Source organism: Equus asinus, chromosome X (assembly GCF_041296235.1).
Source record: "Equus asinus isolate D_3611 breed Donkey chromosome X, EquAss-T2T_v2, whole genome shotgun sequence".
NCBI lineage: Eukaryota > Metazoa > Chordata > Mammalia > Perissodactyla > Equidae > Equus > Equus asinus.
The window spans coordinates 71,444,797-71,516,885 of record NC_091820.1 but is presented as its reverse complement, the minus strand read 5'-3'; the positions used below and the strand labels follow the sequence as shown (position 1 = coordinate 71,516,885).

Here is a 72,089-nt window from a genome sequence, read left to right as displayed (position 1 = left end):
AAATTAATTAATTAAAGACTTAAATGTAAGACCTAAAACCATGAAACACCTAGAAGAAAACATAAGGTAAAAGCTACTTGACATGGATCTTTGCAATGATTTTTGGGATATGGCACCCAAAGCACAAGCAACAAAATAAAAAACAAGTGGGCCTATGTGAAACTATAAAGCTTCTGCACAACAAAAGAAACCATTGATGAAGTGAAAAAACAGCCTACAGAATGAAAAAAAATACTTGCAAACCATATATCTGGTAAGAGGCTAATATCCAAAACATATAGAGAACTCGTACAATTCAATAGCAAAAAAACCAAATAATCCAATTAAAAAATAGGCAAAAGACCTGAATAGATGTTTTCCCAAGGAAGATATGTGAATGGCCCACAAGCACACGGAAAGATGCTCAACATCACTAGTCATTAGGGAATTGCAAATCAAAACCACAATGAGATATCACCTCCTGCCTATTAGAATGGCCATGACCAGAAAGACAAGAGATAACAAATGCTGGCCTGGATGGGAAGAAGAGGTTTCCCTTGTGCACTGTCGTTGGGAGTGTAAACTGGTACATCCACTATGGAAACAGTATGGAGGAGTCTCAAAAACTGAAAAATAGAACTACCATGTGATGCAACAATTCCATTTCTGGGAATATATATAAGGGAAATGAAAACACTAACTCAAAAAGCTATGTGCATGCCCTGTTCATAGCAGCACTATTTAAAATTACCAGCTAATGAAATAAACCTGAGTGTCCATCGATAGATGAATGGATAAAGACGTTGGGATATATGTATATAATGGAATACTATTCAGCCATAAAAAACAAGGAAATTCTGCCATTTGTGACAACATAGATGGGACTTGAGGGCATTATGCTAAGTGAAATAAGTCAGACAGAGAAAGACAAATACTGTATAATCTCACTTATGTGTGGAATCTAAAAAGCAAACAAACTCATAGAAAAGATGATCAGATTTGTGGTTGCCAGAGGCAAGGTAGAGGAGGAGGGGGAATTGGAGGAAGGTGGTCACAAGGTACAAGCTAATAAGATAAATAAGTACTAAGGGTGTAATGTAGAACATGATGACTATAGTTAACACTGCTGCATGATATATATGAAGAGTTATTAAGAGTAAATCTTAAGAGCTCTCATCAAAGGAAAAAAAAATTTATGTTTTTTTTTTTTGTATCTATGAGATGATGGGTGTTAACTAAACTTACCACAGCAATCATTTCACAACCTATGTAAATCAAACCATTATGCTGTACACTTAAATGGTGATGTGTCAATTATATCTCAATAAAACTGGGAGAATATTGTAAAAAAAAGTAATAAAAACAAAAGAAAGACAGTGTTGCTGGAGAACTGAGGAAGAGTGTTTCAAAACAAGATTAGAGACACAGATTGAGGCCAGGTCACATGGGGCCAAAACTTATAGAGTTTGTATTTTATGCTAAGCAGAATGAAAGCTATCTGAAAGTTTTAACTGTGGTAGCGACATTATCTTATTCATACATTTGAGAGCTCTCTCTGGCTACTATATAGAGTATTGATTACAGAAGGCAAAAGTGAATGCAGGACAATCAGTTAGGAGGCAATTTCAGTAGTTGAGAAAGAGAATGAGGACATAGACTATGGTGTTAGCTGTGGATTAGTGGTAACTTTGGAGGGAGAAACAGAGTGTGAATTCTTTTAATTCCATACAAGGATATACTTTCAGTGACTGAGAAACTAAAAAGCTTTCTTTTTTTGTTGTTTCCCATATATGTTTAACTTGTTTTGGAATCATGAGTACTTAATAAAAGATACAGACCCTTTTTCCCCAAAAATGCCTATCTACAAACACATGCTCATGCATACACACACACACACATACACAATTTGCAGACAATTGAAGGGGCTTAATTTGTTCCAAGTTGAGAACCCTTGACTTACAGTTAATTGACCTACTATTGCATCAAGGGGACAAGACCTCCGCAAAATTGTCCAAACAAAACCCAAAATGGCCACTCAGTTGACCATCTCCAGTGCTTCAGGCCATTTTCTTTTGCTTCTTGCTTCTAGGGAAAAGTTATTACCACAGATGGGCATATAAATCAACTGACAAATGCCTGTATCATCTTGAGAATATTTCAAACCAAGGCAAGATATGTAACAGATACTCAATAAAGTCCTGCATGTTAATTGCCTACTTATACCAATAGCACATAACATGCCTTTTTCCCTAAATTTTCAAAATTGAGAAATAAGCAACTTTCTTCTTAAATTTCTCCTTCTTTATATATTCCAGTTCTTATTAGGTGTTGATAACTGAGAGAATATTCTTCATAATGATCACAGATAAAGCTAAATAAATCAAGTAGCTTACTCCAAATAATATAAAATAGCCAACACAACCATGGATAATAACAGTTGACTGTGTAAGTATCTAGATGATCAATGTGAAATACATACCATATATGTAATATTTACATTACACTTCATGGTGGAATTTATTACATATTCTGTGACAATTAGTGCAACCCTGATATGCTCACATTTTCTAGGCTTTGGCGAAACTCCTTTTACACAAAAAGGACATATTTTATTTCTGAAAGGAAGTCCCATATTTTACCTTTTCCCTGGAAAAAAAGTATTGCTGAAAATACCTGGGAAGTTCTTATGAATTCCAAACATTCACTCTTTAAAGATTTTATTTTTTTCCTTTTTCTCCCCAAAGCCCCCCGGTACATAGTTGTATATTCTTCGTTGTGGGTCCTTCTAGTTGTGGCATGTGGGACGCTGCCACAGCGTGGCCCGATGAGCAGTGCCATGTCTGCGCCCAGGACCCGAACCAACGAAACACTGGGCCACCTGCAGCGGAGCGCGCGAACTCAACCACCCGGCCACGGGGCCAGCCCCAAACATTCACTCTTTAGATCAGCCAACCATCCTGCTCTAAGCTACTGTTCCCTTCTCTATATATCCAAGTAACTGGCATTTACTGTTTTTGCTCAGCAGACATCCTTTCCCCCTCCTTCTTAGTAATAGTGTCTTGGGTTTTGGTTGGTATACACCCCTATCCCACACACCCAATGGACTTGAAGGCAAGTACACTCATCTGAGCTTCAAGGGAAGGCTCAAACCAATCAGCACATTCCATGCCCTCACCCTAGTGACTGGTTTAGGAACATGTAAGTTGAAATTTCAAGTGTGGTGGGTAGGGAAGGCCTTGATAACAGTTTGACATTTGAGCAAAGATTTGAAGAAGGTGAGGCAACAAACCATGTTGATATCTGGGAGAAGAGTCTTTCCCTTTGGTACTCCCAAATGTCTTTACTCTTCATTTATTTTCGGTACCATTTATCACCTTCTATCTTCATTGCAGATGTAGCATAACGAAAGCATAGATCTTTGTTTATTTGCTTACGTACTTCTAGCACATAGAAGAGTTTCTAGGACATAATAGTGTTAAAAAATATAAGTTAAGTTAAGCCAGTGAGCAATTGAAAAGTAAATACTAGCTATCACAGCCCCGACAGTCCATTGGCCCTCAGCACTTTGTGGATAGGCACTTTAACAGATATTCTTTTTTGAGTAGCTGCTTGCTTAGTTCCCTAGGCAGATTACACGATTCAGAGGCCAGTGGAATGCATTCTATCATTTCTCATGGATCGGAAATAAAGGTTCCAATTCTTTTGGAGGCCTTGAGAGGAGAAACTAGTTTTCTCCCACACTCCCTTTCACAAAATTTTCATATTTGACTCAGGTAGAGGCAAAAAAATTGACAGTAAATCATTAGGTATTAGCTATTAGGCAGAATAGCTCAATCTCTGGAAATTCCTATTTTAGAGTAGGATTTTCAATTTCATTTGCATAATAAAAAGCTTATTAAAGCATCATGTGTGTTTGTGCGTCTGTTTATACATGTGTTTTCCCAAAGCAAAAAGCAGTCTTTCCCAAAGAAGGATCAGAAAATTAGTGGTAGTTTTAAAAGAACAGATTGTCTTCACATCCACACTTCCAAGTTTGCACATCTTATTATATTATGTTCTAAAATATTTTGTCCAGAATAAATCACATGGAAAATATTTTTTTGAAATGCGTGATTTGCCAGAGTGTGATCCACAACTATGAATGTATGCACACATGTACACACAGATCAACACACACAAACACACATGCTTATGTCTAACTTCTATTACAAAAGCTCTTCTGTATTAGTTTTACACTGCTCTCATATCAAATTATCACAAATTTAGCAGTTTAAAGTATCACAAATTTATTGTCTCACAGTTCCATAGATCAGAACTCCTGATACAGTGTAGCTTAGTTGGGTTTTCTGCTTAGAGTCTCACAGGCCACAATCAAGGTGTCAGTTAGACTGTGCTCTTTTCTGGATGCTCTGAGGAAGAATTCACTTCCAAGCTCATTCATATTGCTCATGGAATTTAGTTTCTTGTGGCTATGGGGCTGAGGTCCCTGTTTCCTTTCAGATTATCTTCTGCCAGCCTGTCTCAGCTTCTTAAGGCTCATCATTTTGCCCCTCTTTCTTCAAACCAGAAACAATGCATTGAGTCTTGCTCACCCTTCAAAACTCTCTGGCTTTTCCTTTGGCCAAAACCTGTCTGACTCCAACCAGAGAATGTTATCAGCTTTTAAGCGTTCATATATGTTCACCCACAGAATCCAGGATAATATCCTTATTTTAAGATCACTACATAGTAGCCTTAATTATATCTGCAAAGTCCTTTCAGTCACATAACATATTCACGGGTTCCAGGGAATGGGGCATAGACATCTTTGGGGGAGACATTCTGCCTAACACACTTCCCTACCCCAATTTCAGAGTCCCTGTCCTAAATTTTCACCTCTTACCAATTGACTTCCAGAAACTATATAATTGTTTTTTTGCTGTAGAATTATTATAGCAAGTTCATCAAAAGCAACTATACTTTGACCCTCTTAATAGCCACTCTCTAGCATTAGTTATTGAGGTAAAAGTAAACCAAATTTAACATACATAATCTGTTGTACTCAAACAAAGAAAATTGAAATTCCACAAATCTGAATTTTTTTTTCTACTAGAATGGCATACAGTTAATTTTGTATTTTATTAGTAGGAAGAACAACTTAAGACTTTTAAATGAAATCTGTTTAATTTTCCCAATTATTTTTAGTTCTGTCATCTTTCCTGACTACTTTCTGCTTCTTTTTAATGTTTTCAACTTTAACCTTCCTATCTTTTTAGAGCATATGGTGACAATTTATTTGGGATTGCTTTAAACGCTATGCTCTGATACAACAGAGAGAATTTAAAGAAAACTAATTCTGAATGCTGTGACTAGCTTGATTAATGAATTATGCACAAGCAGCTGATGTTTGAGGGAGAGATACTTAAGTAGCAATTAGAAAAGTTAGTGTTGACTGTTTCAGATGTTTATTTGCTCAGAAATAATCTCTCCTTGAATAAATAAATATAAGAAATCAGTTATTTGGGGAAAGGCAATGACACACATTTCATCTTCCTTCAGTTTGAAATTTTTTTCCATTTTATTGAGAAATAATTGATACACATCACTGTATAAATGTAAAGTGCACAGCATGATGATTTGATTTATATATATTATGAAATGATTAGCACAATAAATTTAGTTAACATCTATCATCTTACATAGATACAGTGAAAAGAAAAGAAAAATAAATTCTTCCTTGTGTTGAGAACTCTCAAGATCTACTCTCTTTACTTTCCTGTATATCATACAACAATGTTAACTATAGTCATCATGCTGTACATTACATCTCCCATACTTTTAACTTATACCTGGAAGTCTGTCTCTTTGGCCACCTACCTCCTCTGAACCCCCACCTATGGAAACGACAAATCTGATCTTTGTGTCTATGAGTTTTGTGGGGTTTCACATACAAGTGAGGTCAGACATTATTTGTCTATCTCTGTCTGCCTTATTTCACTTAGCATAATGCCTTCCAGGTCCATCCATGTTGTTGCAAATGGTAGGATTTTAAAATCCTGGAGCTGGTTTATATAAACTGCAAAGGTAAAGACAAAGTAACTCCCAGATGTCCTGTCTCATAATCACCTGAGACATTTAATAAGAATGCAGATTTGAGGCTCAATTCATAACATGAAACAAATGCTGTCAGTGGATAGGGACTGCAAATATGCTCTACATGCATGCTGATTCATAAGACTCATAGTAATATTTTTTTAAAAAACTGGCTTAAAATCATTATATTTATCAGTTTGTGGTGTGAAAATTTTGGGAGATTTTTCCTGGTCACACTACATAATAGTTAATTTTCATCTGTAATTTTTAGACTTTTGTTTCTTAATTTCATTTTGTTCCCTGTACATTTCCTAATGAATTCAACTTCCTGAATCCCCTGCAAGATAACATTTGGTAATTTAGAAGTTCTATGAACACATTAAATGCTCTTTAAAGATATTAAACTATTGGTGAATAATGAGCTACCTATTCAACTTTATTTTTGTTATACTTCCAAATCTTTTAACATTCCTCATCAAGATATGATAATTATTGTATTTGAAAATTTTCCTTCCAGCAAAGATGAAGTAATATGAATCGGATTTTATCTCCCGACTAAAATAACTTAAACATTCCACAAAATATATGAAATAACAGTTTTCAGCCATTGAACATCAGGAAAAGAACAGTGATCCTTAAGAATGGGACAAAAATGAGGTATGCCCTATCGTTGCTTTGTTTACTACCTGAACAGAGATTTCAGATCATGGAGCAGAGAGGTAGAAGCCAGACAGACACTGGTAGTCTCCATAAGTGTGGAGACAGGGATAGTATTTGAGGGAGTCAATAAACCAGAGTTTACAGGTCTGAGTATCAGAAATTAGATAGCTACAGTGAAAGAAAGCACTGGAGACCTGCAGAAGGTCTCCCTGAGTATTCAGCTTAGTACTGATTGGTGCATACATATGAGAAAACTTCCTTAGTCTAGGTAAAGACCCACTCAGAGTTATTAGAGGGAACAATATTGAGAGCTCTCACAAGGCCAAAGATATTTTCTGTTCTTAACAACCAGTCTGGAAAAACCACAAGTCTCACATGACAAGGGATAGAGTGTTCATAAGAGTTTTGCCTCTGTGGTAAGGCAAATGTACAGCTAGACTAAATCTTACTCCCATTCCACAAAAACAAGCTTAAAAGCAAGTCCTCAATGTCTTAAACTATTTAAAGGTAACATCTTTGTCTCAGAACAAAGCTTGAAAATGTATAGATAGAATTGAAAAGATATGCAATACCTAACAAGGTAAAAGTCACAATGTCTGACATTCAATCAAATATTACCCAGCATGCAAAGAATCAGGCAAATATGATCCATAATGAAGAGAATTATTAATCATAAAAGTTGACCTAAAATTGATACAGTGATAGAATTAGTAGACAGGAACACTAAATTGGTTACTTCAACTGAATTTCAAGCTTTTGAGAAGCTGTAAGAAAGATTGGGTATGTTAAGTAGAAACATGGAATATATTTTTTAAAAAGTCTCAAATCAAATTCTAGAGAGGAAAACTACACTGTCTAAGATTAAAAATACATGGAATGGAATCAATACCAGATTAGACATTTTGAAAAAAATGAATAAATAGTAACAATAGGAACTACTTCCACCAAAAAGCACACAGAGAAAAAAAATTTTAATTAACAGAGCATCAGTGAATAGTAAGACAATGTCAAGCAGGACAATATATATGTAATTGGAGTTCCTGAAGGATGAAGGCAGAAAAATACTTGAATCAATAATGGCCAAAGTTTTTCTAAACTTGATGAAAACTATAGTTCTACAGATTCAAGATGCTCAACAAACCCCATGTAAAATAAACAAAGAAAATTGTACCAAAGTATATCCTAATTAAATTTATGAAAACCAGTGTTAAAGAGAAAATTTTAAAAAGTCATAAAAAAAAAGACATGTTATGTAGAGAGAAAGAAAGATAAAAATAGCAGCATCTCATTGTAAACAATGCAAGTTAGAAAAAAGTAGACCAATATCTTCAAAACACTGAAAGAAAAAAAAAGCTGTTAACCTAAAATGTTGTACCGAGCTAAAATATCTTTCAAAAACTAAGGTGATATAGAAAATTTTTCAGACATAACAAAAGCTGAAATAATTCCTTGCCAGCAAAGCTGTACTACGCAAACTATTAAAGCAAGTCCTTTAGGGAGAAGGAAACTGATATCAACCAGAAATCTGGGACTACACAAAGGAATGAGGAACACCAGGAATGGTTAAATTGATAAATATAAACTACTTTTTCTTATTATTTAAATACTTTTAAAAGATTTCTGACTGTTTAAAACAAAATAATGAGGAAAGTGACATCAGCAGCATGGTGGCATAAGACATTACTCCTTTTTATCCCCCTTTTTAATCAACAAAGTAGACATGCATACACAAACAACAACACCCTGGTGGATGTTTTGGGACCTAGCCTCTTACTCCAGGGAACCTAGGAGAAGTTTCAGACACCAGTGAAGCCAGTAAGAATCAGACAAACCTCCATATGGGCTGAAGAACCAGCAGGACCAGTGAAGCAGCCTAGACCACTCTCAGAGTTCTAGGGCAAAAATCAAGTGAGTGCTTACCTAGACAGGCACTCAGGCATGAAAGAAAACTTGTAGAAGTTCAGCTTCCCCAAGGGGAGACTCCAACACACAATTAGAAAGAAAAAAATAATACAAATTTAATCACAGGAGAGTAGTTAAGACAAAATTCCACAGTGCTGCTCCTCCCCAAGGAAACACAGCAGAGGGCTGATTTATCCATTGTAGGGGGAAAGGAAAATGGTGAGTGAGTGCCTAGCTACCACAACTGGGTGTGATGTGACAGGAGAAACCATTTCTCTCCACCAGAACTCAAACAACTAAGATGGGGAGCTCTATGACTGAGAGAGGGAGGATATTGGGAAAGAGACAGATAAAAATTTCAAACAGCATTAAAGAGATTGTTCTCAGTAGAAAAAAGCATTTGACAAAATGCAACACTATTTCATGATAAAAATACAACAAATTGAGTGTAGAAGGAACATACCTCAACATAATAAGGGCCATGTACAATTGTCTCTGTTTGCAGATGATATGATTTTGTATATAGAAAATACTAAAGACTTCAATAAAAAAACTAATCAATGAATTCAGTAAAGTTGCGGGATACAAAATCAAGATGCAGAAAATAGTTGCAATTCTATACACTAACAGCAAAACTTCTGAAAAGAAAATAAAGGAAGCAATCCCATTCACAATAGCATCAAATACAATGACATACTTCGGAATAAGAGTAACCAAGGAGGTGAAAGATCCATACAATAAAAGCTACAAGACTGAGCTAAAAGATATCAAAGACACAAACAATTGAAGGACATCCCATGGCCATGCTACCCAAAGTTACCTAAAAATTCAACTCAATCTCTATAAAAATCCCAATGTTATTTTTCACAGAAATAAAAAAAACCCTAAAATTTGTATGAAACCATAAAAGACCCTGAATAGCCATAGAAATCATGAGAAAGAAAAACAAAACCACATGCATCAGACTTCCTGATTTCAAATTGTACTATGAAGCTATACTAATCAAAACAGTATGGTGCTGGCATAAAAAAATGGACACAGACCAATGGAAGAGAAAAGAGAGCCTAGAATTAACCCCTCACATATACAGTCAACTAATATTTGACAAGGGAGCCTAGATCATCCAATGGGGAAAGGACAATCTCTTCAACAAATGATGTTGGGATAACTGGATAACTACAGCAAAATGAAATTGGATATCTATCTTAAACCACTCAGAAAAATTAACTCAAAATATGTCAAAGATTTAAACATAAGACTTGACACCATTAAACTCCTGGAATAAAACATAGGGAAGAAGCTTCTCAACATAGGTCTTGGCAATGATTTTTTGGATATGATGCCAAAAGCAAAAACAACAGAAGAAAAAATCAACAGGTAGAGCTATATCAAACCTAAAAGCTTTTGCACTGTGAAAGAAACCATCAACAAACTGAACAGGCAACCTACATAATGGGAGAAAATATTTGCAAATCATGTGTCAGATAAGAGGTTAATATCTAAAATTTCTAAAGAACTTAAACAACTCAATAGCAAAAGAACTACCCACCCAATTAAAAACTGGGTAAGAAACTAAACAGAATTTTCCAAAGAAGACATCCAAATGTCCAACAGATACATGAAAAGGTGCTCAACATCACTACTCATCAGAGAAATGCAAATCAAAGATTACAATGAGATATCCCCTAATACTTGTAAGAATGGCAATCATCAAAAGGACAAGCGATAACAACTGTTGGTGAGGGTATGGAGAAAAGAGAACTCATGCACTGTTGGTTGGATTGTAAAATGGTTCAGCCACTACAGAGAATAGAACTGAAGTTCCTTCCCCCCAAAACTAAAAATAGAACGACCATATTATGCAGCAATCCCACTTCTGGGTATATACCCAAAGGAAATGGAAAACAGACTATCAAAGAGACATATGCACTCCCATGTTTATTGTGACATTATTCACAATAGCCAAGATAACATGGAAACAAACTAAGTGTCCATCAATGGATAAATGGATAAAGAAGATGTGATTATATTACATATAAATGAAATGGGACACTATTCAGTCATGAGAAGAAAGGAAATCCTGCCATTTGGGACAACATGGATGGGCCCTGTGGGCATTATGCTAAGTGAGATAAGTCAGCCAGATAAAGACAAATACAGTATGCTATCCCTTATGTGTGGGTGGAAAAAACAAATGAATAAACTTGAGAAAACAAAGAGTGGAATGGTGGTTACCAGGGGTTGGTGGACGGGGAAATGAGAAAGGTGTTGTTTAAGGGTACATACTTGCAACTAGCAGATAAGTCTAGAGATCTAATACACAGTATAGCAACAATAGACAACAAAAGTGTATTATAAACCATAAACTTGCTAAGAAATTAATGGTTCCCACCACTAGAAAAGGTGATAATTATGCAACATGATAGAGGTGTTAGCTAACCCTACAATGGCAATTGTATTGTAATATAAATGTATCAAATCAACATGTTGTACACCTTAGACTTATAAAATGTTATATGTCAATTATATCTCAATAAAAAATTAAAAAATATAAACAAACTAATGACAATGTATTTTAAGGTTTATAATGTATGTAGAAATGAAATGTATAGTGACAATAGTCAGCAGAGAAGAAATGGTTGTATACTATTTTAAGATTCTTTATAATTGAAGAGGTATCGTATGGCTGGAAGATTAACTCTGACTAGTTTAAATCGTACATTATGAACTCAAGAGCAATTCCTTAAATAAAACAAAGTCTTATAGCTAATAAGTGATAAAAAATAAAATAGAATCACAAAATATTAATCTCAAAGACTGCATTTATAAAATAGTGTTTGTAAGGGAAAAATATTTCACAAGCTAGAAATAGCAGAGTCCACACAATTCTCCCAAATTCTCAGTATCCCACAGCTTAGGAAACAGATGATCTACGTGTACTGTGGCCAATATTCCAGTAGAAAGGAAACTTATCCTAGTTAATGTTCTATATGCTTATAGGGTCAGGTAGATAGGATAGGTCTATGTGACTATATAACAATGGAAGCTCTCTGGTTGAGGAAAAGATCTTGTTAGAAATAAGAAACCTCCAGAGCCCAGTGATAGCCTGTTCTTCTTTGAATTAACTCAGGCCTGCTAAATCGCTTTCTGACATACTACATATAGGGGGAAGAAAATGAGGCTTCAGGGACATTTGAATGTTTCTATTGTTGAGGATCTGAAATATGTATTTCACAAATTATGTGTTGAGTAAGGAATCAAGAAAGTTACTGAGGTCTGAAAGCTTGACAGAGGTAAGTTCTTTATTTGTATCATGCATTAGACACTTCGTACATGTTGCAGTTGTATATATGGACTCCCTAGGACTAAGGTTGAACCTGTATATGTGAAAATCTATGTAAAAATGTATTATTGTCCCATCTCACAAGATATGAGGCCTGAATATGTCCTTGCACCCATTATTTGGTGCCATAAAATAATCTTGAGTTACCTGGGTCATGGTTCAGAAATAACTATAGCTAAAACCAATGCATTCATTTTAAGTTTGAGAAATTACAGAAATGTCAATGTGTCTAACTCTAACAAATGTTCAGAGTTTTATAATTCTTTGGTGTAAGTCCAATAAAAATGAAAAAAATAATCAATAATCAAATTTAGTATACATCTTACTGAAATTAAATGCCACAATAAAGAGAGGGTAAAAAGAAGAAAAACAATTTTTTTTTTTAGGTACTACAGAATGTCAGTATTTTCAGTATTTCTGATTTAAAAACAAGTCAGTCAGGTGAGATGTTTTACACCTTGATGGACGACGCTTTGTGAGAGAAGTGAAATCAATAGACCATCATTCATATGTTATTGTTTGAGGAAATATTGAACTTAGATTTGCGGATGGTTTGTGAAGTCGAACTTTTTAATGAGATTTCCTGGGTCCGTATCCAAACCTATCAGGTTCTTATTATGGAGTAGAATTTCTGTGAAAACTTAAGTATTAATAATTTCTCTAAATAACCTGAATTACTCTTCTAAAAGGAACCTACTGTGAAATAGCATTGATTATCCATGTAGAGATATCAAGCACTCCTCTTCCTACCAGGTTTCCACTCCAGGTAACTCAAAACTGCTTTTATCTCTTATTTTCTTTTTAACTGCTGTGTTTCCTGGCCTGCAAATTCACAGATAGCAGATGCATGAGAAAAAGCCGTGAAAGATAATTACTTAATGATGTATTAGTCTCTGGAAATATGTATTCCTGGATTGATACTTGACAGGGGATGGAGATGCTCAAAATAACATGACTTAGTCTTCTCACACTTCAAATTGGCCATGATAAATGCCACAAAATTTCATCATATATTTATCTTAATAACATGTTTCATTTCAGACAGTATTTTATTTATTTAATTCTTAGATTTTGTATTGTGCTTTCTTTGTGAACGAATGACAGGATACAAAGAATCTTATGATACAACTTGTAATAAGTAGGCAAGAACTATATGTATAGATAATTTAAGAAACAGAAAATAGGAGAAAGAACGCTTTTAGTAATATGTCATCTGTTTGTCTTTAATAGGTTGAAACATAAGAGATAATAGGGTAAATGATGAGTTTTATTCTGAAAACCATATATCACAACTTTTTTTAATTTTCAAAAATTTTGAGGCTTCTGGGTGGATGGGGATGAAATGGAACATCTCATAGAATCATTTTTTCCACTTGATAGCTATTTGTTTATAAAATGGAATACTACTCACAAATAAAAATTAATTAACTACTGATACACTCTACATATAGGTGAATGAAAAAGTCCTTGTGCTGAATGAAAAAAGTCAGACACCATTTTGGTGTTCCTTTTCTATCTGTTCTGTCTGATCTTCTGATCTTTATTTCTCTGTTCTTGTTTATCTCTTTTCCTTTTGAGTAAGTTTTTTTTAAGTATTCCATTTTATCACTTCTTTTAAATGTTTAGTTATACCTTTTTGAATTATTTTTTAACCGTCTTCTCAGAATGAAATATGAACATTAGCATACCACAGTCTACTTTTCAAAATCATTCTACCCTACACTAAAGGTCTGGAAGAGAGGGTATAGGCCTACTTCTTTCTGTAACTCCCTGCTAAGCATAACTATAAACCGTGGAAATAAAGCAACTGAAAGATGGTAAGAAGATGGAAAACTGTTTTGGGACCCCAAGACTAGAGGAACCACACACTGTTAGGAGGTTTTATGACTTTCCATACCAAAAGTTGACCATAGTCAGTGTTTTTGTGACCCCAAACCTAGCAACAGAACACAGCCCAAGTAGGCCAATTTCTCTTCTGGATCAAACGGGAGTCCCTGGAACAACACTAGAGAAACTGACAGAACTGGCAAGGGAGATATCAAGATCCCTGCCAAAATTACCAGCCCGCAAAAGTGCTCTTTTTTCCTGCATAGCCTGAAACTGCCTTTTTCTGCTTATGATATCAAAGGAAAACTGCACTGGGAGAGGATGGGGAAGGAGAAGGGAAGGCCACTGTTTGGAGAAATACAGTCAGAGAAAGAAGCTTATTTCAAGAAACATTCAAAGTGATACACTCAAAACTACTATAAATAAGTCAAGTTGGAGTCCCAAATACTTTCAAGTACTACTGAACAAGGGAGGAAAAGAGAAACAGTAAAATGAGAACCAGAGGAAGCAAAAAGAAAAGAAAAAGAAAAAGAAAATGACAGACTTAAGTTTAACATATCAATGATTACTTTAAATGTTAATTATTTAAATACACCAATCAGCAGACAGACACTGATTCAGTGGAGAAAAAAAGCAATACGATCTAAAAATATGAGACTCCAAATTCAATGACATTGGTAATCTGAAAGTAAAATAATGGGAAAAATTCATTAGAAAATCAGCAATCAGGGAAATGCAAATCAAAACCACAATGATATATCACCTTGCCCCTGTTAGGAAGGCTATTATCAAAAAAACACAAAAGATAACAAGTGTTGGTGAGAATGTGGAGAAAATGGAACTCTTGTAAAGTATTGGTAGGAATGTAACTTGGTATAGCCACTATGGAAAACTGTGAAGATTTCTCAAAAAATTAAAAATAGAATCACCATATCTTTCAGCAACCCCATTTCTGGGTATATATCCAAAGGAACACAATTTTGCATAGTCTTTTGAGCAATCATATCCACTCCTATTTCTTTAATTATCATTTATTTTTTATGACATCCACATTGACATTTATAGCACCAGACTCCCTTGAATTTCAAATGAGCATTTCCTATTATATATCTCCATTAAAATGAATGTGAGGTACTCAGATTCGACTTGGTCACAAAATAACTTTATCATAATCCACACTGAAGCAACACTGTCTTATTTCCTACAATTACTATTACACATTGACATCTTCCAGATGACCAAAGAAAGAAACTTTAGAGTCTTATTGTTCATTTAAACTCCCCTCCCTCCTCCTAAACTCAAGATTGCACTACAGTAGATCTTTTGTGAGGTCTAGGAATAAGCATTTTTATCAGACTCCCCAAGGTTATTCTGATGCTGATGCCTGTTGGACCACACTTTGAGAAATGATAACAGAGTTCCATCTTTGACATCCTCTTCCTCATTTGCTATCTAAAGAATGAAACTTTTTTATTTATCCTATCAAAACTTGGATTTTGTTCTTTTCCACTGCCTCTACAAAGAATTAGTTCAGACTATTCTCTTTCCTCAATGGTACCATTGCTGTAGCTTTCTAATCAGTTGCAACACCCTCATCTTTTTTCACACTTTGTACAGATCTGATACAGTCATTTCCCTGCTTAAAACTCTTTACTATATTCCTAATGCCTATAGTACAAAGTCTAAATTCCTTAACATGGCTTGCAATTTATTCTACTTTCTGAATTTAGCACACATTTTTAGACTCATCATTCTCACCTCACATTGCTTTCTGCCAAACACGTGCATTTTTGGCAGAGAGGTTTCATTATGACAACGTGTCTTGTCTTGGTAATTTCTTTTTCTTCCTAGTGATTCTCCTTGTCATGTTCTTCCCCAATAACTGTCTAGAAGCCTTTTAGGATTTAGCTCAAATAACACCTCCTTTGTCAAGCCTCCTTAAACTCTCTCAAGATAAACTGTAGCTCCTTCATCTATGTAATCATAGAACTTCTAAACATTTTTCAATTATCATTTTTGTCAGAACATATTATCGTGGTCCATTAATGAATCTATTTCCCCTATAGAATGTGACTTCCAGAGGCATTCTTTGTATTTCTAGCACTAGGTTCTTAATGCATGGTTTTCTTTCATTTAGTGAGGGAAAGAATGAATACTGAATCATCAGAAGTTTACTGATTTCAAACTAAGGATGTTATCTTATGTCCTTTGTTCATGGAAGTGAAGCAATTTATGTTACTTACTGATACACTTTCTTACAGCCAGAGATAGTAGACATGTGATTTTCTATTCATTGGAAAGTGTAGTATCCTTTTATTTGGTCTGGAATAATCTTGCATTCCAGACTATTGAAAGCTCCCATTTCCACTTTTTTGTGTGTGTAGGTATGCCTTTAGTCCTCTTTCCCTCCGCAGTATTAGAACAATGGTTGGAAATGAAACTCCACATTTTATTATGACAACTCACCTTCAAAGTTTCTCAAGGGCCTAATAAAATAGATGGGAAATACTTTTCAACAGCCTTCAAATCTAAAGGTCAGTTTCAGTAAGTTGAATAACATAGAATATATTGGCTAAGTAAATTTTCAGTACAAACATGAAACAGGAAAGAGTAAAAATTAATGCAATGAAATGTATTAAAGACTTTTCTCAGAGTTCTCTGTTTTGAATAGGTGATATAGTTTTGAAGTTCTCTGTGATGCTCTTCAAAGGAGATCTAATGAGTTCATTTACTCAAGAAACATTTACTGAACAAGTATTAATACAAGACACTATGTTAAGGGCAATGGAAGAATATAATTATTAATCAAAAATAGATCTTGTCTCATTATGTTTATGATCTTATGAAAAGAACAAAACTATAGACAACAAACGATAGAAGACAAAATGAAACAAATGCTACTACAGTGTCTCAAAATGTATCATGGAGACACAGAGGAAGCAAATATTAATTTTTCTTAGAAAGTAACCAGGAAAGTGTATGATGAGGAATGAAAAATGGACTGAATTTGAGGAATGAGAAAAAAGAGAGAAAGTCTGCGCAGGTAGATTTAATGGTTATTCTAAAAATGGAAAGTAGTTATGGGAAGCAGTAAAGCATAATATTTAAGACCAAATGTCTGGTCCTAGACTTTCTGAATTTAAATCCCAGTCTCACACTTTTACTTTTCACAGGTGAAATAATTTTTATTTCATAGTTATATTTAAAAACACAAAGACACTATGTTCTTCATATAAAAACATTAGTACTAATACCTCTAATTTATAGAAAATGATCATATACATCCTTTCAAAGAAAAATGCACCCCATTATATGGCTTCAATGAGATTGCATGAAAAAAAATTGCATCAGGGCTACTTCCTAAAAATACCATTTGAGCACTTTGCATCTTTTGTTTCAAAGTATAGATTATGGTCATCAGTACATGGACCTGCATTCTTACTTATTTGATAATACGCATATAGATGGCCTTATCATTTAATGTCCTATTGATTAATTAGCCTTTTCTTCAGGTTCATCAGCAAGTTGAACAGGCTGTGCCATTCTCTGTGGTCTTTAAGACTGTCCATGAATGATGGACACATTATCATCATCATAGGTCATAAACTAGAAGTCTTTACCAAAAATACCAATGGAAACATTCTTTGTAGTTAGGGCCTGCTCTGCACGAAGTGTCTCTCTTAAGGCACATAGGCTATGTTTGACCAGTTCATTTAAATTTCAGTCCATAAACTCAGACATATATCTCTTTAAGTGAGTATAGGCTGATTAAGAATGGGCTCCAATGGACATAGGTCTGCAATCAAATTAGTTAGCAGATGGGCAGGTTTGGAAAATGTGAGGGCCCATAACATCATAACCAGCAATAAGTAGGCCAACACCATATGGACTCTGGCCATATTGTTGTCTGAGTATCTGAGTCTTGCTTCTAATTAGAGATATAAGATGTGACACAAGAAGTAGCCTGTCAGTTGCTAATCTGGAATCAAAGTAGTCCTGGTGCATAAAATTATATAACAGTCTAGCATCAGCAGTGAGCCCCACAACTGAGACACCAAGATGTTAGTCAATGTGGAGAACTTTTTTCTGATGAGCTGCAAGTGTTTACTGTGTTCTCTTCAATGCAATTGTGGGGACCTGAAATTGGCCACCCCAAGATATGTCTCTTTGGCATCAGGATTATTTAAGGCTGATTGCTTTTGATAAACTGGGACAGGAAAGGAGGTTCTGAGGAATGGAACTTGCCCTTTGTTAGGACACATTTACGTTTGTAAGGTAAATCTCTATCTGTAAAGGTGCCTCCCTCTCTGTACCAGGAAGAAGAAAGGAGATGACCTTCTTTCTAAAAACTCTTAATCAATACCAAAGGCAAGGGCTTAAATCTGCATTTTATTGTGCTTCTCTGGTAACCTCCTGTAACTGACTACCCCCCCCCCCCCATGTTGGCATTTCTTTAAGGATTAAGCATCTTTCTTTAGGCTAGGAACTGATTGCTGAGCTCACCTGTGACCACACAGCTCAAGACAATAGACTTGCCTCTGGCTACGCCCTCTGAGACAGCAGACCACTACCTGCTGTGTCCATCAAGCACTGTGCTGACAGGGCAATCTTGTGACTATTGTGGGAGGGACATTTCAATCACATGTGAAACACCCTGTTTGGGGGTATATAACCACTCTGTGCACCCCACTTCTTTGGTGCCTTTTCTTCCTTCGGGAAGAAAGGCCCCAGGCCATGGTTCCTCATAAAGCTTTGTTTAATTTTCTCTTGCTATTCTGTCTCATGTGAATTTAATTCGTTCTCCAGCCAGACGAACCCCCATTTGGGAAGAGGAAATGTCTTCCTCCCCTACACAATCAACTCTGCATGAGTTTTCTACTTCAAACCAACTGGTTGAACCTTGTTAAACAGATTCCATTGCATATTCAGTTTGATGAATCCTTCCCTGAGGGCTCCAAACAGTGACATCATTGTCATACTGGTAGTGAAATATGGTTCTGGTTGTGGGCCTGGCTGTAACTTCCTACAAAGCTGTGGATACAGGTATCCCAGCCTCACATTTCATTTGCCACGTGCCTTTGAGAAACTCTCTTAATCTTTTTATGTTTTGAGCTTCTCACCTGTAAAATAGTGATAATAATAACACTAACTTCATAAGTGTGCTACAAGGATCAATTAAGTTTAGGAATGTGACACATTGGAAATAGTGCTTGATATGTACTAGTCCCATATAAAGGTTTGAAATCATTGGGTCACGATCACCATCATCATCATGGAATATAGGCACTTAAATATTTGTTGAATGAATCAATAAATGAGTTGATAAAGTGGGAAGCAAAAAAGAAAATGGGGTTAATCAAATGAGGGAAGAGCCTGAATGCCAATTTGTGTCATTTGACCTTTATCCTGTAAACAAAGAAAAATGTACAAAAATATTTTTTTGTTGGTGCTGAAAAGAAAAATATTAAATAAATACATGCCAATTTAGTTATTAAATTTATTTGTAAATTAATTGAATTTATCTGTAATTTATAACATTTTGGTTCAGTATCATTGTTAGATTTTATATAAATATTCAGGATTCTGACAGGCCATTATTTGAGTTTAAAACTGTAAGCGAAAGAAGAAATTGTACACTTTTGCTCATTTCTAGATTATTATTTTCTGTGTGATGAAAGTCAGCTAATTTGGGAATTTCAAGAGTGATAGCTTTGTTAGAATGTTTCTGAAACTCACTCCACAAATTTCAGTTTATGAATGATTTTTTTCTATTTTTTCAGGCATAATATTCTAGGGATAGGTAATTTTTGCTTCCCCCAAAAGTTCCATGTAATAAAACTCAAATAATTCATATTGTCAAATCTCAATATAATATCCATTTTAAGTGTGGTATCCTTTTCCTGGAATAGCTGCTATAAGAACTCATTCTGAAAAACACTCCATTCACTTATTTAATTTTTCTTATTTTGGCTTTGCTAATGTTGATTCAACAGTAATGGAACCAAAAATCAACCCCCAAATGCTTTATTGGAATATTACTGTCTCATTAGGAAAGGAACATAATATAAACTTTAATGATTTTTTAACAAATGCTATAATGCTTATTCAGATACAAAGCAGTCTATCACATTGGGAAAAGAGTGGATAATAGAAAATAAAATAAATTCTCTGTGGAATTTTCATGGCACAGTATTATTACAGAACGCACAATTTCTAGCTGATCTAATTCAGTTTCCATTTCTAGCAGATGGCAAATTTTAGTCCTTAGAATTTCATTATACAAGCAGCTAATTAGAACTTTATGACATTAAGAAAGTTCAAATAATTTTTGGAGAAAATATGATATTGTAAAGTTTATTTTTTATAATATTCTACTTGCTTTTGCTAGAGAAGGGCCAAAAGCATTTGAAAATATTAAAAGTGCCCCCTATAATTGTTGTACTGAAAATTGTTCAATTAAGTATATTATAGTAAAATTTTATGGAGCATATATAACGGATATATTAGAAGACTACAGATTGGATTTTTTTCCAAGATAAATTAAGACATATATAGCAACTAAAAACTGCTTGAACATTTTATGCACAAAATGAAGGAGTTAAAAAATATTAAAAGAGTAACTAGTAATGCATACAATCCTCACAATGAGGTTAAATATTCTTGAACTAAGACGATTGTATTAGTAAGAGTAAGTTAGGCTATGCTGTGCTAACAACAACAAAAATAACCCAAAACCTCAAAATCCAAAGTAAATGTATAAAGGTTTATTTTTCACTTTGATTAGAGCTCAATGCCAATCTGGCGACTTTGCCAGGAAGATGACCTCCATGCACTGAGTTAGCTTTTTTCTACTTTCATTTTGTGGCTCTATCACATAAACATGTGGCCTCCATAATCATTAGAGAAAGGGAATAGAGATCAGGAGATTCACGCACCAGCTCTTCAATGCTCCATCCCAGAGATATCCCATGCCACTTCTGCTCATCTTTCATTGAACAGAATTAGTCACATGTGCTCTCTGAATTGATAGGGGTCTTGGTAATGTGGAGAGCGCATGGATATTCAGGGAGAAATAAAAAGATCTGCAATAAATAAATTGAACACATATACTCTTTTTCTTACTTTTCCAGGTAAGGCAACGTCAATATTTCTCACATTACAAAGAGAATGGCAACTGTGGAAATAAAAGCATCAACACACCCTTATAATATTCTTCTTCTTTAATGAAAAAACTTGATATGATTTAAAAACAACTCACCAGGAAAGCATGTGTTTCACAAAGCAAAGGATGCTCATCTCCTTTCCTTATACTCATCCATCTCAACCAACATTTATCCAGTAGATAAATCCTTTGGGCACTCTAACATAGCAATTTACATACAAGTTTTCAGTAAATCAGTATTCTCCTATTATGATGTACCATTCATCATTATGTATTAAAACTCTGGCAGTTTTCTTGCTATAATTCAATATTTTATTTCAATATTTTAGTAGAAGATTCTGTATGTTTTGAAAATCAGTGAGAGTTGTATGTCTATAAAAATTTATTTTTAGCAAAGTTTCACTCATGTAGAAAGCATTTTGAACACATTTCCCTTTTGAACCCTTCCAAAATATCTTTTTATTGTTTTGTTTCTAATAATCGTTTTAATTTCCATTTTCAGTGTTAAAAATTTGTCTGATCACATTTTCTTAAGTGTATTTTTGATATATTTCCACCATGTCAATGATTTTTGCCTCAGAGTTCCCCTATGTAGTTCTCAGAGTGGTTGTAGTGGACAGATATAATAAGGAAAATAACAGAGGGGTAGAAATAGAGGAGAGGGGATAAAAGAAATGAAGATTGCTAGGTCGATTTCATACAGCCTGTGCACATCCTTCATCTCAGCTAAATTCATTCTGCTCATCTCTCTTTTCTTTCACAGTTAGGTTTATTCTTGTAACCTAATTTCAATTCCCAAGAATAATTTATTTCCACTCAGACATTCTTCCTCAATCATACTCCCAGGAGATACTCAAAGGCATAAAGACAAAGATCTCAACCCTGGATCTTGACCTTTTATCAAGTGGAATAATATCTGGGAACAAAGTTTTAAAAAACTTGATTATCAAGTTTAATTTTTAAAGCAAAATACTTAACTGAATTTCTATGTATTAGCAATGAAGAAATTAACATTAAAGTTTTATCAGTACCATTTACAAGAGTAAAGACAAAAATATTGTAGTAGGTAAAAATCTACAAAAGAAGTGCAGAATCTGTATGCTGAAAGCAACTAAAATCTGATGAAAGATATTAAAGATGATCTAAATAAATGGAGAGCTATTCTATGTTCATGAATTAGAAGTTTCCATATTGTTAAGATATTAATTCTCTCCAATTTGATCTACAGAGTCAACGTGTTTGCAATCAAAATCCCAGCAGGAGTTTGTATAAACATCACCAACCTGATTCTAAAACATGTGCAAAAAGACAAAGACAATAGAAGAGCCAGAAAAATTCTGGAAATGAATAATAATGTGGAATTATTCTGCACAAGTTTAATACAAATATATAATCAAGAAAATATGATACTGGTAAAAAGAGAGACACATAGATTAATGAAGTAAAATATAGCTTCCAGATAGAGATCCAATGAAATATGGTCAATTGATTTTTGACAAAGGTGGGAAAGAGAAGGAAAAAGATATTCCATGCAAATGGAAACCAAAATAAAGCTGGAGTAGCTATACTTACATCAGACAAAATAGACTTTATAACAAAGACTATAATCAGAGACAAAGAAAGGCATTACATAATGATAAAGAAGTCAATCCAAGAAAAAGATATAACATTTGTAAATAATTACCCAACACAAGAGAACCTAAATATATGAGGAAAGCATTAACAGAACTAAAGGGAGAACTGACAGCAATATAATAATAGTAGGGAACTTTAATACCCCATTTATATTAATGGATAGGTCATGCAGGCAAAAAATCAATAGGGAAACATTTGCCTTACATGACACATTGGACCAGATGGAGTTAGCAGACATATACAACAATCCATCCAAAAGCAACAGAATATACATGTTCTTTTCAAATGCCCATGGAAATTCTCTGTGATAAATCATATGTTAGGCCACAAAACAAGTCTTAATAAATTTAATACAATTGAAATCACATCAGGCATCTTTTGTGACCAAGATGGTATGAAACTAGAAACAATTATAGGAAGAAAACTGGAAAATTCACAAATATGTGGAGACTACACAACATGCTACTGAACAACCAATGGGCCTCAGAAAAATTAAAAGAGAAATCAAAAAATACTTGAGCCAAATGAAAATGGAAATACAACACTCCAAAACTTGAGGGATGCAGCAAAAGCAGTTCTAAGAAGGACATCCATAGCAATAAATTCCTATATCAAGACACAAGAAAAATCTCAAACAACCTCACATTACACTTCAAAGAACTATAAAAAGAAGAAAAAATGAGGCACAAAGTTGGTAAAATGAAGGAAATAACAAATGTCAGAGCAGAAATAAATGAAATAGAGACTAAAAAGACAATAGAGGGGCTGGCCCTGTGGCCTAGTGGTTAAGTTTGGTGTGATCTGCTTCGGTGGCCCAGGTTCAGTTCCTGGTCATCGGCCTACACCACTCATCAGTGACCATGTTGTGGTGATGACTCACACACAAAATAAAGGAAGATTGGCATGGATGTTATCTCAGGGTGAATCTGTCCAAGCAAGCAAGAGAAGAATTGGCAACAGATGTTAGCTCATGCCAAATCTTCCTCAGCAAAAAAAAAAAAAAAAAGACAGTAGAAAATATCAATGAAACCAAGAGCTTGTTCTCTGAAAAGATAAACAACATTGGCAAACCTTTAGTTGGAGTCACCAAGAAAAAAAGAGAGAACTCAAATAAATAAAATAAAAAATGAGAGGGGAGATGTTACAACTGATATCACAGAAATACAAAGGATCATAACAGACTACTATGAGCAATTAAATTTGACAGCCTAGAAAAAAATGGATGAATTCCTGGAAACATACAACCTACCAAGACTGAATCATGCAGAAATAGAAAAATGTGAAGAGACTTATTATTAGTAAGAATATTGAAACCGTAATTAAAACACAAAGTCCAGGACCAGATGGCTTCACTGGTGAATTCTACCAACATTCAAAGAAGAATTAATACCAATCCCTCTCAAAATCTTCCAAAAAATAGAAACTGAGGAAAGACATCCAAACTTATTTTATGAGGCCAGCATTACTTTGATGCCTAAACCAGACAAAGGTGCCACAAGAAAATAAAATTATAGCCCAATATCCCTGATGAACATGGACACAAAAATGTTCAACAAAATATTAGCAAACCAAATTCAACTGTACACTAAAAGGATAATACACCATGATGAAGTGGGATTTATTCCAGAGATGCAAGAATGTTTCAGTATCTGCAAATCAATTAGTAAAATACACCACATTAACAAAATGAAGGATAAATATCATATGATCATCTGGTTAGATGCTGAAAAGAAGCATTTGACAAAATTAAGCATGCATTTATGATAAAAGCTCTCAATAAAGTAAATATAGATGGAACACACCTCAACATAAACATATATATGATCATAAACAAGATCATATATAGCAAGCTCACAGCTAGCATCATATTCAACAGTCACTAACTGAAAGATTTTTCTCAAAGATCAGGAACAAGACAAGGATGTCCAATCTCCCCACTTTTATTCAACATAGTATTGAGAGGACTAACCACAGAAATTAAGCAAGAAAAATAAATAAAAAGCATCCAAATTGGAAAGGAAAATGTAAAACTGTCACTATTTGCAGATGGCATGATATTATATATAGAAAACCCTAAACATTCCATCAAAAAACTGTTAGAACTAATAAATGAATTCAGTAAAGTTGCAGGATACAAAATCAATATACAAAAATATGTTGCATTTCTATAAACTAATAACAAACTATAAGAAAGAGAATTTAAGAATACATTCTCATGTAAAATTGCATCAAAAACAATAAAATATCTAGGAATAAATTTAACCAAGATAATGATAGACCTCTACACTGAGAACTATCAAACATAATTAAAGATACTGAAGAAGACACAAATAAAGAGAAATATATGCTGTGCTTATGGATTGGAAGAATTAATACTGTTATTATTATAATTTATTACATAATTTATTATAATATATTATTATAATATTAACAATAATACTGTATTGTTAATATTGTTAATAAGAATTAATACTACCCAAAGCAATATACAGATTCAATGCAATCGCTATCAAAATTTCTATCTCATTTTTTCACAGAAACAGAATAAACAATCCCAAAATTTGTATAGAACCACATAAGACTCCAAATAGCCAAAGCAATATTAAGAAAGAAGAACAAAGATGGAGGTTTCATGCTCTGATTTTTCAAACTATACTTCAAATCAATGTAGTCAAACAGTAAGGTGTTGGCATAAAAACAGACACATATATCAATGAAATAGAATAGAAAGCACAGAAATAAACCCACATATGTATGGTCAATTAATTTATGACAAAGGAGACAAGAATACGCAATGAGTAATGGATAGTCTTCTCCACAAATGGTATTGGGAAAATTGGACATCTACATGCAAAAGAATAAAACTGGTTGACTATATAAAGGAAGTCAAATATTTGTCCTGCCTTTTATGTACAATAATATGTCAGCACAACCAAATAGTTCATGAGCAAAATGTTTCTTTATGGAACAGAATTATATTTAAAGAAATTAATAGGACAAATGGCACAGCTTCCTCAGGATGATTCTGAAGCTTAGGAACAAGAGAAATGTGAATCTGAAAAACTTGCAGGAATTATAGGAATCCTTGCTGCTATTAAGATTATTCATGGAAGGATAAAACAAGAAGAAACACATTTTGATGCAAACTGCTTACCACATTGGTCATTCTAGACTCTACTATCAGTATTCTCAAACCTAAAACAAAATGTGGGATACTAAAGAAACTTAATTCTATATCATGGGCTCCACACGTGAGGAAGAGGAACTCAACCTCTGTGGTGGTGGTGATGTTATTGTACAGGTTAGAAATCAGTTCTGAAGCCATAAGATTTTGCATACTTGGGGGAAATATTTACGACTTTTCATGTATGAATATTATTTGACAGATGACAGGACACACTAAGGACCAGTTATTTTAAAAACCCAGTGCCTCTGATTTCTTGGAATATTTAGAATCTTTTGTTTAATCAAGCTGCTGATGCTTCTCAAAATCACTTTAATCCCGACATGACTTACGTTTCAAAGACTACCAGAGGAATAACATGGCATAATATACTCCATTCTAATGATGATGAGGGTGAGTGTTGGAGGAAAAGAACAGGGATTACGTGTATAAATTTGAATAAGCTAATATTGAATACTATAGTTGTTTCTTATTAAAGACAACTTTATGGTCCATGTATATTTAGAGGTCGTCTAAAATATTTTACACACAGTACTGACTGGACGTAGATCACTCAGAATGGACTCAGTCCATGTCCATGGAACAGGAACATAGAGACCTTTCTTCTATAACAGGCATTATATTTTTAATTGATTGCTCTTGAAGAGGTCTAGGAAATTTTGGGATTAGCAATGCACAGGACACTGAGGGGCTAGGTAATAATGAGTAAAGAAATATTTAAATATTTAATATCTAGTATAGCAATGGGAATGGTTTTAACTGTTTGTCCTGGCTGTTGTCAAAGTGTACTGTAGGCCATTAAGGCATGCATTTTTGCCTCTTTCTTTGATCCTCACTATGTTTCATTTTTATTTCTCTTTATTGATCTCACTTTTAATATACGGTATGTTGCTAGGTTCCATGTTCGAAGATTGTTTTTATGGCATAAAGATAATTCTAAATAAACACACATGTTCATTAAATCATGAAAATCTTAATTCTAACTATACAGACCCAACAACATCTTTAATTTCAACTCAAAATCCACTTACATTTTTGGTCATCTGCTCTGTATATAGAAATCTAAGTAAACACATTCCTAGATTCAAAATTTTAACTTTTCCTAACTAAAAATAACTTTCCAGCATAATTATTGATCTGACCTGTCAATTACTTTAAAACATTTTTTCAAGTTATGTTAAAGTAGATGTTTGGTTTGACCTGATTGACCATTGGAATTTAATGTTTTACTTGCCAGCTAGCTGTTAGATACCACCTCTTTTGGATGACTGTGACTCGTGGCTTAAGTTATTCTACTTTCTCAAAAATCCTAATCCTTTTTTGATAAACATAATAATCTAACATTTATCAAACTTCCATATATACTTTTGCAGTTTTTCTCATAACTTCAAGTTAAGGCTTTCTCCTAGACAAAGTCGATATAAAATAGGAATCAAACTACTGTTTTAACCTGTTCAATTTCTCAGAATTAAAAAACAAAAATGGCAACAGAAACAGTCCCCTTTTACTTTCTCAGTTATTTTGTGCAAACAGTTAATCTCATAAGCAAGGAACGAACAAAGCAAGAAATTAGCAGCTTTTCATGATTCTAGAAAGAAACATTTTTCCACTTTGCTGCATTTGAACTAATGTTTTTTACTTCAATGACATTGACTTAACTTTTAGGGCTTCCTTCAGATCTACAAAGTACTTAAAATACCAATAAAATCCTTTAAAGAAAATTGCTTTCCAGTAAAAGATAGCATTTTATTTTTAATCTTTAGCAAAGTTGATTCCAAGAATCTTCTTCCTAAGGCATTTCTCTGATTTTATTTTAAATTGTTGTTGATGCAATATCCTTGACAGTAAGTTTAAAAAGGATATTAATATAGGCCTGAATAAGTTATAGGTCATAGATCTTAGTATTAGAGTAAGGTACTTCATCATCTTAAATATGGTAAATATATGAGATAAACAAAAAAATAAATGCACTAAAATATTCTTGGGGAAAGTATTCACTATCTGAATGCTCACTTCATGTGGCTATTTGGTGGCAGAGCTGGGGTTTGGACAGCAGTTTGCCAGCTTATTTCAGTAGTAATTTCCCCTGCTTCTTACACAGACATAGGTTTTGCATTTCATTTTTAGATGAGAAAAAACAATTTAATACCTTAAAATATTATTAATATTACATAAAACAATATAAATACATGAAAAGCTCCACTTCCCAAAAAACTTATAATAAATAGCTTTATGTTGTTGGTTTTAGACCAAGGTTTCTCAACCTGAGCACTATTGATATTTTGGGCTGCATAATTCTATATTGTGAGTGGCTGTACTGTGCATTGTAGGATGTTTATTAACTTTACTGGCCTCTACTCACATCATGTCAGTAGTGCTCCTTCCTCTCAGTTGTGGCAAATTAAAATGTCTCCAGACATTATCTAATGTCCCATGGAAGGTAGGGGAATTGACCCTGGTTTAGAACCATTGGTTTAAAGGACATATTCTACAGCCTAACCTTTTGAAAATCAATTGTAATTCTTCTGTTCCAAAGAAATCTTATTATTTCAACCACATGTACTCAACAAAGATCTCAAACATCAACATGTATAGAATGAAGTTTCCACGAATTCCTTTTTAAACAGACCATTCCATTTCAAAGCAATCCAGCAGAGCAGATCCTTTGGTTACTTTCTCCTTGTGAAGATCTGCTAATGAGAAAAAATTTAGAGCAGACCCAGCAAGGAAATTTTATTGTGAGTCATTAACATTTGCTTTGATCCCTCCATCAAATTACAAAAGACACTATGCAATATGTTGGCTATGAAATTTAAGAAATAAAATTGAGCAAAACATGCAACCTATAAGTAACCATATGACAGATACCTAACAGTGATGATATAAGACTGAAGAAATCAAATGTTAGTGCAAAAGAGTTCTCTTGAAAACTTGTGTCCTTTGAGTGGTTCTTTAGAGTGAGGCAGATTTGAAACAAGTTTTTTAAATCATTAACAGGTTAAAAATCCTAATGCATCTGCCAATATATCATTACTATTATCACTTACTAATGTTACTGTTTCATGATTCAGATAGGAAAAGGTCAATAAATATTTGTTGGGTGGATGAAAGTCTCAGTCCTTTATTTTATAGTATTTCTGAACAGTGTAATTTAAAAGAATGTATTTAACAAAATGTCTTTAGACAAGTCAATATTCTATAATGTTTTCCTATATCTTATTCAGATACTTAACACTTCAAGCAGGGAATGAGTGCTTTGGTTTGAACCCCATGTATGCTGGGTTTAATGTAGGGAAACATATATCAGGGCTGGTATGAGTTAGAGCATGGAGTGCAACAGGGCAGATGAGAGAAGGGGCTAATGAGGTAATGAGGAAGATACAGTCCATGTAACACAGGCTCTTTGGGTACCTTCTAAGTTTGAAAGTTATTCTAAATTCAATAGAAAGTCATAGGAGGTTAATAAGCTAGAGAAAGACACACAGAAACAGAGGGAGGGAGAGGTGAGATTCAGATTTTGATTTTATATATGTAGTAGGGAGGAAGCAAATGTTCTATTTAAATCAAGAATAGAGCTGTACGTGTGTAAATAGGGGGAAGTGAAAAGCCTAGTCACCCTATCTCCACTTTATAGCAGTTTCACTTTGATGCATTTTTTAAATATTTGGCCGCTACATATAGTTCTCTTTAAAGGACAGTTTCAATTTCTGAAGAAATATTTGAAAAATAGTGCTCTATAGCATATATTTTAGTGATAAATTATACAATTAAAAACATTTTTACTAAATTGTTTATGTTAGGCTTTTCCAGGTAAAATTCCACACTGCCTGTGAAGTGTCTAACAACTATTCCAGACCATGAATATTTCTCAAATCTCCAAATTATTATTGCATGCAATCTCTTTTGGTTCAGTACCTCTTTAATCTCTATTTTCTCCTTTATGTAGTCTTGCCTCCCCAAAGAGTTTGCAAGCTCCTTGAAACCAGCAGCTGTAGAACTTCTGACTGTTGTTTAAGCGCATAAGAGGGACTTAAACAATGCCTCTTGGTTAATTAAGTTAAAAAATAGGGCCGGGGCAGGCTGAGTAATAGAATAATACCTATTCAGTAAATGGTTGATAAATTACCATATACATCACAATAAAAAAGACAGGCTACACATATGCATTGTGGGTTGCAAATTCATGGGTTGATTTTTACCATTTTTCACAAAGAGTAGTTTACTTCTGATATTTCATTATCTCCTTATTTTTCTTGCAGGAATTGTTACAGCTGATGTTAACAAAGTCTCTACCTAACCAATACACAACAAATACTTTCAGTTTATCAAGCAAATAATTTATCCTCATCCTACTCACAAAATATTGTTTCAAAAATTTTTTTTTAAAACACCATAATTTAGCAGCCTTCTGAAATTATAATTGAAGCTAAGTATAGTTAAGTAGAATAAGGTATAGCTTTCAGGGACAAAGAGAAAATAGCTTGGGGATTTTATTGATATGTGCTTGATTATTCAGAACTATACATAATAAGAAGGGCAACTTCACTCTCATATCCACAATTCTCATATATGATGAATGGAATTTCTTGGCTGAATACTGTTATATACAACATCCAAATTTTCCTTATCTTTGATAGTTTTAGTTATCAGACACATGGGAGTAACATTTTGGGTTTTGGGATAGTCTCAGGCTATAGCTGCACATGCAGACTGATATTAAAAAAAAAACTAGGGGGCCAGCCCAGTGGCACAGCAGGTAAGTTCAGACGTTCCGTTTCTCGGTGGCTCGGGGTTGACCGGTTCAGATCCTGGGTGCGGTCATGGCACCGCTTGGCACGCCATGCTGTGGTAGGCGTCCCACATATAAAGTAGAGGAAGATGGGCATGGATGTTAGTTCAGGGCCAGTCTTCCTCAGCAAAAAGAGGAGGATTGGCAGTAGTTAGCTCAGGGCTGACCTTCCTCAAAAAAACCCAAAAAACAAAAAGCAAACAAACAAAAAAAACTAGGTGATCAGCAACAAAATTTGTTTTAAACAAAGATTTTTGCCTTATCTATCCAGATAATGAAAATAACAATAGATTCTTGCGTATGGATGATCCTAACAACTGCCTCAAATTACCCAAGCATTGTATTTCATTCACAGCATGTGCTTTCATGTGGTAAACCAACAGGCTGTGGAACAGCAGCCAGCTTCTTCAGCTCTGCTCTTGATTATCTATTTAGTCCACTCAAGATGAGTTACAGGTGTGTGGAGATCGGACGATCATTCATTGAAATACTAATTTTGCACTGAGCAAAAATCCCACAATCCTAGGAAATAATGTGCCTAATATTATAGGTCTCCTTTATATAAAGTTTTATTACCTTTATAATTTCTTGTGATAGGTCACACAAAATGGCATCATTGCCATTTCTCACTGATCCTTTTCATTTTCTAGTGTCTCCATTTAATTGAAAAAAATGTATTTTCCATTTGACTCTAGTAATGTCAAACTGACATCTCATGGGGAATTCTTCATAAAAAACATTCACTTACTTTGAAGAGATGCCTGTTTACAAATCTCCTTTAAACCTGCAGGGCAGCACCACTACCATTTCCTAAGTTTTACAGCCTTTACATATTTAATTTGTATTTTCTTTGACTATAAATCATGTTATGTTTAGTCTTAAAACAGGCGCATTAGTAAACTGAGCACTCGTTTATGTGTGCATGTGGGTGAGTTGGGTGCCTCACAGAGAATTCCAACAGATGCCTTACTTTAGTGATATTTCTAATCATTGAGCTTTATGCCCCAAGGATATTTTTGTATGTTTTATACTCGTCAAGTTTTTGCCTTGTTACCACAAAATGCTTTCTTAAACTCTGCTAAGATACATTGGAACATTTCTTGCGATGTCCTTTTCTATGCTGTTGTTTTAAACATGCATTTGCTTTCCTTGTATTATTTTGATTTGTTTCCCTCATTCATCAAGTCTCCAGAGATAGAGACTGATTATTTGCTAGAGCTGGCAACCTAATGGGTTTCTCATTTCCTAAATCCAGAGATATACTGTGGTTTTTCGATAGAACAAGATCAGTCAGATTTATCCCTTATGAGTTTCCTGTTTGTTTACAAGATGAAGCAATCACGTGAAAAGTAACAGGATCACAAGAACCCTTTCTTTCTCATAGCATATTATCAGAAATTGATTCTAACTTTGTTTGCTGTTTCTAAGCTTAATAATAAAAATTCGAGAATGAAGCTGTGTCAATTATATTCATCTAAAACAGCTGACAAATAAACTATCTATTGATTTCAACCAACTAAATACCTTCAGGAATCAGGGTTTGTAAAAAAAAATGTGTTTTGCACATAAAAATCTAATTTTGATCATTTCCTATGAAACAAATACTTTATTTTACTTGACTGCTGAATACCTTATTTTTATTGCAAATCATGAAGTGGAAATCAAAAGAAATAGTATTTCAAAATATAACAGCATTTTGTTTTCATTATGTAAATATTTACTGTCTTTTAGCAAAAACTTGAATTTGGAAGCTAGACAATTAAGGAACAGAAGAGAACTATCATTTTATAGTAAGTTCATATTTTTTTAATAATGCATTATTGCCTCTGAACATTTTAGAGAAAAAAGTCACCATCAAGCATTACAGAAAATAATTACAGTGTGGTTCACTGTTTTGTATGGTGTGTCTTTTCTACAATAATAGGTTCAAATACCATCAGTATCTATTAAGAATTTCACACTCACTGGATGGATAACAGAGCATCAGGCAACTTTCCATGTGGGCATGTGGGGGTTTGTCCTAGGAAATAAAAATCCAAAGGTAAATCGAATAGTGTGCATTCTCTGGTAATTTTTGCAAGATTATAGCTTTTACCTCTGATATTTATAGCATCTGGCCAAAACTATTGGACAGGAGAGACCATTTTATCACTATATTTTCCCTAGCCTAATTTAAGATCATTGTCATCAAAGCCACCTTCTTCAGTTATGACTCCCATAGAACTAATTTGCATAAGGGCTCAAGAACAGACCATCCAAATGAAAAGAATGTAAAGATATTTTCAAGAAAGATGTGCTTAGTAATTAATGAAAAATCTATATGGTGAATAAATCACTGCATAATTAAAGCCAGACTATTCCTAAAAGTCTGCACTGTAACGTGCAAATGTGACTCATGATGACAGTTAAGTATAAAAATAGAAAAAAATTCTATTTTACTAGGTAAATAGGAAGGTATACATACACTAGTTTCAGTGATGAATGTGATTAGATGATATACTGCTCAGCATCCCTGAACCAGTTTCCTAGCCAATGCAATGTAGGGCTTTATAAAAATCACATCCACAAAGAGAATGTTAAATTCCCATTGTTCCTACACAAGTACAGGATGAAGTTGGCTTTCTCAAAAGCATGCAGAGGTAGATTTATATTGCATCCAAAAAGCCCAAACACTGATCACCTCCCCACCCCACTCATCACTCGTTTTCCTGCTACTTCTAATAATCACACTTTTATGCCCTAAGAATAGTTTTTATGTAACTTTCCTTTTATTTGGTTCTCTCTATAAAAACATTGAATTCATAAAAGTCATGTGTTATATAGACTAATAAGCTCATTTTGTTTAAACTAGCTTTTTCATAGATTTTAAGATTTCACGTCAGTCTGAATTTATTTTACAATCAATGTTATGCTATAGATTAACTGGCAGTGTTTTTTTTTTTCTTTCTTAGAGTTATATAAAGTGATGCATAATATAACCAATCACATATGAACTTTGACAAAATATGATATATTCTTTAAGATTACCTACTTTTTAATTCCCAAGGAAAACCCCCTCTAGGTAACAGGGGGAGTTTTCTGAGTTCAAAAAATACAAAGATGGTATGATATAGAAGAAAATTCTTTATTTTTCAACTTTCCACTCAAAATGGGGAGAAGGTGGGATGAACAAAAAAGAAACACTTGAATCTCATTCTCTATCTTTTCAATTGCTTTCCTTCTTATCCCATCTATCTCTTCAGACTTTCATCTAATTATTGACATTTATGAAGACAGGGAAACAGAAAGATTTTCTCAGTCTAAGAAATGCAATCACTTGGTGCCATTGTGGTTTTGTCTTGCTGTGCACAAATTTTGGTGCATACAAACATGACCAAGGTATCACATTTACCCTTAAGAAGTTTATATCCTAGTAGGAACAAATTATTCTTAAATATAGCTGAATGTTATAGATACCATTAAGAGATGAAGTAAGTACTACAAGAATACCCAGAGATTGCTTATTTTACTGGAGGGATCAGGGAAGTCTTTATAGATTGGCAATTGAGTTGTTCTTGAAAAAATGGTGACATGTGTAGAAGGTTGGGAGAAAAGATGATATTTTAGCAAGATTAAAACCATCAAGAGAGGAAATCACAGACTATGTCATAAGAATGATAAATAATTCACTTTTGTTAAAATATAGGCTACAGTTAGGGAATGTATTGGCACAGATGATGTGGAGGATTTGGAATGTTAGAAAATACAAGTTGCAGAATATATTATTTACAATACCTTTTAAACAGAAAATTTAGATACTACTAATAATTATGGTAGATTTAGGACTACTTCCTTGAAGATCTATATTTTTTCCCTAAAGGCCTATTTTATTTTCAATGACTTTAAATAATATCATGCATGTCTTAAATTGACATATTTTGCAGTTACACTTATAGATATTAAATGGAAAAGATTCTCTGGACACAGTGATTTGTGAATTTGATTTTTTCTCTTTTAAGAAGGAACTAAAAAATTAAGGGATTGAGAGAGAGTGTCTAATCTCTGGCTCCTAGTTTTAAAAAAAGGAGAAACGTGGTCGTTGTTATTGAATGTACAGGTCACCTATTTCACTGCCTCAATTTTATATATATAGTGAGTTATGTGTTGGGTTGATATTATTTTTCTTTAGTTCTCAAGTAGTTAAAATTTAATTCTTCTTTTCTTAGTTTCATTCACTGAACCAACTTTTATTAACTGTGAAGTCTTGAATAAAGAGAAACTCAAGAGGTATGAATTTTGATATATCACATTTGAATGCTAATGGGCATTAGAAAGCAGACTTAAGCATGTAAAGTACATAATTTATGCCAGTGTTGATCTCAGAATTAAATAACCTCTGATCTTTACTGATCCTGATCTCAGGCTATACATAATTTTGGAGAAAAATCATATAATTATACTGACTGAATTTCTAAGTTACTGTTCAAACCTTTGTTACACTCCCAAAGTCCTCAACCCTATCCTCCCACACTCAACAGATGATCTTGCTTCCTACTTCACAAAGAAAATTAATGTAATGAGGCATTATATCCCTGTATTTTTCTCTGATCCTCATCTACACTTTCACTACACATTCCTGCTTCCATTCCGACTCAGAAAAATTATCCCTACTCCTATTTATGTTTAATCTTTCCAGTTGCCCTGATTTCCATGTTATCCTTCTTCTTCCCGGACATTGACCCTTAATTATTCCTCTATTTCTTGCACTTTGACCTACACCTTTCCAATAGATCCTGTCAATAAGTAGTAATGTGTTCAAGGCTCTCTGTTGTTGTCCACAAACTATGGTTCCATTTCCTTTTGTTTGCTTTACTTCTTCCATTATTTTTCATTGTTAATTTACATTGCAATCTATTATCATCTTCTGATAACTCCAAAATCTATAATGTTATTCTAATCTTTCACTGGAACTCCAGAAGCATATATCCAGCTTTCTGTTGAGACTTTTCCACTAACACCTCAAACTCAGCATGTCAAAAACTGAATTTTCCATCTATACCCCTCTATACCACAGTCACATGTTCACACACACACACATACACACACACACACAGAAAGCTGGTTTCTCTTCATGTTCTCTTCAGTACTAAATAGCATTAAGCTTCACCTAATGGCACAAGTTAGGAATCTTGAAATCTTCTGTTTTTCTCACTTATAATATCCAGGCTGTCACCAAATTCTAATGATTCTAACTCATAGTATGTGGCCAGGACCATATATTCTATATGCCTAAAAAATATGCACTTTGATTTGGGACAAAGGTTAGCAGTTTCACCTGTCTACAATTTAGTCTCAGGGTAAACCCAGGTACCTACATTGCTGAGAAAGCTTCCTCCACTGGCCCACTGTGGCAACTTTAAGAAGTCCCCATATTCCTTCTCAGAATACCTGATTTTATCATGTTTTTCATAATTTTAAAATCAGAACATAAATGGAATAAGTTTTAAAAAAATTCTGGGTAGTATGACAGGAACACCATACTAACGTTTGTCTAGTAACCTAAGAATATGAAAACTGCTTCAAAATGCCCCTGAATTGCAGCTCATTGAGAATTTGAATCTAGTTCATCTGACACATTTCAGTCATTCAAAATAAAACATGATATTTGAAAAGTGAGATTTAGGGGTTTCACACGTAAGAGGAAATCACCACTCAACTCTAACAACAAGTAAAAATATGAACATTCTAAAAAAAATCAACAACTCTTCTTGGATTGTAAAAGAGGGGAGGACACAGGGCAAATTTCTGTCTTATAGTTGGAGAGACACACAGCTGAATACAAGGAGTCATGGCTTACCAGAGTAGAGGCCCACAAGCAGAAACTACCTCTGAAACCTATGTCAGGGTAGGAAAACCTGAACTGTAATTGATGAACTGCTGGAAGCTTATTGAGAGCAAATCTGAGAGTTAAAAACTCCAGGGGACCCACTCATAGGCAAGCCTGTACAATATTGTGAAATTTACATCAAGGAATTTGATCAGGTTCCCACAGTATATATTGGAAGAAAATCCCTTTGTGCTTCTTGCAGGTGGACAGGAAAAAGAACCATTCTGAAATACATCAGAGCACTCTGTTCTTCATAACAAGGCCTGCCCTCAGAGGAGACTAGTTAATCAAAGCTTAAACTGCTGGGGTATTATGAGAGCCTAACTGACCTTGGGGAAAGAAATTGCCCAACTCCAGCCAGCTCTAGCCATCCTGTTCCACCTAGTGGGGAGGAAAAAGCTGAGAAAACACTTGTGAAGTTCACAGTTGAGAGCCATAGGCTTACTAAAAACTGATTAGATAGTGAAAAAAATGATTAGGTAATCATTGGACTATAGAACACTTCCCCACATCTCTCCATCACATTACTAAAGGACTCTCTATAGCAGTTTCTTTTACCTAAGACAATACGTCCAGTTTTCAAGAAAAAATTACAAGGGATACCAAAGGCAAAAAACACAATTTGAAGAGACAGAGCAAGCATCAGAACCAGACATGGATGAGATGTTGCAATTATCAAACTGGGAACTTTAAAAACCTATGATTAATATACTAAGGACTATAATGGATAAAATTGACAACACGTAAGAACAGATGGGCAAGATAAGCAGAGAAATGGAAATCCTAAGAAAGAAAGAAGAAGAAATACTAGAGATCAAAAACACTGTATCAGAAATAAAAAATGCCTTTGATAGGCTTGTTAATAGACTGGATATGGCTGAAGAAAGAATCTCTGAGCTAGAGGACACATCAATAGAATTCTCAAAACTGAAAAGCAAAGAGAACAACAACTAAAAAAAAACAAACAAAATATCCAAGGACTATGAGATAATCATAAAAGGTATAATATATGTGAAATGGGAATACCAGAGGGAGAGGAAAGAAGGGAACAAAAGAAATATTTGAAATAGTAATGTGAGAATTTCCCTAAATCAGTCAGACACCAAACTGCAGATCCAGGAAGCTCAGAGAACACCAAACAAGATGTTATTTAAATAAAGAAATATCATATGCATATTATTTTCAAACTACAGGAAATCAAAGATAAAGAAAAACATTCCTGAAAAAATCCATAGGAAAAAACATCCTAAATATAGACAAACAAAGATAAGAACTACTTCTGACGTCTCTTCAGAAACCATGCAGATAAGAAGATAGTGGAGGGAAATATTTAAGTGTTGGGAGAAAAAAGCCACCAGCCTAGAATTTGGTACCATATAAAATTATCCTTCAAAAGTGAAGAAATAAGGACTTTCTCAGATGAATAAAAACTGAAGAAATTTGTTGCCAGGAGACCTTCCTTGGAAAGAATGTTAAAGAAGTTTTTCAGAGAGAAGAAAATTTACATAGGTCAGAAACTTGGATCTACATTAAGAAAAAAAATCAGAAATGAAACATAGGTGAAGGTAAAATAAAACTACATTTTTTATTCTTAGTTGGTCTAATAGATAATAGTTTCTTCAAAATAATAATATAACAATGTATTTTACTATATATAATATGTAAAGATGTATTTTTATATATAAGTGAAATGAATGGCAACAATGATACAAGGGACAGGAGAAAGAAATTAGGATTATTTTATTACTGTAAGGTACTCAAATTACCCATAAAATGAAAGTAGACAGAGGTGAGGCTGAATCATTCACTTCACCACACAGGCCAAGATAGACTGCATTAGAAGGGCAGGAGGAACGGCTCCATGCTGACCACACTGACCCTACCCCAGGCCAGCATAGCACCATCCTGAGAGGTCTCCCCTGAGCCAATGGTTTCTCCAGAGGGAAAGAGAGCCCAGCAGTGACATCCAGACCCCCTGCACTGTGGATCACTTGCAAAACCCCTACTCTATTTTTGCCACACAGGATCACAAGGGAATCTGTGAGGCTCAAACCACTGGCAATCTGATTGTGATGAAAAAGTGGGGAGGGGCTTACAACAACCAGCACTTGGATATTGGCAGAAAAGTTTCCTACATGCAGAGCCTAAGTAGTAGTCCTAACTAGTGGCTTTGCTCATTTGCAGAGGCAAGTTGATTTGAGTCCTCAAAGAAGGAGTTTTACAATCCCTGGAGCCTAGACTGTCCAGGCATAGGCAGAAGAGCTGAGTTATACTTCCACCCTCTGTGGAGCATGGCATAAAGTTTGTTCAGGAAAATTTGGGAGTTGTCTGAAGTGAGCCCTCCCAGTCCCACCAATGCAGGAGAGGTGAGTCATAGCATCACTCAACACAGAGTATTCCCCCCAAGCCCATCTGACAGAAAGGGCTGGAAAGAACACCTGAAAGCTGTGTAACATAGCAATGTTTGAGTGGTGAGGAGGGCTGGCAGAACTGATCACCCTCAAAGCAAAGCCAGTACCAAGTGTGGAGGGTTTCCCTACTACCCTCAGGCAGAGGAGTTAATTCATAGCCCCATACATCTCAGAACTTGGCTCCCAGACCCTCCCAACCAGAAAGCCTATTCAGGAAAATTTGGGAGTTGCCAGAATTGGGCTCTTCCAGTCCCTAAGGTAGGAAGCTGAGTCATAGCCCCACCTGCTGTGCGGCATGGCCCCCAGCCATATCTGACAAGAAGGGTTGACAAGGACACCTGGAAGCTGCTGTGTAACCCAGCAGTGCTCTAGCCAAGAGTTGGGCAAGCAGAGTTAATTGCCCTCGGAGCAAAGTCAGTAGCCCTGTTTCACCAGGGAACTTGGGGCATGAGTCAGTTTGAGTCAAGACCGCAAAGAGACTTGGGAGCCTTGGAGCCACTTCTCCCACTGACCTTCACAGAGAAACTAATTTGTAGCCTCTCTTATGGCTGAATACAGTCTTCAGCCTGCCTCACCAGAGAATCTTACTGCAACACATGGGAAGCTGCATAGCCCATCCAACAACCCTGCTACAGTGGCACTTGAACAGACAGAGCACAGCCCATGGCTTTCTCTGTCTGAAGAGCAAAACCAGTGGCTTCAGCTGACCAGGATACTTACTGAATGCTTTGCCTGATTTGGGTCCACAAACAATGAACTGTACAGGCCCTGAGTCCTGTCCTGCTACCCTAGCAGGGCAAGGAAGCTAATTCATAGCCCTACATACTGCTGAGTATAGTATCCAGCCTTGCCCATCTAGTAAGCCTGACCTGAGAATCCAGGTAAATGTGAAGCCCATCTTATAGCCTCACTTGGGCAAGAAACCAAGCCAGCAGTTCTATCCAGCTGTTCTTAGCCAGTGACACACCCCTCCACTCCTGACCTAAAAGTTTGAACAGTTGCCATGTCCAAAAATACACCCTAATAGCAGACACCACCTGCCCAAGAGTGTTACCAGCAGACATCATCAAAATCCCAAACCGAGCTTACTTGTAAAACAACTGTCTCTGCCAAAGGGAACCTGCAAAGGCTGGAAGAGGAGACCACATGCTGACATGTGCAGCCACCAATGTAAGGAAACAAGGATCACGAAAAATCAGGTCAATATGACATCACCAAAAGAAACTAATAAATCTCTAATAACTGACCCTAAAGAAATGAAAATCTGTGAACTGTAAGGCAAAACATTCAAAACAACTTAAATTAAATTTTTAAATTTTAGTGAACTACAAGAAAACACAGACAACTGAATTAAATTAGGAAAATAATGCATGAACAAAATGAGAAGTTCAACAAAGAAATGTAAACCATAAAAAAACCAGAAATTCTATAGCTGAAAAGTAGAATAACTAAACTGAAGAATTCAATAGAGAGCTTCAAAAGCAGATTTGATCATGCAGAAGAAAGACTGAGTGACCTGGAAGATAAGACATTTAACATTATCCGTCAGTGGAGCAAAAAAAAATTTAAAAACTGTGAAGAAAGCTTATGGGACTTATGAGATACAATGAAAAGAAACAATATTCACGTTATGGGAATTCCAGAAAAAGACAAAGAGAAAGAAACAGGAAGGATATTTAAAGTGATAATGGCTGAAAAATTTCCAAACCTGAGGAGGCAAATTGATCAATGAGGCGCAACGGATCCCAAATAGGTTGAACCTAAAAGGGACTGACATATTATAATTAAATTGTCAAAAGTCAAAGACAAAGAAAGAATTTTAAAAGAAGCAAGAGAAAAGAAAGAAGTTAAATACAAGGAAGTTCTCATAAGACTATCAACAGAAAATTTTCAGTCCAGAAAAGAATGGGATGACATATTCAATATATTAAAGGAAGAAAACCCAGTCAACTAAGAATACTATTCTCGGCAAAGCTGTTCTTCAGAAATGAAGGAGGAATAAAGACTTTCTTGAACAAAGAAAAGCTGAGAGAATTCATTACCACTAGACTTACCTTACAAGAAATGCTAAAGGAATTTTTTTGAGTAGAAATGAAAGGATGCTAATTAACATCATAAAAATATAGAAGTTAGCATAAAACTCACTAGTAATGGTAGAGATATAGTCAAAGTTAGAGTCTGTGATATGTTAATGGTGGTGAATAGTTCACTTGCAACTCTAGTTTAAAAGTTAAAAGACAAATACAGTAAAAATAAATATAACTACAATAACCTGTTATTAGTTACGCAATATGAAAAATATGTAAATTGTAACATCAATAACAAAACTGAGGGGAAGAGAAGTAAAAATGTAAAGCTTAGGTATTCTATTGAAGTTAAATTGTTGTAAACTTAAAATAAGGTGAAAAACTTGTAGTAATTACATTAAAGAACATGAAAAAGAACTCAAAGTATATGGATACCAGTAGGCATCAAAACACACAAAAAAACGAGCAGGATAAAAAACAAAGAACAATGGATCTACAAAACAAGCAGAAAACGATTAACAAAAGAACATCAAGAAGTCCTTAACCATCAATAATTACCTTAAATGTAATTGGATTAAATTCTCCAGTAAAAAGACGTAGAACAAATGAAAAGATTAAAAGAACATAAGATCCAATGATATGCTGGATACAAGAGACTCACTTTATCCTTAAAAATACACATAGACTGAGAGTGAAGTAATGGAAAAAGATGATTCCAGCAAATGATAACAAAACAAAAAAACCTGGCAGGGGTAGCTGTACTTATATCAGACAAAATAGACTTTAAACTAAAAATGGTAAAAAGAGGAAAAGAAAGCCAGTACATATTGATAAAGAAGTCACTACATCAAGAGAGTGTAACAATTGTAAATATTTATGCACCCAACGTTAGAATACCTAAATACATAACACAAAATCTAACAGAGCTAAAAGGAGAAATAAACAGGCATACCATACTAGTTGGAGACTTAATATTCCACTCTCAACAATGGGCAGATCATCCAGAAAGAGAATCAATAAGGATCTGAGCAATATTATAAACAAAATGGACCTAACAGACATATACAGAACATTCTATCCAACCACAACAGAACACACATTCTTCTCAGGTGCACAAGGAACATCTGCTAAGATAGACCATATGTTAGACCACAAGACAAGCCTTAGCTAACTCAAGAAGATTGAAATCATATCAAGTATTTTTTATGACCACAATAGTATGAAACTAGATAGCAATAAGAAGAGAAAAACTGGAAAATTCATGAATACGTGGAAATTAAACCACACTCTGAAACAACCAATGGATCAAGAAAGAAATCAAAGGGAAAATGAAAAGAATCCTGGCACAAACAGAAACAGAAACACAACGTACAAAAACTTATGAAGATGCAGTAAAAGCAATTCTAAGAGAGAAGTTCATAGCAATAAACACCTACATTAAGAAGCAAGAAAGATCCCAAATAAACAACCTAACTCTACACCTTAAAGAGCTACACAGAAAAAACACCCCAAAGTTAGCAGAAGGAGGTAATAAAGATTAGAGTAGAAGTAAATGAAATAGAAAGTAAGAAAACAATAGAAAAGATCAACCAAACTAAGAGTTAGTTCTTTGAAAAATTAAATAAAACTGACAAAACTTTAGCTAGAATAACTAAAGAAAAAAGAGATATGATGCAAATCAACAAAATTATAAATGAAAAATGAGACATTGCAATTTCTACCACAGAAATACAAAGCATCATAAGATGCTACTATGAACAATCATATGCCAACAAACTGAACAACCCAGACGAAATAAAAAAAATCTTAAAAACATACAAACTACCAAGACAGAAGCAAGAAGAAATGGAAAGTCTGGGTAGGCCAATTACTATTAAGGATATTGAATCTGTAATCAAAAATCTCCCAGTGAAGAAAACACCCATGCCCAGATAGCTTCACTGGTAGATATTATAAAATATTTAAATAAAAATTATGGCCAATAATTTTCAAACTGTTACAAAAAATCAAAGAGTAGGGAACACTCCCAAACTCATTTTACTAAGCCAGCATCATCCTGATACCAAAGCCAGAAGCAGACACTACCAGAAATGAGAACTACAGAACCATATTCTTGACGAATGTAGGCGCAAAAATTCTCAATAAAATACTAGCAAATCAAATTCAGAGGTACGTTAAAATGATCATTCACTATGATTGAGTGGGATTTATACCTGGGATGCAAGGATAGTTCAACATAAGCAAATCAATCAATGCACCACATCACAATAATAGAATAAAAGAAAAAAAATCATATGGTTATCCCAATAGATATAGGAAAAAACATTTGACAAAATTTAACATGCATGCATAATAAAAACTATTAAGAAATTATATATAGAAGGAACATACCTCAACAAAATAAAGGCCATATATGATAAGCCCACAGCTAACATCATACTCAATGGTGAAAGTTTGAAAGATTTTCCTCTAAGATCAGGAACAAGACAAGGGTGCCCACTCTTACCACCCTATTTAACACAGTACTTGAATTCTTTGCCAGAGCAATCAGACAAGAAAAATAAGTAGAGCAATCATAATTGGAAAAGAAGAAGTAACATTGTCTCTATTCACAGAAGACATGATTTTATGTAGAAAGAATCTTAAGACTTCACCAAAAAATATTTGATATAATCAAAAAATTCAGTAAAATTGCAGGATATAAAATTAACATATAAAAATCAGTAGTGTTTCTATACATTAACAATGAACTATCTGAAACAGAAATTAAGAAAATGATCCTATTTACAATAGCACCAAAAACAATAAAATACTTAGGAATAAACTTAACGAGGAGGAAAAAATCTATACTCTTAAAGCTACTGAAAATTGATTAAAAAAATTGAAGACAAAACAAGTAAATGGAAAGGTATCCCATGTTCATGAGTTGGAAGACTTAATATTGTTAAAATGTCAATACTGCTAAAGTCACCTGTAGATTCAAAGCAATTTCTGTCAAGATTCCAATGGTATTTTTTACAGAAATAAAAAAAATACTCCTTACCTAAACGTAAGACCTGAAAACATGAACATTTTAAAAGAAAACAGAAAAAAAGCCTCTTTTTATTAATTTTTATTTTTTTCAGAGGTATATCATATTTCAAATTCTGTATACATTACATCATGTTCACCACCTGAACACTAATTATAGTGCATCCCCTCACATGTGAGCCTAATCACCACCCCTTTTGCCCTCGCCCCTCCCCCCTTCCCCAATGGTAACCACCAGTCCAATCTCCAATGGTATGCGTTTTTTTTTTTGTCGTTTTTATCTTCTACTTATGAGTGAGATCATATGGTATTTGACTTTCTCCCTCCGACTTATTTCACTCAGCATAATACCCTCAAGGTCCATCCATGTTGTCACAAATGGCCGGATTTCGTCATTTCTTATGGCTGAGTAGTAGTCCATTGTGTATAAATACCACATCTTCTTTATCCATTCGTCCCTTGATGGGCACCTAGGTTGCTTCCAAGTCTTGGCTATTGTGTATAATGCTGCAATGAACCTAGGGGTGCAAGTATCTTTATGCCTTTGTGTTTTCAAGTTCTTTGGATAAATACCCAGCAGTGGAATAGCTGGATCATATGGTAGATCTATCCTTAATTTTCTGAGGATACTCCAAACTGCTTTCCATAGTGGCTGCACCAGTTTGCACTGCCACCAGCAGTGAACAAGGGTTCCCTTCTCTCCACACCCTCTCCAACATTTGTTGTTTCCTGTCTAAATTATTATTATTTTTTTCTTGATGAAGATTAGTCCTGAGGTAACTGCTGCCAATCCTCCTCTTTTTGCTGAAGAAGACTGGTCCTGAGCTAACATCCGTGCCCATCTTCCTCTACTTTATGTGTGGGACACCTACCACAGCATGGCGGGCCAAGCAGTGCCATTTCCGCACCCGGGATTCAAACTGGTGAACCCTGGGCAGCCAAAGCGGAACATGCGAACTTAACTGCTGCGCCACCAGTCTGGCTGTAAAAGCCTCTTAACATACGTCTTGGAGATGATTTTTTGGATATGACACATAAAGCACAAACAACAACAACAAAAAGAAACAAGTGGGACTACATGAAACTAAAAAGCTTCTACACAGCAAAAAAAAAAAAAAAATCAACGAAGTGAAAAGACAACCTACAGCATGGGAAAAAATATTTGCAAACCATATATTTGACAAGAGGTTAATATCCAAATTATATTAAAAAGAAAACTTATACAACCCAATAGCAAGAAAAAAACAACAACATCAAATAATCCAATGAAAAATTGGGCAAATGACGTGACAGACATTTTTCTGAAGATTTATTAATGGCCAACAGGTACACAGAAAGACACTCAACATCACTAGTCATTAGGGAAATGCAAATCAAAACCACAATAAGACCTCACTTCATGCTTGTTAGAATGACCATCATATAAAAGACAAGACATCAATGCTGGTGAGGATATGGAGCAAAAGGTAACACTTGTGCACTGTTGGTAGAATTGTAAACTGTTGCAGCCAGTATGGAAAACAGTATTGGGATTCTTAAAAGATTTAAAAATTAGAACTATCACATGATCCAGCAATTCCACTTCTGGGAATATATCCAAAGAAAATAAAAACACTAAAATCAAAAAGATATTGGCCCTCATGTGTTCATAGCAGCATTATTTACAATAGCCAAGGCATGGAAACAATCTAAGTGCTCATTGATGATGATCTCTAGGAATTAATCATGCTGCATAACTGAAACTTTAAACCCTTTAACAAATACTTCCTGTTTCTCACTTCCCCTGGTCCCTGACAACCACCATGCTACTCTCTGCTTCTAAGAGTTTGACTATTTTAGATTCCTCATACAAGAGGTATCATGTACTATTTGTCCTGCTGTATATAGCTTATTTCACTTAGTGTAATGTCCTCCATGTTCACTCATGTTGTAAATGGCCATATTTCCTTTTCCCTTAAGGCTGAATAATATTTCATTGTATGTATATACCACACTTTCTTTATTCATTCATCTGTCAATGGTCTTTTAGGTTGCATACATGTCTTGGCTATTGTGAATAATGCCACAATGACATGGGACTGCAGATATGTCTTCGAGATCTTGATTTCATTTACTTTGGATATACAACCAGAAATAGGATTACTGGACCTTAGTTAGCTCTATTTTTAATTTTTTGAGGAAACTTAATACTGTTTTCCATACTGGCTTTACCAATTTACATTCCTACCACAGTATATAAGGGTTTCCTTTGCTATACATTCTAGCCAACTCTTGCTATCTGTTTTTATGGGTTTTTTTGATAATAGCCAACCTAAAAAGTGTGAGGTGGTATCTCAATGGTTTAGCTTTGTGTTTCCCTGATGATTAGTGATATTTAACACCTTTTCATAGACCTACCAGGCATATGTATATCTTCTTTGGAGAAATGTATATTGAGTTCCTGAGTCCATTTTTTAGTTGGGTAGACATTGCATGAGTATCCATGTCCTGGATCACTGCAGCCAGGGAGGAGGAGGGAGAAGAGTCCACTCTCCTAGTTCTACTGCTCCCTGGGGGTCCATTCCACCCACCTTCAGATGTATAACTGCATGGATCTCTCAGGTGTACTGTTGTGCTGTGTAGAGAATCCTCTCTTGGTCAACGGATGTTTGTTTGGTTGTAAATTACAGGTGAGAGACAAAGGTAACAGTTCACTCTGTCATGATGGTGATATCATTTTGAATCAATTGTTTTAATGTTCCACTCATAATTTCGTGTCCTGACTTGTACAATTTATATGGCTTTGTTGATTTCAGCAGTTAATTTTCTACAAGGAGAGAAGGTATTGTGATGCCTGGGTGCAATCTCTGGGCTCCAGAACGAAACAGAATGTGGTTTTCAGAGTGGGTAATGTTTTCCATAGTGGCTGCACCAATTTACATTCCCAGCAGCAGTGTACAAGGGTTCCTTTTTCTCACATCCTTTCCAACACTTGTTATTTCTTGTCTTTTTAATAATAACCATTCTGATGGGCATGAAGTGATATCTCATTGTGATTTTGATTTGCATTTCCCTAATAATTAATGATTTTGAACATCTTTTAATGTGCCTATTGGCTATCTTTATATCTTCTTTGGGAAATTGTCTATTAAGATCCTTCACCTAGGGGCTGGCCCGGTGGCGCAGCAGTTAAATGCACACATTCTGCTTCAGTGGCCCGGGGTTCACCGGTTCAGATCCCAGGTGCGGACATGGCACTACTTGGCAAGCCATGCTGTGGTAGGCATCCCACATATAAAGTAGAGGAAGATGGGCACAGATGTTAGCTCAGGGCCAGTCTTCCTCAGCAAAAAGAGGAGGATTAGCAGCAGATGTTAGCTCAGGGCTAATCTTCCTCAAAAAATAAAAAGATCTTTTGTCTATTTTTTTAATTGGGTTGTTTGTTTTTATGTTGTTGAGTTGTATGAGTTCTTTATATATTTTGGATATTAACGCCTTCTCAGACATATGATTTTGAAATATCTTTTCCCAATTGGTACATTGTCCTTTCCTTTTATTGATTTTTCTTTTTTTGCCATGCAGAAGCTTTTTAATTTGATGTAGTCTCATTTGTTTCTTTTTTCTTTTTTTTTCACTTGCCTGAGGAGACACATTTAAAAAGACACTGCTAAGAGCAATGTCAAAGAACATACTGAGTATGTTTTCTTCTAGGCGTTTCATGGTTTCAGGTCTTACATTCAAGTCTTTCACCCATTTTGAGATGATTTTTGTATATTGTGTGAGCTAATGGTCTACTTTCATTCTTTTGCTTATAGCTGTCCAGTTTTCCTAACATCATTTTTGAAAAGATTTTCCTTTCTGCATTGTATGTTCTTGGTTCTTTTGTCAAAGATTAGCTGCCCATAGATGTGTGGTTTATTTCTGGGTTGTCAAGTTTGTTCCATTGTTCTGTGTGTCTGCTTTTCTGCCAGTTCCATTCTGTTTTGATTAATACAGCTTTATAGTATATTTTGAAAGAAGGAGTGTGATACCTCCAGTTTTGTTCTTTTTCTTGTGATTACTTTGACTATTTTTGGTCTTTTGTTGTTCCATATAAATTTTAGAATTCTTTGTTTTGTTTCCATGAAAAACGTTGTTGGGTTTCTGATAAGGGTTGCATTGAATCTGTAGATTGCTTTAGGTAATATGGTCATTTTAACTACATTAATTCTTCCAATCAATGAGCATGGAACATCTTTCTATTTCTTTGTGTCTTCTTCAATTTCTTGCAACATCTTATAATTTTCCGTGCACAGATCTTTCATCTCCTTGGTTAAATTTATTCCTAAGTATTTTATTCTTTTTGCTGTGATTGTAATTGGAACTATATTCTTGATTTCTCTTTCTGCTAGCTTATTAGTAGTGTATAGAAACGTAACTGACTTGGGGATGTTGATTTTATACACTGCAACTTTACTGTATCCATTAATTATTTTTAATTATAATTAATTAATTTAATATATTAAATAAATTTAATGTATTTTTAATTTGTGGTTTAATTTTTGGTAGATTCTTTAGGATTTTCTACATATGAAATCATATCATCCCCAAATAGTGACAGTTTTACCTATTCTTTTCCAATTTGGATACATTTTCTTTCTTTTTCTTCCTTATTTGCTCTAGCCTAGTGTGTCTTAAATCTAAAGTGAGTCATAACTAGACAGTCTATAGCTAGATCTTGTTTTTTTAATCCATTCAGCCACTTTATATCTTTTTTCAATTATTAGCATTCTATTCTAAAAACTTGATAAATAAAATTAACATGAATTCCTGCAATTTTTATAGAAATACAGGTATATATATATGTGTATATATATCTATATATGTATACATATATAGATATAACTAAGATCTGTTTTTTGCAACAGTTTTAGGTTCACAGCAAAATTGAGAGAAATGTACAGCAATGTCTCTTATACCACCTACCCTCACACATGCATAGCCTCTCCCATTATTAACATCTCCCACAAGAATGGTACTGTTGTTACAATTGATGAACTTATGTTGACATATCCCAATTGCGCCCACCCTAAAAAATCCTGTTCTATATTGTTTGATTGTTGAGCTTAATACATTTACACTTAAAGTACTTGCTGACAGGTAATTATTTACTATTTCTACTATGTTAATCATTTTCTGACTGTTTGGCAGTTCTTTTGTTCATCTCTTTTATTCTTGCCATTTTCCTTTGTGATCTGAGGATTTTTTGTAGGAGTATGTTTGATTCTTTTCTCTTTGTCCTGTTCATCTTTACTATAGATTTTTTCACAGTACTTACCATGAGGCTTGCATAAGTCTTCTTACAGTTATAAATGTTGATAATCAATTTATTATCTTATAGTCATCCTATAATCCTTTAGAAATGTACTTCTAAATAAGAGTCAAAGAACCAAACAAAATAAAGATAAGCAAATATTTTCAAATAAAACTTGAAAATAATGTATTTCAGAACCTGTAAGATACAGCCAAACAGAGACTTAGATGAGTACTTATAAATTCATGTATGAGAAAAGAGGCTAAAAATTATTCAGGTAACCATCAGTATTAAGAAGCTAGAGAAAGTGTAGCAAAATGACTCAAAATAAAAAAGATCAAATGAGAAGAAAATAAGAATAGAAAATAGCTTATTAAAAAACAAACAAAATACAGTGGAACAACAAGGACAAAATTTTTTCTTTGATAAGACTAAAAATATTTGGCAAAGTCCTGGTAAGACTGATTAAAAATATAAGATATATAATCCAAATAACAATGCCAGCAAAGATAAAACAAGATATTATTCTAAATTCTGCATATATGAAGAAGATAATAAGAGGATTTTGTGAGTAACTTTATCATCCAAAATAAAAATTGATTGAAATTTATAAATTTAAAATGCAACTTGCTAAAGTTGAAACAAGAAGAAATAGAAAATTTGAATTATTTATCCCTTCCTTTTATCTCCAGTTTTGCTCTGAAGTTTTAGTGTGAGATGTGGTGGGAGTGGAATGCAATATTAGAGAAGATATCTTGTCCACTTTGGAATCTTTGGTCCCTGGCCATCAGCTTCTATCTTTGCTTGCACTGTATGATATACTTCCATTCTATATTTATTGCAGGTCACTCCTAAACCCCCATTTTGAACACCTTTAAATTGTTTTGAATTTGGAAACTCTTTGGGGTCATTCAGGTCTTTCTTCCAAGATAGAACTTAACGTCAATTACCGTCTACTGATACTGTACTAACAAGGCTGGCATGATGAGCTCCACAAACCTTGCCACCACCCCGAAGTAGCATATGAATGAAAAGTTATGTACAGATCTTCTCAAGGTTCTTTCTCTCCCTTTTCTAGCTGTCCAGTATGAGACAAATTATTTAACAATTTTGTGTGCCAGTTTACTCATTTGTAAAATTAAGCTTAAAAAGTACCTACCTCTTAGACTTGTGAGGAGGATTTTATATGTGTATATACACAGCTGGTCCTCTGGATCTGTGGGTTCTGCATCAGCAGATTCAACCAACCGCAGACTGAAAGGCCTACAATGGTTGTGTCTGTACTGAATATATATTGATATTTTCTCTGAACATTATCATCTAAACTATGTAGTATAATGACTATTTACATGCATTTACATTGCATTAGGTATTATAAGCAATCTAGAGATGATTTAAAATATATGAGAAGATTGCATAGGTTACATGCAAATATTACATCATTTTACATAAGGGTCTTGAGCATTGGCAGATTTTGGTGTTTGCAAGAGTCCTGGAACCAATCCTTTGTGAATACCAAGGGACAACTGTATATATATATATAGTATGTCATATATATTACACGTCAGTTAGAAGAGTATTTGTCACACACAGTAAGTCCTGCAAGTGTTGTTATAAGTGTGTCATTCATGTTATATAAAAGTGTTCACTCTCTTTCTCCTCCCTAAAAAAGTGTTAAACACATACACACACACACACACACACACACACACATACACACATAATATATATAGAGAGAGAGACTATGAGAGGCAGAGAAGATTTTGTTTAAATTCTTCCCCATACACCCACAACAGACTTCCCTGAAAGTTATAAATAACGTCTTGTTTCTGTAAATAGTTCTTTTAACTGTTAACTCCAAAATCACTTTCTTAAGTAAATAAATTACAGAAGGGTCCAAACAACTTTATAGACCCAATTCTAGAAACATCCATTTTCTTCACTCCTATTTTCCACACAGCTTGGAAATAGCGGAGTCAGGACCGGAACTTCAGTACATCTGATTCCAAAGCTAGTTACATTAAACTAGACTCATTCTGTCTAACCTCCAAACAGGCTCCCTGGAAGATGTGATATTTATTATTAACCCTATAAGAGGAGTGAGAATATACTAGTTTAACCTGGTGAGAGGAAGGTAATTCTATGTGTAGAGAATAGAAACTACAAAGACCAAAAAATGGGAAAAACATGGGTGTTTTTTGAGAAAGGAGAAACTAAGACCAGTGTGGCTTGAGCATAGAGAAAGGATCTTCAGTGGTGCAAGCTAGTAGTGAATAGTGATTGAATAATGAAGAGCCATTGAGAAGTAGTTAATGATAGCTTTTATACAAAGGAATAACCTCATACTTGGAGAAAGCTGCCAACTATGAACAGGGAGTAGGAGCCAAGGCAGAGACCAGTGTTCACCCTGAGTTGAAGAGACATACCTGAGAGTTTGAAGAGGCCAAGAAAGGTAAAATTCCCAGGACAGACTACAGGAGTAGAGAAAACTGCACACAGAGAACACTGGAGAGATTTGCAGAGTCCACCTCAAGTATTCAACTGAACACTGATTAGTGCATGTATGAGAGGAAACTACATAAGACTCGAGAAATAATTACACAAAAAGATTAGAAGAAAGAGTGCCTGGTGCTTGCAAGTGGTTGGGAATAGTGCTTGTTTCTAACAACCAGACTCAAAAATTTCAAGATTCATGTGGCCTTGAATAGAGTACTCAGAAGTGTCTTGACTCAGTGATTAGGAATAATTAACCCTAGACTGAGCACTGCTCTGGTCCTGCCTAATAAAAAGCAAGACTCAAAAACTCACAATATTTCAAAGTAACTTAATTATGTCACAGAACAAAGTTCAATAATATTTATAAGACTATATGAATATCCAGCACCCAATGAGGTAAAATTTGCAATGTCTGCATTCCAATACAAAATGCACAGGTATGCAAAGAAGTGAGAAAATACAACCCATAATAAAGAAACAAATCAATCCAAATTGACATAGAATTGACAAAAATATCAGAATTTTTGGATAAGATCAAAACTGTTATTATAATTATATTCTGTATGCTTAAAAACTTAAGTAGATGCATGAGAATTATAACAAGGACCCAGATGGAACTTCTAGAGACAAAAACCACTACATATAAGATAAAATATACACTGTATGAGGGCAAAGACAGATTAGATATTGCAAAAAAGAAGACTAGTAAACTTAAATACACAACAATAGAAATTATCTTAAACACAAAGAGAAAAGAAAATTAAAAATCCAACATGAAACCCCAATAAGCTACCATTACAAATTTAGTAGAGAGGATAAAATTAAAAATACTGACCCATACCAAGTGTCAGCAAAAATATGAATGAACTGACACTATAATGCACTATTTCTGAGAACATAAATGGTATAACCACTTTGGAGAACAGTTTCTCAGTTTCTTAAAAAGTTAAACATAAACCTACCATATGACCCAGCTATTCCACTTCTGGGTAAAAAAGAGCATTTGGCCATACAAAAACTTGTACATGGATGTTCCTAGTGGAATTATTCAAAATCTCCAGAAATTGGAAACAACTCAAATGGGCATTAAGTAGTGAATGGAGAAACAAACTGCTATATCCATAAAATAGTAGACTAGTCAGCAATAATAATGAATGAACTACTGATACACTCCAAAAACAGGATGTATATCAAAACAATGCTCAGTGAAAGAAACCAGAAAAAAAGGAGTACTTACTGGGGCTGACCCCGGGGCTGAGTGGTTAAGTTTGTGCGCTCCGCTGCAGGCGGCCCACTGTATTGTTTGTTCGAATCCTGGGCGCGGACATGGCACTGCTCATCAAATCACGCTGAGGCAGCATCCCACATGTCACAACTAGAAGGACCCACAACAAAGAATATGCAACTATGTACCAGGGGGTTTTGGGGAGAAAAAGGAAAAAAATAAAATCTTTAAAAAAATTTTAAAAAAAAGGAGCACTTACTGTATGATACAATTTCTGAAAAACTCTAGGAAACGAACACTAATAGGTAGAGACAGAAAGCAGATCAGTGGTTGCCAGAGGCCTGCTTTGGAAAGTAGTAAGACGTGGAAGGGAGAGGTCATAAAGTTACACAAGGAAACTTTTGGATGTGATGAATGTATTCACTTTCTTGGTTTATCAAATGATGCATTAAAATACATGCATTTTATTGTATTTCAATTGTACTTCAATAAATCTGTTTTTTAAAAGTCTAGTAATTACACAATTCCATTTGGAAATATGAAGAAAACAAGCAAAATTATAAAAACACCAGAACATTTCCAAATTGACCTTTATTATATATTTATAAAAATAAAACACCATGTATAAAAATATAAGAATTGATTAGAATTCAAAATACTTAAGTAGTGGAATTAAGATTCTGTAAGTGCATGCAATTATTTAGGGGCAAGATTTAAAGGAAACTGTGAAGATTACTCTTTCAATTTTGATAAACCTTTTTATTTGGAAATTATTTCACATGTTTTAATGATGCAAAAATAAAAATAGTTCAAAGAATACGCATAGGTGCTTTTCCCAGAATCACCTATTTTAAAACTTTTGTCCCATTTGCTTTATTGTTTTCTATCTCTTTCTCTTTCTTTCTGCATATATACAGACACACACACACATACTTTTTGAGGGTGGGCGTTTGAAAGTAAACTACATACATCGTTGCCCTTTATTCCTAAATATATTCCTAAATATTCCACTGTGTGTTTTCTAAGATGTGGTTATTCATTTATATGAATAAAGAACAATGATAAATTTCTTATATTTACATTGATAAGGTATTTTTATCTAATCTGCTATTCATGTTGAGTTTTATCATTTAAATTAATATCCTTTATAGCATTTTCCCCTCCTGTATAGGATTCAGTCTAGGGCCATATCTTGCATTTATTTGTTTTGTATGTAGCACTTCCTATAAGCTGAAACATTTCCTCAACTAATTTGTTTGTTATGACATCAATATTTTGGACGACCATATCCCCTTTGATTTTTTTATTATAACATTTAACATTTTGTGCTTTTCTGATATTTCTTCTTGATCAAAATTAAATTGTGCTTTTTTGTTCACAATGTTGCATAAATGATATTGCTTCTCTGGAGGACAAAGAAGCACCTGATGTCAATTTGCCCCTTATTGGTGATGCTAATTTTTATCATCTAGTCAAATTGTTGCTATATTTCTCATTCATTGCCTATTTACCGGTTACTTTCTCCCTTTCAACTTATAAGCAATCTATGGAGAGAAACTTTAGAACAATGGAAAAATCTTGTTCAATATGAAAATTACCCAGTAGATTGTAGAATCCACTGATATTCATGTCTGGTCCAGGTGTGCCAAAGTTATGTCACACAAAATAGACTTCAAGATAAAAAAGGCAATGAGAAACAAAGAGAGGCAGTATATAATGATAAAAAGGACCCTCCACCAAGAAGACATAACACTTATAAATATATATGCATCTAACACAGGAGCACCAAAGTACACAAAGAAACTATTAACAGACCTGAAAGTAGATATTCTCCCATTTCAAGCATATAATTCAATAACTTTTAGTAAGTTTCTTGAGCCACACAACTGTAACCATCAATCAGTTTTGGAACATTTTAATTCCTCAATAAGATCTCTCATGGCCATGTACAGTCAATCATTTTTCCTCACTCAGTCTCTGTAGATTTGCCTATTATAGACACTTCTTATAACGGAATCATACACTGCATTGTCTCTTGTGTCTGGCTTTTTTCATTCAACATGTGGTTTTGAGGTTCCTCTGTGTTGTAGCAGATATCAATAGTTTATTCATTTTTATGAAGGAGTAGTATAACATTGTGTGGATATACCACATTTTTTCTATCCATTCACCAATTGATGGGCATTTGAGTTAATTTCACTTTTGTGTTATTATGGATAATGCCACTGTGAACATTCTCAAGAAAGTCTTTGTGTGTACATATATCTTAATCTCTCTCTTCTTCTACTTGGAAGTTACAATGCTCAGTCATAGGGTAAATTAATGTTTACTGTCTTAAGAAACTCCTAAACTGTTTTCCAAAGTTGAAGCACCATTTTACATTCCTACCAGGCAAGTAAGAGGGTTTCTTCTTCTCCTCATCTTCATCAGCATTTGCTATTGTCTGTCCTTTTTTATCTTAGCCATTCTAATGGATAAGAAATGGTACCTCCTTGTAGTTTTACTTTGCATTTCCCAAATGAAAAATAACCTTGAGAATCTTTTTGTGTGCTCATTAGCCATTTGTATATCTTTTTTGGTGAAGTGTCTGTTTATACCATTTTTCCATGATTTGATTGTGTTGTTTGTTTTCTTATTATTGAGATATGAGAGTTTTTTGCAAATTCTGCATACAAGACCTTTTTCAGAGATGTAGTTTTCCAATATCTCTCCCCACTAGTAGCTTGTCTTTTCATTTGCTTAATAGTGACTTCTGAGTTACAAACATTTTGAAAAGTGATAAGGCCCATTTTGTCTTACTTTTTCTTTTGTGGGCCATGTTTTCAGTACTATATCTAAGAAATCTCTGCTTAATCTTAGGTCTCAAGATTTTCTCTTATGTTTATTTCTACAAGTTTTATTCTTTTTCTTCTTAAATTTACATATAAGTTTCATTTTGAGTTCATTTCAGTATATGGTATGAGGTAAGATTTTAAATAGAGTTTTGCATGTGGATATCCAATTGTCCCAGCATTGCTGAAAAGACTATTTCCTAAATGTATTGCCTATTTGCCTTTGTCAAAAACCTAGTGACTATAAATGTAAGGATCTATTTCTGGGCTCTCAAATCTGATCCATTGATTTATATGTCTTTCCTTGTGCAAGAACCACTATCTTGATAACTCTATCTTTATAGTAACACCAACTAATTTTAAATTATTTTCAATAGATTTGGTTTTTGTGATACGGAAGAAGAAATAATGAAATTATTTTAGATTATTATAAAGTGAATCAAATAAGTAAATATCTTGATATTGTTGGGAATTTTTGGTATCACTGTAGAAATGACATACAAATATACAAAGGGAAAGGCAAAACAGAACCTTAAAATAAACATATGTACAAGTGCAAACATGTTTGTGTACTCATGTGTGTTTACATATATGCACATACCAGTGTACATATTTGTGTATGTGCATGTATATTGGTATGTATAAATTTCTAATTAATACATATTTTATAGATCTATTTGATGAAATGGCTAAGAAACAAAAATACCTCTGTTGGAATAAACATTCCTAGTGCCCAGATCTTGGTCTCCAATACCACTGCCCAATAAAAGAAAATGGGAGGCCTCGCAGAAAGTTTATGATATTTAAAATATGCTTCAGTAAAACTATAAAAAAAGAATGATCAATTTCCATTTTCCCCCCACTACACAGCTTACCTTGTCCAAAACTAAGGGTATATGGTCAATTACTGTGTAGATAAGTTACTTGGACTAGTCCTTCCTTCTTTCTTTCCTTCCTTCAATATAACCTCAATTTAAACATGAGGAAATAGAAATGCAGAAAATGATAAATGTTCTAATAAAAAGCAGAAGAAGGGTTTCATTCTTCCAAAATGTTGATGGCATAAAAAAAATATTTGGCTGAGAAAATGTACTATTTTAAGGGAAGTTAAAGAAACATGAAACTAAATGTGATGCTGGCCTATATTGGATCCTACACTGGAGGAGAAAATGCTATAAAGGATATTATTAGGTCTACTGACAAAAATTGAACATGAACAGTAGATTAGATAAAAGTATTTGATTCATTAATACTTAGGAATTTAAAAATTGTTCTGTACTTCTGTAAAAAACAGCCATAACTTGAGAAGCACACTCTAAAGTATTTAAGGGTAGCAGATATTAACAACAACACAATAATAGTAGGCGACCTTAACACCTCACTTACATCAGTGGATAGATCATCCAGACAGAAAATCAACAAGAAAAGAGTGGAAATAAATGAAAAACTAGACCAGATGGACTTAATACATATATATAGAACACTCCATCCAAAAACAGAAGAATACACATTCTTCTCAAGTGCACCTGAAACAATCTCAAATATAGACCATATGTTGGGAAATAAGGCAAGCCTCAATAAATTTAGGAAGATTAAGATCAGATCAACCATCTTTTCTGACCGTAGTTCTATGAAACTAGAAATAAACTACAAGAAATAAACTGGGACAGTGACAAATATAAGCAGACTAAGCAATGTGCTACTGAACAACAAATAGATCATTGGAGAAATTAAAGAAGAAATCAAAAACTATCTGGAGACAAATGAAAATGAAAATACACCAAACAACTCATATGGGATGCAGCAGAAGCAGTCCTAAGAAGCAAATTCATAGTGATACAGGCACAACCTAACAAACAAGAAAAATCTCAAGAAATCTTAAACTACCCTTAATAGAATTAGGAAAAGAACAAACAAACCCAAAGTCAGCAGAAGGAGGGAAATAATAAAAATTAGAGCAGAAATAAATGAAATTGAAACCAAAAACAAAGTAGAAAGGATCAAGGAATTTAAGAGCTGGCTCTTTGAGCAGAAAAAGAAAATTGACAAACCCTTAGCCAGACTCACTAAGAAAAAAATGAAAGAAGACAAATAAATAAAATTAGAAATGATAGACGAGAAATTACAATGGATACCCCAGAAATACAAAGCACTATAAGAGAAAACTATGAACAACTATATGGCAACAAGTTGGACAATCTAGAAGAAATGAATAAATTCTTAGACTCATGCAACCTTCCAAAACTGAATGAAGAAGAATTAGAGAATCTGAATAGACAAATGCAAGTGAAGAGATTGAAATCAAAAACCTCCCTCAAAAATCAAAGTAGGCGACCTACTTTGGACCAGATGGATTTTCTGGAGCATTCTACAAAACATTCAAAGAACATTTAATACCTATCCTTCTCAAACTATTCCAACAAATTGAAGAAGATGGAGACTTTCTAACACATTTTACAAGGCCAACATTACCCTGATCCCAAAGCCAGACAAGGACAATACAAAGAAGGAAAATTACAGGCCAATATTGCTGATGAACATAGATGCAAAAATCCTCAATCAAATATAACAATACATTAAAAGGATCATGCACAATGATCAAGTTGGATTTATACTAGAGATGTAGGGATAGTTCAACATCTGCAAATCAATCAATGTGGTACAACACATTAACAAAATGAGGAATGAATACCATATTATCATATCAATAGACACAGAGAAAGCATCTGACAAGATCCAACATCCATTTATGATAAAAACTCTCGATAAAATGGGTATAGAAGAAAAGTACCTCAACATAATTAAGGCCATATGTGACAAACCCATGGGCAACATCCTACTCAATGGGGAAAAACTGAAAGCTATCCCTCTGAGAACAGGAACAAGAAAAGCGTGCCCACTCTCATCACTCTGATTCAACATAGTACTGAAGACTTTGGAAAGAGAAAATTAGGCAAGAGAAAGAAAAAAAAGGGATCCAAATTGGAAAGAAAGATGCGAAACTCTCACTGTTTGCAGATGACATGGTATTATACATAAAAAACTATAAAAAATCCACCAAAAACCTATCAGAGATAATCAACAAAAGCAAAGTTGCAGGATACAAAATAAGCTTACAAAATGCAGTTGCATTTCTATACTCTAATAACAAACTATCAGAAAGAGAACTCAAGAATACAATTCCATTTTCAATTGCAACCAAAAGAATAAAATATCTAGGAATAAATTTAGCCAAGGAAGTGAAAGTCCTATACAATGAACACTAGGAAACATTATTGAAAGGAATTGGTGATGACATAAAGAAATGGAAACATATTCCATGCACATGGATTGGAAGAACAAACATAATTAAAATGTTCATACTACCTAAAGCAATCTACAGATTCAATGCAATCCTAATCAATATCCCAATGACATTCTTCACAGAAACAGAACAATGAATCCTAGAAATCACATGGAAAAACACAAGACCCCAAATATCAAAAGCAATCCTGAGAAAAAAGAGCAAAGCTGAAGGTATCACAATCCCTGACTTCAAAATATACTAGAAAGCTATAATAATCAAAACAGCATGGTACTGGTACAAAACAGACACACAGATCAATGGAACAGAATTGAAAGCCCAGAAATAAAACTGCACATCTACAGACAGCTAATCTTCAGCAAGTGAACTAAGAACATACAAAGGAGAAAGGAAAGCCTCTTCAGTAAATGGTTCTGGGAAAACTGGACAGCCACATGCAAAAGAATGAGAGTAGACCACTATCTTTCTCCATATACAAAAATAGACTCAACATGGACCAAAGACTTGAAGGTAAGACTTGAAACCATAAAACTACTACAAGAAAATATAGACAGTACACTCTTTGACATCAGTGTTAACAAGATCTTTTTTCATACCATGTCTACTCAGGCAAGGGAGACAAAAAGAAAACATAAACAAATGGGACTTCATCAGACTAAAGAGCTTCTTCAAGGCAAGGGAAAACAGGATTGAAACAAAAAAAAACCCAGCAATTGGGAAAAAGTATTTTCAAGTCATATATCCAACAAAGGGTTATTCTCCAAAATATATAAAGAACTCACACAACTCAACAATAAAAAATCAAACAACCCAATCAAAAAATGGGCAGGGGACATGAACAGACATTTCTCCAAAGAAGATATACGGATGGCCAATAAGCATATGAAAAGATGTTCATCATCACTGATCATCAGGGAAATGCAAATCAAAACTACAATAAGATATCAGCTTACACCCATTAGAATGGCAAAAATAACCAAAACAAAAAGTAACAAATGTTGGAGAGGCTGTGGAGAAAAAGGAACACTCATACACTGCTGGTGGGAATGCAAACTGGTGCAGGAACTATGGAAAACAGTATGGACATTTCTCAAAAAATTAAAAATAGAAATACCATATGACCCAGTCATCCCACTACTGGCTATGTATCCAAAGAACTTGAAATCAGCAATTCCAAAAGTCCCATGCACCCCTATGTTTATTGCAGCATTATTTACAATAGCCAAGACGTGAAAGCAACCTAAGTGCCCATCAACTTCTGATTGGATAAATAAGACATGGTATATATATCTATCTATATATATGTATATATACAATGGAATACTACTCAGCCATAAAAAAGGATAAAATCGTCCCAATCACAACAACATGGATGGACTTTGGGGGAATTATGTTAAGTGAAATAAACCAGATAGAGAAAGACAATCTCTGTAGGACTCCACTCATATGTGGAGGTTACACATGTAGACAAAGAGAACAGATTAGTGGTTACCAGAGGAAGGGGGGTGCAGTGTGGGCACAAAGGGTGAAGTGGTGCACCTACAAAACGACTGACAAGCAATAATATACAACTGAAATTTACAAGTTTGTAAACTATCATCTCAATAAAAAGTTAAAATAATAATAATAATATACAACTGAAATTTATTAATTTTATAAAGTATTATGACCTTAATAAAATTTTTAAAGAAGTGTGTGTAGAAAGAGAGAGAAGTTGAGAGAGATAGAAGAAATGATAAAGGGGAAAAATGTTAACAGTAAATGATTGAAGTTTACTTTTTTCTTTCAAGAGCATATCACAATTTTTTAATATAGGCTTTAAATATTTTCTATTAAATTTGTTACTATTTTATCACCTAATGGTTTATTATTTGTGGATTTGAATGCTATTCAGTTTTTAATTGTAAAAATCACAATTTGCATGATAAGTTTTTATCTTGCTAAGTCCTTGAATTATTGTGTTGTTTGAATTTTGTCATTGATCTTCTAGAGTCTTCCAGGAATTCTATCATGATATCTGCAATAAAATAGTTTGACTCTTATTTTTCTATTCTTATTCTTCTAATTACTTTCTCAGGTCTAATTTCAGTACGTAGTTGTTTCAGTGCAATTTAAAGAGTAACAGAAATAGTGGGCACCCTTACCTTTCCTTATCTTTGTGGAATATACATATTAAATATCCATATAGATATTTCTTTTAGAATTTACAAATTTATATAAATTGTATATTTATATATAATCATATTCATATATTGCATTTATATATATCCTCAAATAAATATCTATCTAGTGATATTTTTCCAAGAACTTTTATTAGAAATAGGTTTTGAATTTTGTCAGAGACTTTTTCAGCATCTATGGAGTTAATTATATGCTTATTTCTCCTTAGACTTATTAATATGATGAAATGTATTAGTCAATTTTATAGTATTAAAACATTCTTTCATTTTTTATATAATCTATGGTTGATCTTGGTATACTATTTTCATAACATGATGTGAGAATCTGTTCAATGATATTTTGTTTATGATTTTGTATTAAAATCCAAAAGTGATATTGGTCTACAATTTCATGTGTGTGTGCTATCTGTATCAAGTTTAAGTATCAATAATATACTTGCTTCATAAAAAAGAATTTGGATCTTTCCTTTGCATTCCATACTCTACAAATTTTATATAGAATCAGGAATATCTAGTCCCTAAGGTCTAATATAATTCCTCTGTGAAACCATCTGTACCTGATGTTTCTTAGTGGCACAGTTCCCTGAAAAATTTCTCCAAATCATCAATTTACAACCAATAGTCTAGTTTTTATCCATCACCATACATATGTGCTCCTTTACTCCTTTCACCCTCTCCCCACCCCCTTCTCCTCTGGTAACCACTAATCTGTTCTCCTTAACTACGTGTTTGTTTATCTTCCACATATGAGTGAAACCATATGATATTTGTCTTTCTCTGACTTATTTCACTTAGCATAATACCTTCAAGGTCCATCGATGTTGTCGCAAATGGCATAATTTTGTCTCTTATTATGGCTGAGTAGTAGTCAATTGTGTGTGTGTGTGTATATATATATATATATATATATATATATATATATATATATCGCATCTTCTTTATCCATTCAGGCATTGATGGTCCTTGGGTTGCTTCCACTTCTTGGCTATTGTGAATAATGCTGTAATGAACATAGGGATGTACAAATCTTTTTGAATTGTTGATTTCATGTTCCTTGGATAAATACCCAGTAGTGAGATACCTGGATCATATGTTATTTCTATTTTTATTTTTTTGAGAAATTTCCAGACTATTTTCCAAAGTGGCTGCACTAATTTTCATCCCCAGTAGCAGTGTATGACAGCTGCCTTTTGCACACATCCTCTCCCACATTTGTTATTTCTTGTCTTGTTAATTATTGCCATTCTGATAGGTGTAAGGTAATATCTCGTTGTAGTTTTGATTTGCGTTTCCCTAATAATTAGTGATGTTGAACATCTTTCCATGTGCCTGTTGACCATCTGTATATCTTCTTTGGAAAAGTGTCTGTTCATGTCCTTAGCCCATTCTTTGAGTTGTTCTTCTCTTGTCTTTGAGTTGTGTGTGTTCTTTGTGTATTTTGGAAATTAACCCCTTGTTGGATATATGATTTGCAAATATTTTCTCCAGTTGGTGGGATTTTTCATTATTTTGATGGTTTCCTTTGCTGTGCAGAAGTTTTTAATCTGATGTAGTCTCGATTATTTTCTCTTTTGTTTCCCTTGCCTGAAGAGACAGTATTTGAAAATATACTGCTAAGATCAATGTCAAAGAGTGCACTGTCTGCATTTTCTTCTAAGAGCTTTATGGTTTCAGGTCTTACATTCAAGTCTTCCACCCTTTTTGAGTTAATTTTTGTGTATTATGTAAGAGAATGGTTTACTTTCATTCTTGCATGTGGCTGTCCAGTTTTCCCAGCGCCATTTATTGAAGAGAATTTCCTTTCTGTATTGCATGTTATTGGCTACTTTGTCAAAGATTAGCTGTCCATAGATGTGTGGTTTTATTTCTGAGTTCTCAATTCTGTTCCATTGATCTGTATATCTGTTTTTCTGCCAGTTCCATGCTGTTTTGATTAGTATAGCTTTGTAGTGTACTTTGAATTCAGGGAGTGTGATAACTCCAAATTTGTTCTTTTTTCTCAGGATTGTTTTTGCTATTCAGGGTCTTTTGATGTTCCATATAAATTTTAGGATTCTTTGTTCTATTTTCCATGAAGAAGGTCACTTGGATTGCATTGAATCTGCAAATTTCTTTAGGTAATATGGGCATTTTAACTGTGCTTATTCTTCTAATCCATGAGCATGGAATATCTTTCCATTTCTTTAGTCTTCTTCAATTTCTTTCAATAATGTCTCATAGATTTCAGTGTAAAGGTCTTTCATCTCCTTGGTTAAATTTATTCCTAGGTGTTTTATTCTTTTTGTTGCAATTGTAAATCCTAAAGAAGCCACCAAAGGACTATCAGAAGTAATCAAAAAATACAGTAAATTTGCATGGTACAATCAATATACAAAAATCTGTTGCATTTCTATACACTAATAACTAGCAGGAAGAAAAGTCAAGAATACAATCACATTTACAATCATATTTTATTACTTTTTCTATGATTTTTTTCTTTGTTTCTTATCTCATTTTCATTCTTGTGGTAGTCATATTGCTTTTCTTCAAAGCTCTTTATTAAACACATTTACTGTGTTTTATAGTCTTCATTTCTGATATGAGTTTGTCCTTTTCTTCTATTTCTTTATTGAATTCAATCAACTTGATTCTTTTTTTAAACTTCTGTTTTTAGTGTTTCTCTTTCTGATTCAAATTTATTTTATCTGAAAATGCTTGTTTGATATTTAAGTCAGTTTGGAATATTATATTATTAATTTCTTTTGCTCCCTGGTTGGTTTGGAGAGGAAAATTTTCATAAGCTGAAAATTTTTCTTCACATTTTCTAATCTTTTACAATAGTATGAGTGATAGTATCTGCTTTTTCCTTATCCTATTCAGTTTGTGGATGAGATTCCTAGTTCAAAATCATCTTCTGCCAATTCTGTCCTTCTCTGTGAAATTTCTTTTATAGATGGTTTTAGTATTGGTTGGGTGTGGAGAAAGACCATCCTGGCATATTTCTTATTAGTTTTTAAAAAATCCTTAATGTACCTCACTTATTTCCTTTTTTCCTTTCACTACCTCATCTTCAAGAGTACTGCCTCATGTCTGTACATCTGATTTTTTCCCAGGATGCACTGCTTCCATGAATCTGACACTTCTGGTTCCACTTAGCTCAAACCCCTAATCCACATCCAGGGGCTAAAAAGTACCAATTCATAACTAGTGTTCAGTATTTTTTTGATTTACTCTTTTGCTTTCTCTTTCCAGGAGTGATTTTGCATCAACTTTCTCTAAAACTTCTACTCCCACTGCTCTTTTTCTTGACATCTTCCTGGTCTCCCCTTCCTTTTGTTCTATGCCCACAAGCTCACAGAAAAGGCAGTGGATAGGCAACAGGAACTCTGTTGCAATTGTTTTCTTAAAGGCATTTTAAAGGTTGTAATGTTCTCTGCTTCCTAGTAATACTGGCAACATGGGCACTTTGTGGTTTTATTTGCTATCTTGGTTGACTTTATGCTTATTTGAGGGTAAAGAGGAAATTTAGAATCAGGTTGCCATTGTTCTCCCAACTTTTTTCTCTTTTCTATCTTTTAATTTAGATTAAAAAAATAAGTTGATAGTAAAAAGTCCTAAATGTTCCAATTATTCTTCTTTTTAAAGCATTTTTATTTTAAAACACTGTAAGAAAACAACATTGGGCATGTGCATGATACTTTAAATTAAAATTATCTAAAATAAGGAGGCCAAAATGAGGAGCAATATTTTCACATAGCATAGCTTCTATAAAACATCAAAGGAAAAATGTAAGATTACATAGATTGACATGAAATGATACAGAGATAATTGGAAGACCAAAGGCAAAAGATTAAATATGCCTTGGACTCAGCAGTAGTGATTCTCTTAGAGAAAGCATAAAAATGAATAGCAATATGGATAATTAATGTCAGCTCCCCTAGTGAGTGTGAACATAAAATGATAGCTTATTATTTGACAATAAAAATGTTCATTTTATGAGGCCCTACTAATGCTCTATCTCATTAATGTCAAAGTCATGAAAATTTTACAAAATATACACCTTTTTATAAGTTTGGATGTTAATGATTAATTTTGTAAATGCTTATTTTGTCATTGTGCATTTTTCATATATCTAGCATGACTAAGTATTAAAAAATAAATAGGGAGCTTCATGAACAAAACATATGCATGCACAGAAGTCTTTGATGGTCATAATTGAATTGTGTATGACCGTAGTGGTGATATTTCTAAAACAAGAAAGTAGATTAGTAAACTGCTCTGTGTTATAGAAAAGCACTGTTTAAGTGCAGTAATGAGAGACTTTAGAACAGACTAATTTCCAGATAAAGAACTTTAAAGTAGTCTATTCACCTGATAAGTGAGGAATTTAATAACCAAGTTCAATCTTCCATTCATTAGTTTTAACCAAATCTTCTGCTATAATAAAACATAATGATCTCATTTGAATCTAGAAGAGAAATTGCAAAGACAGATATAACTGCCTATGAACTTTAAAATAAATCACAAAAAAACACATTTCTTCCCCCAGATGGCTCACAGCTGTTTCTACAGGTATGTCAAGAGGTGAATCAGGTACCCAAAGCTCCCTAGCATCTGTAAGCAATGCTTTGAAACAGATGCTAAATGTTCACCAAGTTAACGATGAGGTTTGAACATGTGAGATGTTTGGAATTATCCTTCCAAATTCCTGCTAGAGACCATCAAAGCACAAGTGTTACTAATAGAATTCAATAATGACATGGTATTTAGTAGAGGCAGTATAAATGTAGTCAATATAAACATTAAGTGAACCCTTTTATCTCCCTTTGGTTAATTTCAGTGCATTATCACACGTTCAGATCTATGGAAAAATAGTGTGAATGAATTCCTATAGGAACTGCTTTTGGGGAATTTAGTAATAAATAGGATGCCATGCCTTTTCTATTGCATACTTCACATTTAAGAAATATGTTACATTTTTTGGCACCCACTAAATAGAACATGTGCTTGTCTGAGCTTTGAAGGAATCCAATAACGAATGCCCCTCTTCTCCAATTGAATTTTCAGCAAGTTCAAAAACAAAACAGTGAGGCAGATGGAATCTAGAATATCAACATTGTTGCTAGGAAATGTGGTTTATACCTGTGGATGAGTGAGTTTCCTAGTCCTCAGGAATAGGACAAGGCATATATACCTACTCAGCAGCACAGGACTAATGTAGGCCCTACCATCTACGGAAGCAAAACTTGTCCACGGATTACTGAGTACTCACTGAAGGAAGCTCACTTCCAAAAGAAAAGGACAAATAAAGGACTAGGCTATGCATACTCTGTTCCTGTTTCCAAATCCATCTTTCATAATCCTCCACCTTCAACTGAGGAATGGAGTAAGAACGAGATTAGGAGTGTTTTGCTAATGAAAGCCCCTCAAGATGGAAGGAAACATCAAGAAAGGAGAAAAAATTTCTCTAATAGTTTCAGTTGATTTTCTCCTAACACACTGTATTTCAATCACAAACTTGTGACTCTTTCACATTGACAAAGGAATTCAGTTTAGAAGGACAATCCAGCTCCTTTTTTCATAAGGCCACTTACCCAATATCCACCATCACTCATCTGATGTATCCTTCTAGGACCACTGGAGGGCATTGTTAAATTCCCCTCCAGAAGATTTTGAATTATTAATAACAGCACATTGCTTAAATTGCTTCAAATCCACTCTATGATCATGGCTAAAAATTCACTACTTATATTTTCCATCCCAAAGTATTACTAGCCACCTTGCCTCGTATTGTCTATCAGAGATTCTGCAATAAGATTGAATAAAAAATATAGAAACATTCCAATAATAAAACAGCACAACATAGAGATATGTTCAATTATTTTTAATATAGGATCCCTTCCATGAAAAAATACCAAGGAAAAATTAAAGAAAATTAAGACATTAAATCTGCTTTCACAAATATATCAATCAATCACCCTATGCTTGGCAGAATTCTTTAACCTTCAAAGAATTAAAGTCCAAATTCAAATTATCTTTCCTATCTTAATTAAAATGCAAACACATTCTTCAACTTCATAAGCTTCACAGTCTCTACAAGGAAGTCTCTTTTTATGGCAACAGTTTTATTGAGATACAATTCATGCACCATACCACTCACTTATTAAAGTGTATAATTCAAAATATTTTACTACATGCATGGAATTGTCCAACCATCACTATAATCAATTTTAGAACATTTTCAACATAAAACATAACGAGAAACTCTGTATCCATTGTCAGTCACTCTTCACTTTCCCAATCACCCCCTTAGGCAACCTCTAATCTACTTTCTGTCTCTGTAGAGCTGTCTATTTAGGACATTTCGTATAAATAGAATCATGAAATATATGATTCTTTTTGTTGGCTTCTTTCACTAGTATGTTTTCAAGATTCATCCATTTTACAGCATATACCACTACTACATATCTTTTTATTAGTGAATAATATTCCGTTATATGAACATATCATTTTGTTTATCCCTTTATCAGTTGGTTAACATATGGATTATTTCCACTTTGGGGATATTATACATAACACTACTATGAATACTCATGTACATGTTTTTGTGTGGATATATATTTGTGTGGGTTTTGTGTGGGTATATACTAAGAATGCAAATGCTAGATGTATTAATTTTCTATTACTTGCATAAAAATTGTCACAACTTACTGGCTAAAAAGAACACAAATGCATTATCTTAGCTTTGGAATATCCAAAATTAGTCTCACTGAGCTAAAATCAAGTTCTTGATAGGGCTGAGTTCCTCCTCAATCTCTAGAGGAGATCTGTTTCCATGCTTTTTGCAGCACAGCTCGTGGCATATTCCTCCATCTTCAAACTCAGAAAAATAGCATCCTCAAATCTCTCTCTGACTACCTGTCTTCTGACATCCTCTTCCAGATATAAAGAAAATTGTGGATATATTGGGCCCACCCAGATAATTCCATTTTTCAATCAGCCGATTAGCAGACTTAATTCCATCTGAAATCTTAATTGCCTATTGCCATATAACATCACATATTCTCAGGTTCTGGGATTTAGGGTATGGACATATTTGGAGGATAATCATTTTGCCTCTCATACCGGTTAATATATTAACTTATATTTAAGATTTTGAAACACTGACAAACTACTTTCAAAAAGTGGATGCATCATTTCATATTCCCACCAGAAGTGTGTGAGAGTTCCAAATTCTCCACATCCTTGTATTTTTATTGTTGCCATTCTTGTTTTGGATGTGAAATGCTATCTCTTTGGGTTTTTTATTTGTATTTCCCTGATGTCAATGATATCATTCATGTTTTCATTTGCTTATGGCCATTTGTATATTTTCTTTGGAGAGATATCTGTTCATATTTATTTCCATTTTTAATGGTAATAAATACATAACAATATTTACCATTTTAACAATTTCCAAGTGTACACTTCAGAGGCATCCATCTACTTTCTATTCTGAGTTTTCCAAGTCTAGATATTTTGTATAAGTTAGAAACATACAAAATGTGTCCTTTTGTGTCTGGCTTATTGTATTTAGCATACATAATGTTACCAAGGTTCATCTACCTTGTAGCATATATCAGAACATCATTTGTTTGTATGGCTGCATAGTATTTTATTCTATGTGTATATCAAATTTTGTTTATCCATTCATTTGTTGACAGACAAGTTGTTTCCACCTTAAGTTCACTTCTACCTTGTGAACAATGACAACATAAACATTCTTCGTTCTTTTAACTCATTGTCTGAGCTGGAGTTAATTTTGGTAAGTTATATTTTTACCTTAGAAAACTGTACATTTCATCTAGGCTTTTGTTATAGACTGATTTGTGTTCCCTCAAATTCACATGTTGAAGCCCTAATCACCCAATACCTTAGAATGTGAGTATATTTGTAGATAAGGCCTTTGAAGAGGTACTTAAGTTAAAATGAGGTAATTAGGTTGAACCAAAATCCAATCTGACTGGTGTCATTATGAGAAAAGGAAATTTGAACACAGAGACTTCAGAAATTTCATAAGCTTATGCACAGAAAAGAGGCCATGTGAGGACACAATGTGGAGGTAGTCATTCAAGCCAAGGAGAGAGGCCTCAGAAGAAACCAAACTGTAAACACTGATCTTGGACTTCAGGCCTCCAGAATTGTCAGAAAATAGATTTCTGTTGTTTAAGCTACCCAGTCTGTGGTATTTTGATATGGCAGCCCTAGCAAACTGGTAAAGCTCTCAAATGTTTTACGTTTGAGAAAAGTAGTCTCTTATGATTTTATTAATGACTCTTATCCCTTCCAAAGATAAATTTCTAATTGTGTACATTAATGCTTTCTCCCTTTCCTTTTGATTTGTTTAGCTAATGGTTTGGATTTTTTTAAAAAAAAATAAGATTATTTATTCCACTGGTTTTGTTCTAATTAATTAATTTCTGATTTGTTTTTAGTTGCTAATTTCTTCCTTGGACGTTCTTTTCTCCTCTTTATGAATTGGGTGTTTAATTCATTTATTTCAATTTCTTTCAGTGTTTATTAACACAGCACTTTAATGCCATAAACTTTCTTTTGACAATTGATTTGTCTACATTTACAGATTTTTTTCTCTGCCATAAACATTTTTTTATTAAGATTATGATAGCTAACAACCTTGTGAAATTACAGTTGTACATTATTATTAGTCAGGTTATAGGTACACCACTTCACCCTTAGTGCCTCCCCCCTTTCCCCTGGCAACCACCGATCAGTTCTCTTTGTCTATATGTTAACTACCACCTATGCGTGGAGTCATACAGAGTTCGTCTTTCTCTGTCTGGCTTATTTCATTCAACATAATACCCTCAAGTTCTATCCATGTTGTTGTGAATAGGACGACTTTGTCCTTTTTTATGGCTGAGTAGTATTCCATTGTATATATATGTACCAAATCTTCTTCATCCAATCATCAGTTGCTGGGCACTTTGGTTGGTTCCATGACTTGGATATTATAAATAATGCTGCAATGAACATAGGGGTGCATGAAACTTTTGGAATTGCTGATTTCAGGTTCTTAGGATAGATACCCAGTAGTGGGATGGCTGGGTCATAAGGTATTTCTGTTTTCAACTTTTTGAGAAATCTCCATACTGTTTTCCATAGTGGCTACATCAGTTTGCATTCCAACCAACAGTGTATGAGGGTTTCTTTTTCTCCACAGCCTCTCCAACATTTGTCACTCTTGGTTTTGGATATTTTTGCCATTCTAACAGGTATAAGGTGATATCTTAGTGTAGTTTTGGTTTGCATTTCCCTGATGATTAGTGATGATGAGCATCTTTTCATGTGTCTATTGGCCATCCATGTATCTTCTTTGGAGAAATGTCTGTTCATGTCCCCTGCCCATTTTTTGATTGGGTTGTTTGATTTTTTGTTGTTGAGCTGTGTGAGTTCTTTGTATATTATGGAGATTAACCCTTTGTTGGATAAGTAACTTGTAAATATTTTTTGCCAATTAGTGGACTGTTTTTTTGTTTCAATCCGTTTTTCCCTTGCCTTGAAGAAGCTCTTTAGTCTGATGAAGTCCCATTTGTTTATTCTTTCTATTGTTTGCCTCATCTGAGGGGTTATGGTGTCTGAAAAGATTCTTTTGAAACTCATGTCAAAGAGTGTACTGCATATATTCTCTTCTAGAAGACTTTGTTTCAGGCCTAATCTTTAGGTCTTTGATCCATTTTGAGTTTATTTTAGTGAATGGTGAAAAACTGTAGTCAATTTTCATTCTTTTACATGTGGCTATCCAGTTTTCCCAGCACCATTTGTTGAAGAGACATTATTTTCTCCATTGAAGGCCCTCAGTTCCTTTGTCAAAGATTAACTGTCCAGAGATGTGTGGTTTTATTTATGAGCTTTTAATTCTGTTTCATTGATCTGTGCATCTGTTTTTGTACCAGTACCATGCTGTTTTGATTACCATAGCTTTCTAGTATATTTTGAAGTCAGGGATTGTGATGCCTCTGGCTTTGTTTTTCTTTCTTAGTATTGCTTTAGCAACTCGGGGTCTTTTGTTGCCCCATATGAATTTTAGGATTCTTTGTTCAATTTCTGTAAAGAATGTCATTGGGATTCTGATTGGAATAGCATTGAATCTGTAGATTGCTTTAGGTAGTATGGACATTTTAACTATGTTTATTCTTCCAATCCATGTGCATGGAATATCTTTCCATCTCTTTAGGTCGTCATTGATTTCTTTCAAGAAAGTCTTGTAGTTTTCATTGTATAGATCTTTCACTTCCTTGGTTAAATTTATCCCAAGGTATTTTATTGTTTTAGTTGCGATTGTGAATGTGATTGAGTTCTTGAGATCTTTTTCTGTTGGTTCATTGTTAGCGTATAGAAATGCTGCTGATTTATGTATGTTGATTTTATATCCTGCAACTTTGCTGTAGCTGTTGATTGTTTCTAGTAGTTTTCCTATGGATTCTTTGGGGTTTTCTATATATAAGATCATGTCGTCTGAAAACAGTGAGAGTTTTAGTTCTTCATTACCTATTTGGATTCCTTTTATTTCTTTTTCCTGCTGAATTGCTCTGACCAACACCTCCAGTACTATGTTGAATAAGAGTGGTGAAAGTGGGCACCCTTGTCTTGTTCCTGTCCTCAGAGGGATGGCTTTCAGTTTTCGTCCGTTGAGTATGATGTTGGCTGTGGGTTTGTCATATATGGCTTTTATTATGTTGAGGTAGTTCCCTTCTATGCCCATTTTGTTCAGAGTTTTTATCATAAATGGCTGTTGGATCTTGTCGAATGCTTTCTCTGCATCTATTGAGATGATCATGTGGTTTTTGTTTCTCAATTTGTTAATGTAGTGAATCACGTTGGTTGACTTGTGGATGTTGAACCATCCCTGTGTCCC

General features: G+C 34.1%; 1 pseudogene; it reads right to left on the bottom strand.

The window, feature by feature from the left end:
• Positions 1-17,275: 17,275 nt before the first annotated feature.
• On the bottom strand, positions 17,276-66,822 carry LOC106847150 (proteasome subunit alpha type-1 pseudogene; annotated as a pseudogene).
• Positions 66,823-72,089: the final 5,267 nt, after the last annotated feature.